The 70,981-nt window shown below is 46.1% G+C and overlaps 5 protein-coding genes across 7 annotated transcripts; 2 read left to right on the plus strand and 3 right to left on the minus strand.

The window, feature by feature from the left end:
- The first annotated feature begins 19,771 nt into the window (after nt 1-19,771).
- Nucleotides 19,772-24,542, plus strand: LOC147976656 (Nitrilase/cyanide hydratase and apolipoprotein N-acyltransferase family protein). 2 transcript variants are annotated; one of them, XM_087518959.1, is made up of 10 exons: nt 19,773-20,049; nt 20,141-20,257; nt 21,331-21,555; nt 21,997-22,090; nt 22,478-22,552; nt 23,306-23,384; nt 23,619-23,634; nt 23,740-23,820; nt 24,054-24,136; nt 24,226-24,542. In XM_087518959.1, exons 1-10 carry the CDS (start codon nt 19,852-19,854, stop codon nt 24,302-24,304), a joined length of 1,047 nt encoding a protein of 348 aa, XP_087375085.1. In that variant the 5' UTR covers nt 19,773-19,851; the 3' UTR covers nt 24,305-24,542. The 2 variants fall into 2 exon arrangements, 1 of the variants encoding a protein (XP_087375085.1); XR_015601620.1 differs by lacking the exon at nt 23,619-23,634 and having other exon boundaries at nt 19,772-20,049.
- A 6,684-nt stretch (nt 24,543-31,226) lies between these two features.
- On the minus strand, nt 31,227-32,047 carry LOC147976657 (uncharacterized; the record flags this gene model as incomplete). Its single annotated transcript, XM_087520932.1, has 2 exons — nt 31,227-31,599; nt 31,689-32,047. Coding segments are annotated over 2 exons (732 nt in total), but the record flags the coding sequence as incomplete, so codon positions are not given.
- Nucleotides 32,048-38,458: 6,411 nt separating this feature from the next.
- LOC147976658 (protein BIG GRAIN 1-like) lies at nt 38,459-39,948 on the minus strand. The gene has a single exon (XM_087518960.1). The coding sequence runs from the start codon at nt 39,677-39,679 to the stop codon at nt 38,717-38,719; it is 963 nt and encodes a 320-aa protein (XP_087375086.1). The 5' UTR covers nt 39,680-39,948; the 3' UTR covers nt 38,459-38,716.
- Nucleotides 39,949-61,665: 21,717 nt separating this feature from the next.
- LOC125552808 (transcription initiation factor IIE subunit beta) lies at nt 61,666-65,448 on the plus strand. Its single transcript, XM_048716494.2, has 5 exons — nt 61,666-61,809; nt 62,827-63,093; nt 63,655-63,786; nt 63,908-64,024; nt 64,836-65,448. Exons 2-5 carry the CDS (start codon nt 62,827-62,829, stop codon nt 65,169-65,171), a joined length of 852 nt encoding a protein of 283 aa, XP_048572451.1. The 5' UTR covers nt 61,666-61,809; the 3' UTR covers nt 65,172-65,448.
- A 1,199-nt stretch (nt 65,449-66,647) lies between these two features.
- On the minus strand, nt 66,648-69,809 carry LOC125552807 (Acyl-CoA N-acyltransferases (NAT) superfamily protein). Of its 2 annotated transcripts, none has more exons than XM_048716493.2 (9): nt 69,461-69,809; nt 68,597-68,878; nt 68,247-68,299; nt 68,121-68,157; nt 67,875-67,940; nt 67,488-67,586; nt 67,257-67,410; nt 67,099-67,175; nt 66,648-67,006 (listed from the first exon to the last, which is right to left on the minus strand). In XM_048716493.2, exons 2-9 carry the CDS (start codon nt 68,819-68,821, stop codon nt 66,938-66,940), a joined length of 780 nt encoding a protein of 259 aa, XP_048572450.2. In that variant the 5' UTR covers nt 68,822-68,878; nt 69,461-69,809; the 3' UTR covers nt 66,648-66,937. The 2 variants fall into 2 exon arrangements, with proteins under 2 accessions (XP_048572450.2, XP_048572449.2); XM_048716492.2 differs by having other exon boundaries at nt 68,597-68,864; nt 69,461-69,808.
- Nucleotides 69,810-70,981: the final 1,172 nt, after the last annotated feature.

The following is a 70,981-nucleotide window of genomic DNA, read 5'->3' on the forward strand; positions in this document are numbered from 1 at the left end:
GATATGTCTCCAATGTATCTATAAATTTTGATTGCTCCATGCTATATTATCTACTGTTTTGGACATTATTGGGCTTTATCATCCACTTTTATATTATTTTTGGGACTAACCTATTAACCGAAGGCCTAGCCCAGAATTGTTGTGTTTGCCTATTTTAGGGTTTCGAAGAAAAGGAATATCAAACGGAGTCCAAACGGAATGAAACCTTCGGGAACGTGATTTTCTCACCGAACATGATCCAGGAGACTTGGACCCTACATCAAGAAACAAAGTAGGAGGCCACGAGGTAGGGGGGAGCGCCTACCCCCCCCAGGCGCGCCCTCCACCCTCGTGGGCCCCATGTTGCTCCACCAACGTACTCCTTCCTCCTATATATACCTACGTACCCCCAAACGATCAGAGACGGAGCCAAAACCCTAATTCCACCGTTGTAACTTTTATGTATCCACGAGATCCCATCTTGGGGCCTGTTCCGGAGCTCCGCCGGAGGGGGTATCCATCACGGAGGGCTTCTACATCATCACCATAGCCCCTCCGATGAAGTGTGAGTAGTTTACCTCAGACCTACGGGTCCATAGTTATTAGCTATATGGCTTCTTCTCTCTTTTTGGATCTCAATGCAATGTTCCCCCCTCTCTTGTGGAGATCTATTCGATGTAATCTTCTTTTTGCGGTGTGTTTGTTGAGACTGATGAATTGTGGGTTTATCATCAAGTCTATCTATGAGCAATATTTGAATCTTCTCTGAATTCTTTTATGTATGATTGGTTATCTTAGCAAGTCTCTTCGAATTATCAGTTTGGTTTGGCCTACTAGATTGATCTTTCCTGCAATGGGAGAAGTGCTTAGCTTTGGGTTCAATCTTGCGGTGTCCTTTCCTAGTGACAGTAGGGGTAGCAAGGCACGTATTGTATTGTTGCCATCGAGGATAACAAGATGGGGTTTTCACCATATTGCATGAGTTTATCCCTCTACATCATGTCATCTTGCTTGAGGCGTTACTCTGTTTTCATGAACTTAATACTCTAGATGCATGCTGGATAGCGGTCGATGAGTGGAGTAATAGTAGTAGATGCAGGCAGGAGTCGGTCTACTTGTCTCGGACGTGATGCCTATATACATGATCATACCTAGATATTCTCATAACTATGCTCAATTCTGTCAATTGCTCAACAGTAATTCGTTCACCCACCGTAGAATACCTATGCTCTTGAGAGAAGCCACTAGTGAAACCTATGGCCCCCGGGTCTATCTTCATCATATTAATCTTCCAATAATTAGTTATGTTCATTGCCTTTTATTTTACTTTGCATCTTTATCATAAAAATACCAAAAATATTATCTTATCATATCTATCAGATCTCACTCTCATAAGTGGTCGTGTAGGGATTGACAACCCCTTATCGCGTTGGTTGCGAGGATTTATTTGCTTTGTGCAGGTACGAGGGACTCATGTGTAGCCTCCTACTGGATTGATACCTTGGTTCTCAAAAACTGAGGGAAATACTTACGCTACTTTGCTGCATCACCCCTTCCTCTTCGGGGAAAACCAACGCAGTGCTCAAGAGGTAGCAAGAAGGATTTCTGGCGCCATTGCTGGGGAGTCTACGCAAAAGTCAATATACCAAGTACCCATCACAATCCTTATCTCCCGCATTACATTATTTGCCATTTGCCTCTCGTTTTCCTCTCCCCCACTTCACCCTTGCCGTTTTATTCGCTCTCTCTCTCTATCCTCCATCTCTTTCTCTATTTGCCTCTTTTTGCCCGCTTGCTTTTTGTTTGCTTGTGTGTTGGATTGCTTGCTTGTCACGATGGCTCAAGATAACACTAAATTGTGTGACTTTACCAATACCAACAACAATGATTTTATTAGCACTCCGATTGCTCCTCTTACCGATGCTGAATCTTGTGAAATTAATACTGCCTGGCTGAATCTTGTCATGAAAGATCCGTTTTCCGGCCTTCCTAGTGAAGATGTCGCTACCCATCTAAATAGATTTGTTGATTTGTGTGATATGAAAAAGAAGAAAGATGTGGATAACGATATTGTTAAATTGAAGCTATTTCCTTTTTCGCTTAGAAATCGTGCTAAAGCTTGGTTTTCATCTTTGCCTAAAAATAGTATTGATTCATGGAATAAGTGCAAAGATGCTTTTATCTCTAAGTACTTTCCTCCCGCTAAGATCATCTCCCTTAGAAACGATATTATGAATTTTAAGCAACTTGATCATGAACATGTTGCGCAAGCTTGGGAGAGGATGAAATTAATGATACGTAATTGCCCTACTCATGGTTTGAATTTGTGGATGATTATACAAAAAAATTATGCCGGATTGAATTTTGCTTCTAGAAATCTTTTAGATTCGGCCGCGGGAGGCACTTTTATGGAAATCACTTTAGGAGAAGCTACTAAACTCCTAGATAATATTATGGTTAATTATTCTCAATGGCATACTGAAAGATCCACTAATAAAAAGGTGCATGCGATAGAAGAAATTAATGTCTTGAGTGGAAAGATGGATGAACTTATGAAATTATTTGCTAGTAAAAGTGTTTCTTCTGATCCTAATGATATGCCCTTGTCTACTTTGATTGAGAATAATAATGAATCTATGGATGTGAATTTTGTTGGTAGGAACAATTTTGGTAACAACGCGTATAGAGGAAATTTCAATCCTAGGCCTTATCCTAGTAATCCATCTAATAATTATGGTAATTCCTACAACAATTCTTATGGAAATTATAATAAGATGCCCTCTGATTTTGAATCTAATATTAAATAATTTATTACTTCGCAAAAGAATTTCAATGCTTTGATTGAAGAAAAATTGCTTAAGATTGATGAGTTGGCTAGGAACGTCAATGGAATTTCTCTTGATGTTGATTCCTTGAAACTTAGATCTATTACACCTAAGCATGATATCAATGAGTATCTCAAAGCCATGAGAATTTCCATTGATGAGTGCAAAGAAAGAACCGCTAGGATGCGTGCTAAGAAAGATGCCTTTATAAGAGCGTGTTTTTCTAGTTCCTATGAAAATAAAGATGAAGATCTAAAAGTTATTGATGTGTCCCCTATTAAATCTTTGTTTTGCAATATGAATCTTAATAATGATGGGACTGAATATGATCCACCTTTACCTATAAGGCGTTCCAAAAATTCGAAGTATTTAGATCTTGATGCTAAAATTGATAAAAGTGGGATCGAAGAAATTAAAACCCTAGATGTTGCTAAACCCACTATTTTGGATTTCAAGGAATTTAATTATGAAAATTGCTCTTTGATTGATTTTATTTCCTTGTTGCAATCCGTGCTAAATTCTCCTCACGCTTATAGTCAAAATAAAGCGTTTACTAAACATATCGTTGATGCCTTGATGCAATCTTATGAAGAAAAACTTGAATTGGAAGTTTCTATCCCTAGAAAACTTTATGATGAGTGGGAACCAACTATTAAAATTAAGATTAAATATCATGAGTTCTATGCTTTATGTGATTTGGGTGCCAGCGTTTCCACGATTCCAAAGACTTTGTGCGATTTGTTAGGTTTCCGTGATTTTGATGATTGCTCTCTAAACTTGCACCTTGAGGATTCCACTATTAAGAAACCTATGGGAAGAATTAATGATGTTCTTATTGTTGCAAATAGGAATTATGTACCCGTAGATTTTATTGTTCTTGACATAGATTGCAATCCTTCATGCCCTATTATTCTTGGTAGACCTTTCCTTAGAACGATTGGTGCAATTATTGATATGAAGGAAGGAAATATTAGATTCCAATTTCCGTTAAGGAAAGGCATGGAACACTTTCCTAGAAACAAAATTAAATTACCTTATGAATCTATTATGAGATCCACTTATGGATTGCCTACCAAAGATGGCAATACCTAGATCTATCATTGCTATGCCTAGCTAGGGGCGTTAAACGATATCGCTTGTTAGGAGGCAGCCCAATTTTATTTTTATTCCTTGCTTTTTGCTCCTGTTTAGTAATAAATAATTTATTTAGCCTCTGTTTAGGTTGTGTTTTTTGTGTTTAATTAGTGTTTGTGCCAAGTAGAACCGTTGGGAAGACTTGGGGAAAGTCTTGATATCTTGCTGTAAAAAACAGAAACTTTAGCGCTCACGATAACTGCTGCCATTTTTATTTGGAAAGTTATATTTAGTTAATTATTTTTTCAGATTATTAATAGATAAATTCCTCACGTCCAGTAATTTATTTTAGAATTTTTGGGGTTCCAGATCTTGCGCTAGCTACAGATTACTACAGACTGTTCTGTTTTTGACAGATTCTGTTTTCCGTGTATTGTTTGCTTATTTTGATGAATCTATGGCTAGTAAAATAGTTTATAAACCATAGAGAAGTTGGAATATAGTAGGTTTAACACCAATATAAATAAATAATGAGTTCATTACAGTACCTTGAAGTGGTCTTTTGTTTTCTTTCGCTAATGGAGCTCACGAGATTTTCTACTTTAAGTTTTGTGTTGTGAAGCTTTCAAGTTTTGGGTAAAGATTTGATGGATTATGGAACAAGGAGTGGCAAGAGACTAATATTGGGGATGCCCATGGCACCCCCCAAGATAATCTAAGGACACCTAAAAGCCAAAGCTTGGGGATGCCCCGGAAGGCATCCCCTCTTTTCGTCTACTTCTATCGGTAACTTTACTTGGAGCTATATTTTTATTCACCACATGATATGTGTTTTGCTTGGAGCGTCTTGTATGATTTGAGTCTTTGCTTTTTAGTTTACCACAATCATCCTTGCTGTACACACCTTTTGAGAGAGCCATACATGATTTGAAATTTGTTAGAATACCCTATATGCTTCACTTATATCTTTTGAGCTATATAGTTTTGCTCTAGTACTTCACTTATATCTTTTAGAGCACGGTGGTGAATTTGTTTTATAGAAACTATTGATCTCTCATGCTTCACTTAGATTATTTTCAGAGTCTTAAATAGCATGGTAATTTTCTTAAATAATCCTAATATACTAGGTATTCAAGATTAGTATATTTTTTTCTTATGAGTGTTTTGAATACTAAGAGAAGTTTGATGCTTGATGATTGTTTTGAGATATGGAGGTAATAATATCAAAGTCGTGCTAGTTGAGTAGTTGTGAATTTGAGAAGTGCTTGTGTTGAAGTTTGCAAGTCCCGTAGCATGCACGTATGGTAAACGTTATGTAACAAATTTGAAACATGAGGTGTTATTTGATTGTCTTCCTTATGAGTGGCGGTCGGGGACGAGCGATGGTCTTTTCCTACCAATCTATCCCCCTAGGAGCATGCGCGTAGTTCTTTGGTTTTTGATGACTTGTAGATTTTTGCAATAAGTATGTGAGTTCTTTATGACTAATGTTGAGTCCATGGATTATACGCACTCTCACCCTTCCATCATTGTTAGCCTCTTCGGTACCGTGCATTGCCCTTTCTCACATTGAGAGTTGGTGCAAACTTCGCCGGTGCATCCAAACCACGTGATATGATACACTCTTTCACACATAAACCTCCTTATATCCTCCTCAAAACAGCCACCATACCTACCTATTATGGCATTTCCATAGCCATTCCGAGATATATTGCCATGCAACTTTCCACCATTCCGTTTATCATGACACATTCATCATTGTCATATTGCTTAGCATGATCATGTAGTTGACATAGTATTTGTGGAAAAGCCACCGTTCATAATTCTTTCATACATGTCACTCTTGGTTCATTGCATATCCCGGTACACCGCCGGAGGCATTCATATAGAGTCATCTTTTGTTCTAGCATCGAGTTGTAATCATTGAGTTGTAAATAAATAGAAGTGTGATGATCATCATTTTCTAGAGCATTGTCCCAAGTGAGGAAATAAAAAAAATAAAAAAATAAAGGCCATATAAAAAAAGAGAAAGGCCAAATAAAAAAATGAGAGAAAAAGAGAGAAGAGAAGGGACAATGTTACTATCCTTTGCCACACTTGTGCTTCAAAGTACCACCATAATCTTCATGATAGAGAGTGTTTTGTTTTGTCACTTTCATATACTAGTGGGAATTTTCATTATAGAACTTGGCTTGTATATTCCAACAATGGGCCTCCTCAAGTGCCCTAGGTCTTCGTGAGCAAGCAAGTTGGATGCACACCCACTTAGTTTCTTTTGTTGAGCTTTCATACATTTATAGCTCTAGTGCATCCGTTGCATGGCAATCCCTACTCCTTGCATTAACATCAATCGGTGGACGTCTCCATAGCCCATTGATTAGCCTCGTTGATGTGAGACTTTCTCCTTTTTGTCTTCTCCACATAACCCCCATCATATTCTATTGCACCCATAGTGCTATATCCATGGCTCGCGCTCATATATTGCGTGAAAGTTTATAGGTTTGAGATTACTAAAGTATGAAACAATTGCTTGGCTTGTCATCGGGGTTGTGCATGATGAGAGCATTCTTGTGTGACGAAAATGGAGCATGACTAAACTATATGATTTTGTAGGGATGAACTTTCTTTGGCCATGTTATTTTGAGAACACATAATTGCTTTGTTAGTATGCCTGAAGTATTATTATTTTTATGTCAATATGAACTTCTATCTTGAATCTTTCGGATCTGAATATTCATACCACAATTAAGAAGAATTACATTAAAAATATGCCAAGTAGCACTCCGCATCAAAAATTCTGTTTTTATCATTTATCTACTCGAGGACGAGCAGGAATTAAGCTTGGGGATGCTTGATACATCTCCAACGTATCTATAATTTTTGATTGCTCCATGCTATATTATCTACTGTTTTGGACATTAATGGGCTTTATTATCCACTTTTATATTATTTTTGGGACTAACCTAATAACCGGAGGCCCAGCCCAGAATTGCTGCTTTTGCCTATTTTAGGGTTTCGAAGAAAAGGAATATCAAACGGAGTCCAAACGGAATGAAACCTTCGGGAACGTGATTTTCTCACCGAACATGATCCAGGAGACTTGGACCCTACGTCAAGAAACAAAGGAGGAGGCCACGAGGTAGGGGGGCGCCCCTACCCCCCCAGGCGCGCCCTCCACCCTCGTGGGCCCCCTGTTGCTCCACCGACGTACTCCTTCCTCCTATATATACCTATGTACCCCCAAACGATCAGAGACGGAGCCAAGACCCTAATTCCACCGCCGTAACTTTCTGTATCCACAAGATCCCATCTTGGGGCCTGTTCCGGAGCTCCACCGGAGGGGGTATCCATCACGGAGGGCTTCTACATCATCACCATAGCCCCTCCGATGAAGTGTGAGTAGTTTACCTCAGACCTACGGGTCCATAGTTATTAGCTAGATGGCTTCTTCTCTCTTTTTGGATCTCAATACAATGTTCTCCCCCTCTCTTGTGGAGATCTATTCGATGTAATCTTCTTTTTGCGGTGTGTTTGTTGACACCGATGAATTGTGGGTTTATAATCAAGTCTATCTATGAACAATATTTGAATCTTCTCTGAATTCTTTTATGTATGATTGGTTATCTTAGCAAGTCTCTTCGAATTATCAGTTTGGTTTGGCCTACTAGATTGATCTTTCTTTTAATGGGAGAAGTGCTTAGCTTTGGGTTCAATCTTGCGGTGTCCTTTCCTAGTGACAGTAGGGGTAGCAAGGCACGTATTGTATTATTGCCATCGAGGATAACAAGATGGGGTTTTCATCATATTGCATGAGTCTATCCCTCTACATCATGCCATCTTGCTTAAGGCGTTACTCTGTTTTCATGAACTTAATACTCTAGATGCATGCTGGATAGCGGTCGATGAGTAGAGTAATAGTAGTAGATGCAGGCAGGAGTCGGTCTACTTGTCTCGGACGTGATGCCTATATACATGATCATACCTAGATATTCTCATAACTATGCTCAATTCTGTCAATTGCTCAACAGTAATTCGTTCACCCACCGTAGAATACCTATGCTCTTGAGAGAAGCCACTAGTGAAACCTATGGCCCTCGGGTCTATCTTCATCATATTAATCTTCCAATACTTAGTTATTTTCATTGCCTTTTATTTTACTTTGCATCTTTATCATAAAAATACCAAAAATATTATCTTATCATATCTATCAGATCTCACTCTCGTAAGTGGCCATGTAGGGATTGACAACCCCTTATCGCGTTGGTTGCGAGGATTTATTTGCTTTGTGCAGGTACGAGGGACTCGCGTGTAGCCTCCTATTGGATTGATACCTTGGTTCTCAAAAACGGAGGGAAATACTTATGCTACTTTGCTACATCATCCCTTCCTCTTCGGGGAAAACCAACGCAGTGCTCAAGAGGTAGCAAATACGGATAAGATAGAGAGTACTGGAACAGTTTACAACCTAATTTTGAAACAATTAAACATAATATGGAAAGATAGTGAATAATGATTTATCTTGGATGTCAACATTGCGTTAAAATTATTGTGATGTAGTATGATGATATGGTCTCCTCCTCTGAATGTTCAAGTGGCTTGACTTGGCACATGTTTATGCATGTAGTTGAATCAAAACCAACATAGCCTCTATAATATTTATGTTCATGGTGTTCATATCGTACTCATGCTAGTGCCCAATGTTACTTATGCATAATGCATGTTCATTACCGCTGTTGCTCTCTAGTTGGTCGCTTCTCAGCCTATTTGCTAGCCTTTGCTTGTACTAAGTGGGAATTCTGCTTGTGCATCAAAAACCTTGAACCCAAGTTATTACAGATGAGTCCACCATACCTACCTATATGGGGTATTACCCTGCCGTCCCAAGTAAATTTGCATGTGCCATCTCTAAAAACTTCAAATAAATATCCTTTTTGTGTGCCTGGATCGTTCATGGAACGACAGGAGGTAATCGGTATCTTCCATGCTAAGTGGGTTATTCTCAGGATGAGTGTTTATTCACTCACCATCGCACGAGAAAAGGGCGGTAATAGGGATTCCTAGTCCCGAATTGGAAAAATAAAAGAGCTTACAAATAATCAAACAAAAACTCCTATGGAGTCATAACATTTACTTTATCGTTTGGGAACCACCACTAATGTGTTTAGAATGGAAGATATTGATAATTGATGGTCGCGAAGTAAACAAGAAGGGTGCACTTCTCAAATTTTCATTTACCTCTGTTTTAAAAACTTGAGCTCTGGCACCTCTGCAAATCACGGCTTCCCTCTACAAAGGGACTATCTATTTACTTTTATGTTGTGTCATCACCTTCTGAAAAAAGCGCTAGAACTTGAGAGCACTACTGTCATGCGGATGCATTGTGTGTAGCTAATGTTGGGTGCATCATGACTGGATCTTTTCTACCATGAATTACAATGTTTAGTCGCTTCTTGAACTTTGGAGGTGCTCTGCATTTATATTTTGCAGTCTCAGAAAGGGTTAGCGAGATACCACTATTGTCATATTATATCATGGTTGTTTTGACAACGTGCTGCTGTTTGAGATATCTTATTATTGCTCGCTAGTTGATTATGTCATTGATATGAGTTAATATAATTTTTAAGAGTTATTGTTGGCATGGTTAGTTATAATATTGGCTGAAAACCTGGGTATTGTTTAAGCTTACTTATGCAAACAAGAGCCAAATAGTTCGTAAAAGTTTTTCTTTCTCACTTTCAGTTTATCAACTGAATTGCTTGAGGACAAGCAAAGGTTTAAGCTCGGGGGAGTTGATACGTCTCCGTCGTATCTACTTTTCCTAATGCTTTTCCTCTTGTTTTGGACTCTAATTTGCATGTTTTGAATGAAACTAACCCGGACTGACGTTGTTTTCAGCAGAACTACCATGGTGTTGGTATTGTGCAGAAATAAAAGTTCTCGGAATGGAACGAAACTTTGTGAGGATTTTTTATACAATAAATAAGAATTTCTGGAGCCAAGAACCACCGGAGGGGGCACCTGGGTGGGCACAACTCACCAGGGCACCCCCCTCTAGGCACGCCTAGAAAAAAAGGCAGAAAGAATTATCGCATTCCACGAGACAGAGCCGCCGTCACCTCATGTTCTTCATCGGGAGGCCAGATCTGGAGTCCGTTTGGGGCTCCGGAGAGGGGGATCTTCGATCTTCGTCATCACCTAGCCTTCTCCATCGCCAATTCCATGATGCTCACCGCCGGGAGTGAGTAATTCCTTCGTAGGCTCGCTGGCCGGTGAGGAATTGGATGAGATACATCATGTAATCTAGTTAGTTTTGTTAGGGCTTGATCCCTAGTATCCACTATGTTCTGAGATTGATGTTTGAAAGATCGTGGATGTCGCCTAGAGGGGGGTGAATAGGCGTTTTAAAATAATTACGGTTTAGGCTTGAACAAATGCGGAATAAACCTAGTGGTTAATTTGCCAAGCACGAAACCTAAAACAACTAGGCTCACCTATGTGCACCAACAACTTATGCTAAGAAAGATAAGCAACTATGTGATAGCAAGATATATGACAAGAAACAATATGGCTATCACAAAGTAAAGTGCATAAGTAAAGGGCTTGGTTAAGAGATAACCGAGGCACGAGGAGACGACGATGTATCCCGAAGTTCACACCCTTGCGGATGCTAATCTCCGTTTGGAGCGGTGTGGAGGCACAATGCTCCCCAAGAAGCCACTAGGGCCACCGTAATCTCCTCACGCTCTCGCACAATGCAAGATGCCGTGATTCCACTAAGGGACCCTTGAGGGCGGTCACCGAACCCGTACAAATGGCAACCCTTGGGGGCGGTCACCGAACCCGTACACTTTGGCAACCCTTGGGGGCGGTCACCGGTACCCGTCAAATTGCTCGGGGTGATCTCCACAACCTAATTGGAGACCCCGACGCTTGCCCGGAGCTTTGCACCACAATGATTGAGCTCCGAACACCAACAACCGTCTAGGGCGCCCAAGCACCCAAGAGGAACAAGCTCAAGGGTACCAAGCACCCAAGAGTAATAAGCTTCTCAACTTGTAACTTCCACGTATCACGTGGAGAACTCAAATCGATGCACCAAATGCAATGGCAAGGGCACACGGAGTGCCCAAGTCCTTCTCTCTCAAATCCCACCGAAGCAACTAATGCTAGGGAGGAAAATGAGAGGAAGAACAAGAAAGAGAACACCAAGAACTCCAAGATCTAGATCCAAGGGATTCCCCTCACATAGAGGAGAAAGTGATAGGTGGAAATGTGGATCTAGATCTCCTCTCTCTTTTCCCTCAAAAACTAGCAAGAATCCATGGAGGGATTGAGAGTTAGCAAGCTCGAAGAAGGTCAACAATGGGGGAAGAACACGAGCTCGAAGGATAAGGTTCAATGGGGAAGAAGACCCCCTTTTATAGGAGGGGGAAAATCCAACCGTTATGTGCTCAGCCCGCATGCGAGCGGTACTACCGCTCCATGAGCGGTACTACCGCTCAGGCAGAAGAAACAGGGAAAAGGAGCAACAAAACATGAACCTTGGGGCAGTAGTGCCGTGCAGAACGAAGGGTAAAGGGAAAGAGGGAATCGGGTGGTACTACCGTGGAGGAAGGGCGGTACTGCCACTAAGGAGTGGTACTGCCGCACTACTGCCGTAGCGAGGTACCGCACAATCCAACACAGAAAAAGACCCCTTGAATCGACGCGGTAGGGACCTGGTAAGCCAACGGTAGTACTGCTGCAGAGTCACCGCCGGTACTACCGCTGCGGAGCGGTACTGCCGCTTGTGACTCCTCAGCGGTACTACCGCTGGGACCCTGACAAAAACCACACTCAAGAAAACCAGAACTGCCATAACTTCTGCATATGAGCTCCGAATTGAGCAAACTCAAGCTTGTTGGAAACAAGACGACGAGTAGCATCAAAACAGCGACTGGTAGGGGAGGTATGCCTAACAAAAAGAGGCAGGGGAGGTATGCCTAACAAAAAGAGGAGTGAAACCTCCAACCGAGAAGAACCGGCAAAACCTCCAACATCGAAAACATCATAGAAGATGCAAGCGAACTCCGTTTTCGATGAACTCAAGCTTGTCAACAAGATGATCGTAAGCTCTAAGACTCACAAAGAGAACCAAACAAGAACCCAGAAAGATGATGCAAGGATGCAATGGTTTGAGCTCTCAATGAACGATACGATCAAGCTACTCATTGAGAGCCCCCCTTGATAGTATGGCAATCGATCCTATAACCCGGTCTCCCAACTACCATCATGAGACCGGTAAAATAGAAAACCTATCAAGGGCAAACCTTTGCCTTGCACATGGTCCACGTGAGCTAGATGATGACGATCTTGACTCCCTCAAGTTGGACCACATTTCTTGATTGTGTTGGCTCGATGAAGACTAGTTGATTGCTCCCCCATACTCCACTATGGGTGAGCCTTTCTTCCGCACATCTTCACAAGTCCATTGTCACCACAATGGACGGCAAGCTTCAAGCATTTGATCTCTTCGTGATGCTCCACTTGAACTTGCACCACAACCTTTCTTGATTGTGTTGAGTCGATGAAGACTAGTTGATTGCTCCCCCATACTCTACTATGGGCGAGCTACTCTTCCGCACATCTTCACAGGTCCATTGTCACCACAAAGGACAACAAGCTTCAAGCATTTGATCTCTTCGTGGTGCTCCACTTGAACTTGCACACCGCAACCTAACCCCACAAAGAACCCTCACGAAGACCATGGGTTAGTACACAAAGCGTAATTGACAATGCTTACCATACCATGGGATCACTTGATCCCTCTCGGTACATCTTCTACGCTTTGTGGGTTGATCATCCTGATTCACTCTTTAACTTAGTCTTGATCAACCTCTCACAAGACCAATCTTTAGGTAATTCCTTGAATAGCACCTTGGTCGACACAAACTCTCCTTGAAACCAACACATGTACTCCAAGAAAAGCCTATGGACAAAACCTTCAAATATAACTCAAGGCAACCATTAGTCCATAGAGATTGTCATCAATTACCAAAACCAAACATGGGGGCACCGCATGTTCTTTCAATGTTGCTATGACTTTGCCATGCTTAATGCTTGTCACTTTGGGCCCGGGTGCCATGATTTCAGATCTGAACCATTTATGTTATCACCATTATATATATGTTCTAGATCTGATCTTGCAAGTTATAGTCACCTACTACGTGTTATGATCCGGCAACCCTGGAGTGACAATAGTCGGGACCACTCCCGGTGATGACCGTAGTTTGAGGAGTTCATGTATTCATCGTGTGTTAATGCTTTGTTCCGGTTCTCTATTAAAAGGAGACCTTAATATCCCTTAGTTTCCAATAGGACCCCGCTGCCACAGGAGGGTAGGACAAAAGATGTCATGCAAGTTCTTTCCATAAGCACGTATGACTATTTACGGAATACATGCCTACATTATATTTATGAACTGGAGCTAGTGTCGTATCGCCCTAGGTTATAATTGTCACATGATGAATATCATCCAACAAATCATCGATCCAATGCCTACGAATTTCTCTTATATTGTTCTTGCCAAGTTACCACTGCTATCACTACTGTTGCACTTGCTACAAAACTACTGCTATCATTGTTACCGTTACTATTGTTGCTGCTACTATTATCAAAACTATCATACTACTTTGACATTGATCACTTTGCTGTAGATAATTAATCTCCAGGTGTGGTTGAATTGACAACTCAGCTGCTAATACTTAAAAATATTCTTTGGCTCCCCTTGTGTCGAATCTATAAATTTGGGTTGAATACTCTACCCTTGAAAACCGTTGCGATCCCCTATACTTGTGGGTTGTCACCGATCATGTATCGAACGTACGGCACCTCCATGTTCAGCACAAGTTCAGCTCGATGATGTCATCGCCTTCTTTATCCAGCAAGACGGGCGAAGTAGTAGATGAGTTTCGGCGGCACGATGACATGGTGACGGTTGGTGATGAAGAAAAATCTCCGCAGGGCTTCGCCAAGCACTACAGACGGAGGATAAACTAGAGGGGACGGGGTTGCCGACACACGGCTTAGTGAATCTTGATGTGTATTGGGTGCTAGCCCTACCCTTGTATTTATATGTTGAGCCCTGGCGTCGAAACTTGGAGTAAAAGCCTCCTCAAAGTCGGTTTTGCCCGAAAGGTAAGAGTCCTTCTCGGGCTTCAGGACCAGACGCTAGGGTTCCCGGCGTTTGGACCCAGACGCCAGGGACCCTGGCCCCTGGACTCCACAAAACTTCCTTTTGCGCTTTCCAAAAACCTCGCGGGTTTTTCCCTTTGGCCCAAATAAAGTGTTCTCGTACCCAAACATTTCGGGAAACATCCGGAACCCCTTCGGGTGAATTTTAGAACCTTTCCGGAGACCGAACACTATTATCCCATATATCAATCTTTACCTCTGGATCATTCCGGAGCTCCTCGTCATGTCCGTGATCATATCCGGGACTCCGAACAACATTCGGTCACCAACAAACATAACTCATATAATATTATATCGTCAACGAACGTTAAGCGTGCGGACCCTACGGGTTCGAGAACTATGCAGACATGACCGAGACACCGCTCTGGTTAATAACCAATACCAGTACCTGGATGCCCATATTGGCTCCTACCTATTCAACGAAAATCTTTATCGGTTGAACCTTATGACAACATACGTTATTCCCTTTGTCATTGGTATGTTACTTGCCCGAGATTCGATCGTCGGTATCTTCATACCTAGTTCAATCTCGTTACCGGCAAGTCTCTTTACTCGTTCTGTAATACATCATCCCGCAACTAACTCATTAGTCACATTGCTTGCAAGGCTTTCTATGATGTGTATTATCGAGAGGGCCTAGAGATACCTCTCCGATACTCGAAGTGACAAATCCTAATCTCGATCTATGCCAACCCAACAAACACCTTCAGAGATACCTGTAGAGCATCTTTATAATCACCCAGTTACGTTGTGATGTTTGATAGCACACAAGGCATTCCTCCGGTATCCGGGAGTTGCATAATCTCATAGTCGAAGGAATATGTATTTGACATGAAGAAAGCAATAGCAATAAAACTGAACGATCAACATGCTAACCTAACGGATGGGTCTTGTCCATCACATCATTCTCCTAATGATGTGATCCCGTTATCAAATGACAACTCATGTCCACGGTTAGGAAACCTTAACCATCTTTGATCAACGAGCTAGTCAAGTATAGGCTCACTAGGGGCATAGTGTTTGTCTATGTATTCACACATGTATTTAGGTTTCCGATCAATACAATTCTAGCATGAATAATAAGCATTTATCATGAATAAGGAAATATAAAATAACAACTTTATTATTGCCTCTAGGGCATATTTCCTTCACAAGCCCCCCCCCCCCCCCCCCCGCGCTGGATGTGATCCACGCGGCAGAGGAGGAGCCAGTGACCGAGGAAGAGCCCGTGGCCGGAGAGGGTGTCCTCCCGTGCCGGCAGTCGTACTCCTCCGTCTTGCGACAGAGGAGCCTTGCTAGCAGCTGGAGGCCTTGGTTGGTCCACTTCCGGGCCGTGCGCTTCCTCGCCTCGTCCGCGCGGACACACCACTCGCGCTCGGGGTCGTCGCTCTCGCCCTCGCCAGAGCTGCGGCTGGAGTGAAGGAAATATGCCCTAGAGGCAATAATAAAGTTGTTATTTATATTTCCTTATATCATGATAAATGTTTATTATTCATGCTAGAATTGTATTAACCGGAAATTTAGTACATGTGTGAATACATAGACAAAACAGAGTGTCCCTAGTATGCCTCTACTTGACTAGCTCGTTAATCAAAGATGGTTAAGTTTCCTAACCATAGACATGAGTTGTCATTTGATGAACGGGATCACATCATTAGAGAATGATGTGATGGGCAAGACCCATCCGTTAGCTTAGCATTATGATCGTTTAGTTTTATTGCTATTGCTTTCTTCATGACTTATACATATTCCTCTGACTATGAGATTATGCAACTCCCGAATACCGGAGGAACACCTTGTGTACTATCAAACGTCACAACGTAACTAGGTGATTATAAAGATGCTCTACAGGTGTCTCCGAAGGTGTTTGTTGAGTTGGCATAGATCAAGATTAGGATTTGTCACCGCGTGTATCGGAGAGGTATCTCTGTGCCCTCTCAGTAATGCAGTGAATTTCCCTTGGGTCTGCTAGCGAACCCTAAGGAAACAATGCGCTCCCTTGGGCTGTCAAGTAACACCCTAGGTAAATTTTATGTCCCTAGGGTGTCCATTTTTGGCTCTAGGGAGCCATTTCAGCCCTAGGGCTATTTGTAGATTCTAGTAATGAGCCTAAGATAGGGCTCTAACCTAACTCGACTTTCAATTAACAAAACCATCAGCTGGCCAGGATTACATTGAACAGTTATACAAAGAAGAAAACAAAAGACGGGAAAGATAGAGAGTACTGGAATAGTTTACAACCTAATTTTGAAACATGCAAACATAATATGGAAATGAGCCTAGCCTAAATCACCATGGCCAAACTCTTAAAACTAGAAGCCACACCAACACCAGGGTGAAAATCAACAAGACACCGGCATCGTTAGCCAACAACTCCTCGCCTATTTCCTGTAGAACATGCCAAGACCGACAAGCCATTCGATTCTACCTCCGGAGAGGATCACGATCCTCTTGCATTGGCTCAAAGGGTGTTGTACCGTGGGAAGGCAGGGTGCTCACCCTAGAGCCGAATGGACAAAGCCGACTTAGCAACTCGCGCATGAGGGGCAAAGCGCTAACCATTGATAGCGGCTTGAAGCTACGTCGGTAGTTCCCCAAAGAGGAAGGGATGATGCAGCACAGCGACGGTAGGTATTTCCCTCAGTGATGAAACCAAGGTTATCGAACCAGTAGGAGGACCAAGCAACAACACGTAAATGGCACCTGCACACAAATAACAAATACTCACAAGCTGACGTGTAAAAGGGGTTGTCAATCCCTTTAAGGTAACGGCGCCAGAAATTGGCAAATGGACGTGAATAAATTATAGTAGATTGATAGATCGAACACCTAATAAAATAATTAAGAATAATTTGTAGCAAGGTATTTTTGTATTTTTGGTTTAATATATCTAAAAATAAAAGCAAAGGAAAATAGACCATAAAGGCAAATAATATGAGAAAGAGACCCGGGGGTCGTAGGTTTCACTAGTGGCTTCTCTCGAGAAAAAATAGCAAACGGTGGTTGAACAAATTACTGTTGGGCAATTCATAGAACTTCAAATACTCATGACGATATCCAGGCAATGATCATTATATAGATTAGTAGACGGACTCCTGACTGCATCTACTACTATTACTCCACACATCGACCGCTATCCAATATGCATCTAGTGTATTAAGTTCATGGAGAAACAGAGTAATGCAATAAAAACGATGACATGATGTAGACAAGATCTATTTATGTAGAAATAGACCCCATCGTTTTATCCTTAGTAGCAATGATACATACGTGTCGGTTCCCCTTCTATCACGGGGATTAAGCATAGTAAGATTGAACCCACTACAAAGCACATCTTCCCATTGCAAGATAAATAGATCAAGTTGGCCAAACAAAACCCAAATATCGGAGAAGAAATACAAGGCTATAAGCAATCATGCATATAAGAGATCAAAGAAACTCAAATAACTTCTATGGATAAAAAGAGATATATCTGATCATAAACTCAAAGTTCATCGGATCCCAACAAACACACCGCAAAATAGTTGCATCATATGGATCTCCAAGAGACCATTGTGTTGAGAATCAAACGAGAAAGAGGAAGCCATCTAGCTACTAACTACGGACCTGGAGGTCTACAAAGAACTACTCACGCATTATCGGAGAGGCGCCAATGGAAGTGGTGAACCCCTCCGTGATGGTGTCTAGATTGGATCTAGTGGTTCTGGACTCTGCGGCGGCTGAAATTAATTTTCGTCGACTCCCCTAGGGTTTCTGGAATATTGGGGTATTTATAGATTAAAGAGGCGGTCCAGGGGCACCCGAGGTGGGCACGACCCACCAGGGCGCGCTGGGCCTCCAGGCGCGCCCTGGTGGCTTGTGCTCCCCTCGAAGCAGCCCCGAGGTGCTTCTTCGGTCCATTGGTTGTCTTCTGGTCCAAAAAAATTTACAAAAAGTTTCGCTGCGTTTGGACTCCGTTTGATATTGATTACCTGCGATATAAAAAACATGCAAAAAACAACAACTGACACTTGGCACTGTGTCAATAGGTTAGTACCAAAAAATGATATAAAATGACTATAAAATGATTATAAAACATCCAAGATTGATAATATAACAGCACGGAACAAAAAATTATAGATACGTTGGAGACGTATCAACCACCACCGCAGAACTCCCACGGATTCACCGCTCTAACCTAGCCCGATTTTTAATTAACAAAGCCATCAGCTGACCAAGATTACATCAAACAGTTGTACAAAGAAGAAAACAGAAGACGGGAAAGATAGAGAGTACTGGAATAATTTACAACCTAATTTTGAAACATGCAAACATAATATGCAAACGAGCCTAGCCTAAATCACCATGGCCAAACTCTTAAAACCAGAAGCCACACCAACACCAGGGTGAAAATCAACAAGACACCAGCATCGATAACCAACAACTCCTCGCCTATTCCTGCAGAACATGCCAAGGCCGACAAGCCATTCGATTCTACCTCCGGAGAGGATCATGATCCTCTTGTGTCAGCTCGAAGGGCGTTGTACCGTCGGAAGGCAGGGTGCTCACCCTAGAGCCAAATGGACAAAGCCGACTTAGCAACTCGAGCATGAGGGGCAGAGTGCTAACCACCACCGCAGGACTCCCACGGACTCACCGCAAAACACATGTCAACCACATATCCAGATCGACGCAAGCTAAAGAACGAGAAGACAAAGACTGGACGGAGAGGATGTAGAACAATGAACAATTCTCCACCACCATCTGCTTTCCACAAATCGCCACCGCGGACGACACTTCCATGAAGGGGAGTGATGCCAATACGCCGCTGACATCCAGAAGGGGAACCAAGACTTTCACCTAAAGCGAGAGGTGAGGATGAGAAACATGGGAGGGGACCTCGATAAGGCCTTTGAGAAGGGGACCGGCGCCGACATCGTTGTGCCCTCTACCTAAGGCCAAGGGTTTCAACCGGTCTCACTCCCACACCCATCCATCCGGACCCGAGAGCATGAGCTATCTAGGTGAAGCCGCCATGGTCGAATCGGACCAAAGGGTGCAATCACAAAGTGTCGGGGCGCCACAACCGACGGGCGTACGCTCCCGCCACTAATATGATACTAGATCGAAAATAATAAAATATTTAATTCAATATGTTGCTCTTCAGGAGAGAGGTGTTTTGAAGCCTTTATTTTTGAAAATTTCAAATTCAAACTTTTATGGTTCAAAAAATTCCGAAAAAATATGCGTATATGTAAGGATGTAACCCACATGTGTGTAAAAATTCATGATGAAATACCTTGAGTTGTGACCTAGACAAAAAAGGCAAATTCATGGCCTGGAAAGATGAATAGTATCATGTGTTAAATAGCCCAGATTTGTCTTTTTTGCATAGCCCTCATTTCAATGTATTTTGAACTGAGTTGTGCCTACAGGTATATCTATATGTTTTCAGAATTTTTTTGAAATGTAAAAATATGAATTTCAATGAAATTACAAATTTGAATTTAGAGGCCTCACTGGAGGCCGAGCTCAAAAGGGATTTCCGGTTCTTCAGTTCATGTTTTATATGACACAACTTGTACCTACTACCGAAGCAAAGCAAGCAAGACAAGTGCCACCAGCCCATCACAGTCAACCGTGACACTGACGCCCGGCCCCGCCGTCAGCCGAATCCCATCCGCTCCGAAGACCCAACCACCCCCATCCAGTCGGCGTCACGACTCACGCCGGCCTCCGCGCTACACTACACCGTCCCCCGATGAGAGCCGCGGCCACATCCACAGCCTTCTCCCTCCTCTCGCCCTCCCGCCTCCGGACCTCCGCTCCCACCACCAGCAGCCTCCCCTACCGCCGTCGACCCCGTATCGCCGCGATGGCCGCCGCCGCCTCCTCCTTCCGCCCGGAGGCCGCGCGCTCGCCCCCCGCCGTCGAGCCCCCGGCCCCGCCGCTCTCCAAGGTCACCCTCCCTTCCCGGTTCGAGCTGATCGCTTTGGTTTTGTGTCGGGTCGGGGTTTGATCTGAAGAGGGTTTGGGTTCTGTGGGCGCAGTTCAAGGTGGCGCTGTGCCAGCTGTCGGTGACGGCGGACAAGGCTCGCAACATCGCGCGCGCCCGCGCGGCCATCGAGTCCGCTGCGGCCGACGGCGCCAAGCTCGTGCTCCTCCCGGTGAGTGCCTACGAACGAAGCCCTGTTATTACCAGCTCTGTCAGTACCAATTTCCTCTCGGATGACAGGGCCGTTGAGGATTGACTGTTGATTGTATAGAGTGATCGCGTCGTGATTCCGCGGGAATTTATGGGTAGAAGCATATTACCGTAGCATCGTTACCTTGACTGACTGGTGATTGTATAAGATTCAAGCGTGAGTATATGCACCGAGGGGGGGAGGATCATAGCACTGAATCATATCATGTGCATGTTTACTTCTGATATGTCAATAAAAGCAGTGAAATCTGTTCCCCTTCTTAACACAATGAAAGCAGCGAAAACTGTATTTCGGCAAAAAATTAGCTGTGATATTGAGATGTGCTCTAAAAGTTACTCCCTCCGTCCCATAATGTAGTGTCAAAAAACGTCTTATATTATGGGACGGAGGGAGTAGATTGTACTAGAATACAGGCCCACTATGCCACGTGTTACAGTGTTTCTAGTCCGACAGTTCCGGAGTTACTAACTACCAACATTGTGGTATTGACTATTGAGGCCCGGGCACTTGGCATCCGTTTGGCCATGAGCCAGATTGTAAATTTGTGGTATAATGCCGTTATTTTCTTTTTCCAACTGTCAAAAGATAATACAACATTATAATAGGTTTTGGCACCACTCACTTCTGTATAGCTTGCCCAATACTTGCCTTTTTTCTCAGCCTATTATAAGTTAATTAGGACAAGTTTCACTAACTTCGTAAATATAGTTTGGTACTTCGGTTTCTCATTTTTCTTCTCAAACAGGCTTTGACTTTTGAACCATGATATCATTTCCAACAAGTTTCACTAACTTCGTAAATATAGTTTGGTACTTCGGTTTGTCATTTTTCTTCTCAAACAGGCTTTGACTTTTGAACCATGATATCATTTCCACATCTTGTGTTGCATGATTTAACATGCATTCACTAGGCTGGATCTGATTTTGCTTTGATAATTTAGTCCACTTTCTCTTATCAGATCATTTGGTACGAAATTCACTTTTGCTTTTTTATTACCTTTCACCTATTGCAGTTTCGTGTTTTTATGTGTGTAGGAGATATGGAATGGTCCATATTCAAATGAAAGCTTTCCAGAGTATGCTGAGGACATTGAGGCTGGTGGCGATGCAGCTCCTTCATTTTCAATGATGTCTGATGTTGCTCGCAGCTTGCAAATTACTCTTGTTGGTGGATCCATATCAGAACGTTCTGGTAACAGCTTGTACAATACATGCTGCGTCTTTGGTTCAGATGGCAAGCTTAAGGGTAAACATAGAAAGGTATGTATGGAAACTTATTTCCGTTAAGTAGTTTGTTTATATAATAACTGAAGAGTGAAAGACACATAAATTGAGTATGTCATAGTGACAGACAACAACGCCCACCGGATGAACTATGTTTGAAGAACCACTGTTTTTAAATACTATTACTGACATGCTCAGAACGTCTAGTACATCAATCATGATGTTTCCATGTAGTACTGTGATTCTCTTCTAACGAATGTAAAACATAATGTTCTCACGAAGTCACAAGCGAAGCACATATTCTATAAATTTACTCATTTCCGCAAGCTAATTAGTGAACTTACCTTATTCACAACATTTGATTAGTTAACTCACGCCTTGTGGCATTTTGTTTCTTCCACACTAAACAATATTATTCCTAAGGTGGTTCCTTCTTGGTTTTTTATGTCACAGCAATGAAACTTTTCATGAATGCAGGTCCATCTTTTTGACATTGATATTCCAGGAAAGATTACATTCCAGGAATCAAAAACCCTTACCGCTGGGCAGGATCTTACTGTTGTTGACACAGGTTTGTCTTATTACTCTGCTGTAATAAACCACACTATGATTAGGTAGCTCTCAAACCACAAGATCTTCGACGCATCCCTAACTTTTTGTCTGGGTCATATAAATTAAGGTTTACAAACAGAGCATGTTTATGATTGATGTTGATATTTTTAAAGCCATACCTTTCCATATGGACTTCCCATGTTTCTTGGCTTTAAGAATCTCCTTCGGATATGTTATTTAAGCTTTCAGTACTCATTGTCCGTTCAGTTCTGCATCCTAGATTTCTTCTGCAATTTGTTGTAGCTAGTTGAATTCGGTCATCTTTGTTCTGCTTTATTTTCTTGATACAGCACAACTAATTTATTTTGTTGCATATAAAATCTAATATAGTGTCAATTGTTTTCAGATGTAGGCCGAATTGGTATAGGCATTTGCTATGACATTCGTTTCCAGGAATTGGCAATGTTGTATGCTGCAAGAGGTCTAAATTTCTCGCATCCTATTTTTAATGTACACATGATTTATCTGTTTGTAATGTTTTTTGGTGTTATAATCACAAAATACTTCTAGGATTGCTTTAATGCTAACCACTTCATTTGATTCGTAGCAGCTGCTAACTTACTATGTAGGTGCATAATGGATCACATTATTTGGTCTCAGAAACTCATAGCAAAATATAATTTGGCCGGTATTTACTTATACTATGGGCCTGGTTGGTTAAGGGTCTGCTGGTAGGAGGATCTTTCTCCAGTCTTTTTGCCTGGTGAAAAGGGAGGTAGACTAGATAATTTTTTTATTTTTTCTTTCTTAATCAATAATAGATACAATCCCTGAATTCCATGCTTATATAGATGAATGTTTTGACAACGAAGAACCTGTCTAAGAAAGGAATCTTAAAACTATGCAACTAGCATGACTGACTATCAAGGTTTATGAGATATAAGTACTTTGTTTGCCTTTCTAGTTAAAGTCTGGTGGAAATATCTTTGGTCCAAAAGTTACGAGTTCATGTCATGGATGCAGCTCAATAGATAACCTTTCGACTAAAATGAGTTGAGAGTTGCTACTATTAACTGTATATACTTTTCACACGCTGCAGTAGTCGTGTTGCTTGACACTGGGACCGAGCCCATAATAGCTTGCAACCTCTAGATTTTTAGTCGCTAATGACATAATACGTGCAACTTCACTGTTGATCATACAAAATATAATAATGCTCTCTCGTTGACTGCAGGTGCTCATTTGCTATGCTATCCTGGTGCTTTCAACATGACTACTGGGCCATTGCATTGGGAGTTGCTTCAACGGGCAAGGTATGTATCTTCTGAAATCTGAATCATTTGAACCTAGAGATGAAATGCAACAGATACATAATGAGGTTGAATATCTTGTACTTCTATTGATGATAAGATACTTCTAATAGATGTAGTCAAAAGATCAACGCTCGTATCAAAATTTCTCTAGGAGTACTATCTGAAGCATCTTTCCTATTTATATCGCATTACATCTTCTCTGCTTCTGTTCTGAATATATCTTTATGATGCCAGGGCTGCTGATAACCAGGTATGAGGAACACTGCTGTGCTGCCCTCCATTTTTCTGTACAGAAACTCATCATTTCTGCTTCCAGCTTTTCGCTTTCAAGTAGTAACAGTCATCATTCTTTCAGCTTTTTGTGGCAACCTGTGCTCCAGCTCGAGATACTAGTTCAAGCTATGTTGCTTGGGGACATTCCACTCTTGTTGGACCGGTGAGTTGATTACTGATTTTAAGATGCCAGTTCTTCGGTAGTTTGCCAGGAGCCTCCTGATCTTTTGTGCTCCGGAGTCCAGACCTGGAAGTTAAACTCAGCACTAATGCAAGGAATACTATGTTGCTGCTGTAGTGACTTGGCCTTGAGCCATGCCATTTCATATGCCCAGCACTCTGAAAACTCTATTTCAGTGATGGTATGCGCTTAACTGTTGGCATTTTATTTTCCAGTTTGGTGAGGTGATCGCCACAACTGAGCATGACGAAGCAACTATAATAGCTGAGATTGATTATTCATTGATTGAGCAGAGGAGGTAGGCAGAATGATTGAATCTTAGGCTTTTTCATGGTGGTGTTTATTCTCAGCTTGATCTAATCGCCTGACCAACATCTTTTTGTTCAGGCAATTTCTTCCTCTGCGACATCAACGACGTGGAGATCTTTACCAGTTGGTAGATGTCCAGGGATCGGGTTCCAAGTAGACTGTCTGAATTGCTCGGGTAGGCATGATCCATGAAGCAAGAATCGCTGATTGAGAAGGCAGGCTCATATGCTTTGATTCGTGAGATGCATGTGGCACGTCTTCATCTGTAATTTGCACTCCTGGCACATAATGTGTGAAAAGGGGACAAAACCAATAAGAGAGACATGTAATATGTACAATTGTCTGAGTTGCGAAATAATCAAACCCCTTGGCGGGAACAAAAATCGAAAACTGTACTCAACGTCTCCACCTCCTCTACCGTTTGGCAGCCTGCCGTTCTACCACTGACATGTGGGCCTGTTGGAAACCTGGCCCACATGTCAGTGGCCCAACGTCACCTAGCGCACGGCAGAGGAGCCGTGTCCCTCGACCTGCTGGGTTATTTCTCTTATGGTTGGAGATGAAGCAAACATGATTACTTCTTCCTATCTCATTTTTAGCCTTGTATAAATAATGCAGGGTTACGTTACGTGAGTGGAGTGAGTTGAAGAACATGGAAGGCACAGAGATGGCTGTCCTGGATCAGATGTACCCCATGTTTTCGGCTTATTTTTGGGCCTTACGTCCGTGGCAGCTATAAATGAGTAGTGTGGCAGGCCAGGCCAGCCTGTGTGCACTGTGGTAACCATAAATGATCAAGCATGAAGGAGCTGCCCCCTGCGTCCTGGCCACGCTGCAGCCTGCTCGAACAGGAACATGGCTTCTGAAGACAGTACCACTGCCGGTGCAGGCGCCAGGCGCCAGGCGGGCAGGCGATGAAACACTGAGACAGCAGAGGAGGCATGGCGAGCTCATCATGAGCCGAAGAAGGCCGGCCAGCATTTCGGGTCCGGAGATGTGAGCCCATTTATGCGCCCATCACGCCTTCCTTCCGTTAATTAAAAGCGAGTTCCCCTCAATTTTTTTTTTTAAAGCGAGTTCGCTTCGCCGGGTTTCAACTTTCAAATCCGCTTCTCTTCAATGCATCGCTACCACTGTGCATACAGCGCGTCGATCGAAGAAAAAGTGTAAGATGAGATCGATGCATGGCCCGGCGTGGACCCAAGGAGACGATCGAGCTCCCCAGATGCACCAGTGGTTCGTCACCGCCACTGGCCCTGCTTGGTGCTTGCGGTTGTTAATCGAGTATTGCTGAATTTTGGTGATTTCAGCTGTGATTCTCGTTTGAGCCACGGCGATGCCAAGCCCAGCCGAAACAACGCCCAAAACTATCACCATCGCACAGCCCGGTCGACCCACCACTGCCTGAATGGCTGGCTGCCCCGTGTTCACTGCGGCATCTTCGCCGGCACGTCGGTCGCGTGGGAGGCTGCGCCGCCTGCTTCTTTTACTGCTCCATGGCTGGGCTGGCCGGCCCCTACCACCGCTGTCTCGCTCCGTGCGATCGGCCTCCTGCTGCAGGTAGCGGCAGGGCAGGCCCGATGGTGTAGCATGATGTGATGCACCTTCAGTTCCCCATCAATGCATCACAAGGATCGCACGTACGTGCGTGCGCCAAGACATTCATTCCCCCCTTTGTTTCAGCATTTCCAGCCATACGCCTTCAGTGAGGAAACGTTTCCGTCGACTATAAGGCGTCTACGGTGACTTCGTAAAATATCAAGATGATATGCCGGCTTAATCTTTCGGAGGTGCTCGCAAGGGTAGGGCACATGTGTGCGTTCATACAAGTGAATGTATGCATATATATAAGCGCTTTACGTCCGTACTGTGTTCAAGAAAAAAAAACATTCATCCCCCCTTTGTTTGCGAGTTAAAAAATGGATAGTGCTAGGCACCCGTCGACAGGCGCCAGCTCCCGATAGATCGCACCCGCAGTGTCATTGCACGGCACCCCTGCACGCATGGGAATATGCACTCATTTTTCAAAAAAATGCATTTGAACTTTTAAGCAGGTTTTAAATGTCAAAAAACTCAAAAAAAATTCGCGCATACATGTCCACAAATGTGTGTGCGCGGCTTAAAGTTTTGTGAAATACGTATGTCCCTTTGGTCTGTCTTCACAAAAAAGACAAATTTCAGCGATTCTAAGTAGCGTTTCATGACATAATTTTTTGCCTTTTTTCCACATGCCATAAAATGTTATTTTTCCTTGAAACTTTATGCACGCACATAGAACATGGACCATACCCGCGCAACCTTCTTCAGGTTTTTTTAGCATTTAGAAATGTGTTTTTTAAAGTGGGTTCGTCTGTACCTGAATAATTCAGGTACAGACGAACCCACTTTAAAAAACACATTTCTAAATGCTAAAAAAACCTGAAGAAGGTTGCGCGGGTATGGTCCATGTTCTATGTGCGTGCATAAAGTTTCGAGGAAAAATAACATTTTATGGCATCTCCTCGGTTGAAGTCTTTCCTGCTGCTGGTTATTTGCTGGTTGTAGCTTTCCCCATTGACGGACGCAACTTCCGCCATCTCCAACCCAACAAAAAATCTCATTGGTCGCAGAAAAAAACTTGATTTCGGCAAAAAAAAAATATCGTCGCTGATCGAAGCAAAAAGAGGTAATAGCACCGCAGACCAAGAACTTGTTCTAGATGTGATGGGTTTAGTCCTATAACTTGCAAAAGTGAACTGATCACTCCTGCAACTTGCAATGGATGTGCAAGTAGCCACTCACATGCAGCCAAGTGGTGGCGGCGTGGCGGAGACCGTCAGCTCTCTGCTTTTTGCAGATACCCCCCTACCGCTTGTTTTAATCAACCGGCACTACACTCCACCTTAGTTAATTTCTGTGTTGGATCCGTTTGTCCTACTTCCTTCTTAGTTAATCGACTTGTACAAGTTTTAGGACTAAACCATCACATCTAGAACAAGTTCTAACACCTGCGGTGCTATTACCTCTAGCAAAAAATCTCACCGAAAAAATCCGCTAGTTCCAACAAACATTTCCACGTGAAACCTCACGCGTCACCCGTTTCAGACCTCTCGACCCAACTCATCCAATAGAAAATCATTTCATGTTTGAACATGCAGCATCGACAGATGCATCAATAGATGCATCAACAGCATCAACACAGTTGAACTTGCTACAGTTCAACGCTATATCTGTTAGTTTTTTTGTTCTAAATTTGTGACTTGAATTTTAGATCCCAATTTGTGCATGCCATTCTGAAAAGGGAGTACCTAGAACTCATCTAGATGAGATATAATTTAGTCTCATTCATTTGGAAAAAACAAGAACATATAACATCCACGTCAGCACACACGCATCTTATAGCATCTTATAGCATCACATTCAATGGCTATAAAAGATAAATGAGACCAAATTATATCTCATCTAGATGAGTTCTAGCAAAACTGTTCTGAAAACTGTCAGAATCCTGTGCTGGTGGATCTGCACGATTCATGCATGCATGCGGCGGCGGTGCAGCCATTGAACGCGCGTAGAGTAATACGTACCTGCACCTGCATGCATGGCCCGTGATTCCTGTTGGCCAAAAGCGCGCGCACGTCGCAGTTTTTGAACATGGCCCGTACCTCCACGCTCGATTCGGGCGGATCGCTCGCAATCACTGCGGCGGCAGTAGACGTACGTGCAGCATTCACGCGGCACTGTCAAGGACTCTAGCTAATTACTATAATACGGGTGTGTGGCCGTCGTACACTATTCACGCACATACTCCATGCTCCATTGCTGACGCCACGAACCAAAGTCGATGAAACGGGCACTACGTACGTCCGTACCAGGAGTGCGTGCGTGCGTGCGTGCGTGCGTGCGTAGCACTCGAGTTGCATGTAGTCGAGTCGCACGTGGGGGCGAGGAGGGAGGCGATCGCGCGTGGCAGGCAGGGTGGCAGAGGCCGCCACGATGGGCCATCATCCCGAGACGAGACGAGGCAAAGCCCTCCTCCATCCTTCAAAGCTGCAGAAAAGGCAAAGGAAAAACATTCTCACCCATCCAATCCATTCCAGCCGGAAAAGAAAAGAAAAGTTACTGAGTACTGGTAGCCCGTACCGCAAGAATACCCACGCCACGAGCACGAGGCTTTTCTTTTGAGGCGGCCAAGCCGGCATGCATGGATGGTCGTATTGCACACTACACGCGGCAAAGCGGCGGCCCCACCTGTCATCCTGAGCCCGGAGCGCGCCGCTTTCCCCTTTTGTTTCTCGGCTCCCGCGTCGCGGTCGCGCAGCTTCCAACAATAAAAGCCGGGCTGGACCGGACCGGACCGGACCGCACCGGCCGTGATGGATGGTGGGAGCAGCACGATCGAATCCGATCCGATCCGATCGGGCCGATCCCACCACCGGCCGCACGAGACGCGAGCTTTGGCGCGCGCGAGCCCCCAAGCTGAGCTTTCGCTCTCGTGCGTGCGTGCAGCGGCGCTCCTTTTGATCGGTCGGAGCGAAAGCTGCGGCGATCGATCGATCAAGCTTCCGGCTCACGACTCGCGTCGCACTGTACTGCACACGATTCCCCTGCGTGCATGCGTGGCTGGGCCCTGTGCGCGTACTCCTGTGGCGGAGTATGGACGTCTCTGTCTGGTCCGTCCGTGCATCGGGATCGGTGCCCCGCCGGCCCGCCATGCAAGTTCTGCCGTCTTTTGATCGTCGACGACCGGCGGGATCGCCATGGCTTTCTTCTTCGGTGCACGCTCTTTTTTTCACCTCTCCGATTCAAGAGAGATTGGGCGCCCGATCGGTAACAGTTAGAATTCGTTGCTGCTTGTTACCGACTTACCGGACGCACGCGCGGCCCGCGCAAATGATTCATCACTGCTCCTTTTCCAAATGTTCTTTACAAGTTCATTTTCCTCTCGATACGTTTGCTCGGCGTGCGCCGATCTTTGACAAGAAGTCGAAAACAGTGTGCGGCGGCTGGTGTAAATGTCAAACCCAGCATGTCCCGCGCTCACACTCATAGCGCGCACGCTCTCGTCTCGTGGGCCTGCATGCATGCATGTGAACAGTGAGCACGCACGCACGCACGTCCGTGGAGACATAAACGGCAGTACTGTCCATGTGAAGATTGAAGTCTCTACGGACTACGGTCCATGCACAGATCTTTGCCTCCACATGCTTTCAAAACTTGCTGCCCACCACGTTCGTAGCTAGTGTTCCCGCCCGCTGCATGCGTGCAGCAAAACGACGCGGGAAAATAATTGCCCGTCCAATCACTGTTCACTCGCTACATGCGTGCATTTTGTCAAACTCACAAAAGTCAGGTTTCTTTTCAGACATTTGACAGCCCCTAGGTCAAGCAGCTTTAGTCTGGTCATAGTGGGGAGTAACATATACTAATATCATGCATATGATACTAATGTATGATACTACATTCATAGTACATATTATCATAAAGTAGTACTCCCTCCGTCCCAGTTCGCAAGGCAAAATCCCAAAAACTATTTGTCCCAAAATCTTCCACCCTCTAGGCACATTTGTATTCAATTTGGCACTAGTAGTCCATCAATGTTTGCATGCAAAAGCTGATCCACTCCTCTTTCACCGTGGGAAACCACTTCACTAAATCTGCATGCACCACAACGCTTACTCCTGTTCCCACGCTGCATGCACCACAATTCTAATGCGTGTTGAAGTACTTCCTCTCATCTTCCTTTTCCACAATGCAGTGTGAAACGGTTACTGTTTTGCATGCCGAAACTTGTATAAAATGGCAACGCATGTTCCTCCTCTTCCCACACATTCAGTTCATTGCCTCATCTCCCCCCAACTATCATGGACGTGGAGGGCATGGAGGAGGTCTGTGCCGAGGTGGGGGAGGTAGATGCTGAGGTAGAGGAGGCAGATGGCGAGGTGGAGGAGGCAGATGGCGAGGTGGAAGTCACACAAGGCGAGGTGGAAGAACTTGAGGATGAATTTGAGAGAATTTACACAACCATTCAAGATCTTTTTCAGAAAGTAGATCGTGGAACGAATGTCGGAGTTGGTGATTCAAGGTTCTCGGCTAGGGCAAGGTACATTCGCAACACCAATCTTGCGATTGGACGGAGGACTACGTTGGAATCTTCATGTGATGGATGCTTGTTCCCGGCAATGTGCCGTAACTGTGGTGTTCGAGGTGATTCTTCGATATTCCGTTGTCTAGCTTGCTCCTTGCCGGTGCCAATGGACGTGGTACCTTGTGATGTGTGTGGAAATTCACTTCTCTATGACGACTACTGGTGCAAGGACTTCGCGACGATTGTCGGAGTAGGTGAAGATGGTGTGTGTTCTCGTTGCGGTCGCAACACCACTGCAGTTGCCGAAGATGAGAATGCATTTGTGGCTGACACCGAGATGAATTAGGGTTTATGTTGAGGAAGAAATAGCCATGTCTCTTGATGTGTGAAGATGGTGTGTGTTTTATGAATCATGATCTTGTTGTAGTGAAATTTATTTTCGAATTATGAATCCTGATGTGAATCATGGAATGAATATTGCAGTTGTTATTTGTGATCTATATATTGTGAGGATATTGCAGTGGTTATTTCCGTTTATATTGTGAGTATGGAGTACTGAAAATACTTGTCTCACGTACTCATCTAAAATGACCACAACATTTGTACACCATGCTTTGAGAATGTGCAGTCATGGGCGGGCATTGTATAGTGAGCGCGACCAATTCTTGTGATCACATGAGTTTTGTTGCTGCGATTAAACAACAAAGTGCAATTGTTCCAGTGATAAACTAAAACACTCGTTCCTCCTAAGGTGAGTTCAAATACTCAATGGCAGCGTCAACATAATCTTTATCAACCGTCAGACGGACTGACAGTAGACCTAGCCTCTCTAATGTTTTTTTCTTCATGTGAGGTGTATCATAGTGCATCGACCCCTTGTGCTTAATAATTTCCCTCATACAAGCTTGATGGCTTAACCAGATTCTATTAAGCTTAGGATGTGGGTACTGAGCAAGGCTTTCATTAACCTATGGAACAATTGAAAAAAATGAAGTTAGGTCGCTGTGCACAAACATTAAGAAGTTGCATAGCTAAAATGGAGTGCTACCTTCTGAACAATCTCTGCAAGGGTTTTGGGCGTTTTCCTATGGAACATAGATTGAATGGAGGCAAACCACCCAAGATCAAGTATGTTACAGTCAGGTGAATTTGGTGGTTGATTTACAATTCTGATACCCCAACCTCCCTTTGCCGCTTCCATTGCAAAAATGGGATCATTTGCTAAAACATGAGTTCTTGCATTGTCTCGCTGGATGTACACGGTGTTCCATCTATCACTCTCAGGCCATTTTTCCTTTATAGCAGGCAGTACATACTGCACAATGTACTCCCTACTTTTGTTCCTGTCCACCGAAGATGAAGGCTTGAGCTCCCATTCTCCTCTCCCTCTACATTGAAAGAAAAAAATATGTTACTTTAGCAAACGAATTTCACACTTGATGTAGATCATGCTTAAAAAAACATCGTGGTAGTTTACCTGTTAGCACTCTTCTTTTGAGCTTGCACCCAATCAACAAATGCCCACACACCTATTTTTCCATCAAACACACAATTTCCTTGAGAATCATACCTTGGCCTTGCCATAGCCGACAAGAACATGATCTGCTGGATGTGGTTTTTATGTTTGCATTCTCTTTTTGGTGCTTCCTCTCTATGACTCAAGTACATTTTTTGTGTCTTCCTTGTGCGGTAGAAGATCTTCTCATCCAAATGAACCTTGTTAAAACTAGCTTTAAAAGTGGGATTGTCCTCCAATGAACTTGGCTCCAAATTCTCAAGGCAATACGCCACACGTGCCTTCTTGTTGGCTTCAGTTAATGAAGGTTTCAGTTCATTTGAAACTCATCTCATTACCTTCTCCTTCAACCTAGATAGAAATAAGAAAAGTTGATCATGATTTCGGTCATCATCGAAATGTAAGAACTAATGCTTTTTTTTCATACCTACGGTGAACTGTGCTTTTGGACATGTTAAGTCCAGCAGCAACTTGTCGAATTGTGGTCCTCTCACCAGGTGGAATGGCTTCTAATGCCTCGATATCCAAACTCATTTTCTTCCTTCCCGTTTTTAACTTCAAATTGTTCTTGATAGAGTTAACGCCACCTCCTGTCTTCGTTTCATTCCAAATCCTACTCACGCACCTCCGAGAACAATTTGCATCACGTACAACAGAATCCAAAACCCCATTCTTTAACCTTCCACGCTCTCCATTTCGAGCAAGCAGCATAGCGTAAATATTACGCTTGTCTTCGACAGTGTACTGTTCTCTGTTATTCTTGTTAGCCAAAGCATCTGCACACATGAAAACAAATCATAAGCACAAACCAAATATGCTGCTACTAAACAAAACTGAAAACAAATCATGGTTGAGTTGTAGATGAAAAACCTACTCAAATCAATCTCTTTTGCAGAAGGTGCTTCTACATGTTCCGGCCGTGGAGGATACTCGTCAGCGTTCTCAAAATTTGGATTATATCCAGCGCCACGCCAGCCGCCTTCTCTGCCGTTAGTAGATGCAGCAAACTCAATGGTACGGTCTACATAGCAAAAACAAGCAATTCAGAATCCATATAGCTGATCTTATGTACGGCCAAACAAGAAGAAAAAAATACGGTCACAGAACAAATTATTCCTAACGAAACATAGCGTCTCTCATGCTGTGGCTGACGAAGGCCTTTTATTCTTCACTTCACACAATCGATGGAGAGCTAAGATCTACGTACGTACATTACACGGCTCACAGATCCTGACTCCCCAAACTGAAAGATAGTTCAGAATGAAACAACATAGAAAGAACTAAAACAACAGCAAAACAGTAAACAGCTACAAGGAAGGAGATCAGCGGAGGCAAACATCCTGCAGCAGCGACTCGCAGGCAGTTTCCTGATGCAATCGTCGAACGAGACAGCATATCCTGATCAGGCAAGAAGGACTACGTACCTCTCGTGCAGAATACGGACGAATTTGGTCCGACGCAGATGGAGCCGTTCATGATGTTTCCGGCGGCGCTTGCACTGCCGCTCCCGCCCAGCAAGGTGGCCCAGTTCGACGAGCCTGCCTGATTTGGAGAAGGAGATCGAGGTGGGAGCGACAGACCGACGCGGCGTCTCCCTCCGACGCTGGGGCTGGACACCGGTGTAGAGGCAGCCGTTCCAATGGAGAACGACGGCAGTGGTCCTCGACCTGCAAGACCGAGTGGAGGAAGGCCGCCGCCATGACGAGTACGAAGTGGAGGAAGGCCGCCGCCATCGCCGGAACGAGGAAGGAAGGCAGCGCGAGTCAGGCCTTGGAGGCCAAGAAGCGGCGGACGACGATGTCCCTCGTCTCCCCCGTCCGACGCCCTGAAATCGAGGAGGAGAGGAGATGAGATTGGCGCTAAACTGGGTTGTTCGTCTACGTAAGTCCATGGCTATATAAATAAATCTGGGCGCTGCTTTCGTTTGAGTTTGGAACGAAATCCTTGCGCGCGGAATCAAATCTCTGGTTTAGGAAAGAAATCTGGGCGCGCTAGCAAAATTTAAGGGGAAAATATCGCGCCGAAGGAGGAAGGAGCGCGCGAGGCGGAAACAGCACGCGGGACAGAGGAAAATATCGCGCCAAATCAATTAAAGACTAGAAAATAAAGTTATTTTCACTTTCCAAATTAATTGCAGCGCCGATGGTTAACGTTTTTACGTGGAAAATCAGAGCCAATGGAAATTCACCTTGGGCCAAGATATTTGAAAACTTCGCCTTGCGAACTGGGACGGAGGGAGTATCATAGATGGTCTTATTTATTGCCATGCATGACACATAATACCATAACATTTATTATGTTACGGTATCTACCTATGTTACTATGACCCTCTCTCTCTTCTTTAATTTCCTGCCACGTAAGCATGTTTGCGAGTCCCAAGTATATGATACTAGTTATGTTACCCCCACTATGGCCAGCCTTAGGAAACTACTTAGGATGACAGGTGGGGCCGCCGGTTTGCCGCGTGTAGTGTGCGATCCGGCCTCAGGATGTAGAGGTCGTGTGTGTGTTCATTATGATTGTATCCCTCGATGCTACATTATGAATCGATAAAAAGCAGTCTTTATCGGAAAAAAAGTGTCTTAGGTGTTCTAGGTTTGTATCTCTATGCATTTCTAGCTTAGATGCCACTACCTCCGTCCTGGCTTATTGGTTTCCTTTATATTTTATGTCAAATTTTGATCATATATTTAACTAATAAAATGTTAATGTATATCATAGAAAATTATACCGTTGGATTTGTATTTGAATATAGTTTTTATGCATATATTTTGCCTCCACATCTGTTCAAAACTTAACGGTGACCACGTTAGTGTTCCGGCGCGCTGCATGCGTGCAACAAAACGACGCGGGAAAATAGTTGCCCATCCGATCACTGTTCACTCACTACATGCGTGCATTTTGTCAAACTCACAAAAGTCAGCTTTCTTTTGAGAAATTTGAGAGCCCCTGGGTCAAGCAGCTTTAAGACACTACAGTGATTTTGATTCATTATCCTTTTCGATCGAGGCTAGTGGATTTCAGGACAGAGCAGGCACATCAGAGTTAGTTGCAAAATTTTGCAGATAAATTAGACAATTGTCTTAGGTGTTCTAGGTTTGTATCTCTATGCATTTCTAGCATAGATGATGCCACCCACCTCACGCCGCCCCACCACATAACGATAACAAAACTCAAAAGAATGAGCTAGCTAGTATTAGGTTTATGCTAGAGGAGCAATATGTTAGCCTTCTACTTTTGAGCAAACATGCATCCTTTTCCCCCATCAACAACAAGTTATTAAGCTTGAGCTACTGGACAGTGCTATCATAGGACTGATTAATTAACCAGTAATCATGCATGATGAGTGGCTGGAGAAGCTAAAAAGCAAGGGTCAACTCCTGATGGGCAAGTAAAACCTCGATCTTTAGTTAATTTATTATCACGTCGTCACCTTTAAGCACTCCTAAAACTCCTACTGCTATGTTCTTTCTTAGTTCCAAGTGCCCAAAAATTTCTTTTTCTTAATTACCATCTCCTGGCGTACTCCAGTACCTCACATCACATTATTAGGGTCTAGATCAGGCCTAAGCTTCTTTTGAGATATAGTCTACTGGTAAAATACAGTGATAGCTAGCCTTTGTGTAGGGGCCCGAGTTGCTTTGCTCAACAGCTCTCAAGATCTTTGTCCCTCTATGTGTTGTAGCCTGCTGACAGGCCCTGCATGTAGCTGCGGGAGTCTGCCCGTTTTGAGAGAGAGACTAGATAGATGACGCCGTACGTACGCTTCAGGAGATTAATACTACAATAGAATGTGTGTGCATGCAGTGCAGCGCAGACTTTTATCTTTTCTGGATGCTTAATTACCGGCCTACAATGATGCTGTGGTCCATAGGCCAATAATAGCCCACACATTGGTTTAGACGAATCCTACTCCTAATCAACTTTGCCGGCCGGAGCTAGGTATCCATGTGTCCAAGCACATGGTTTTGGGTTTGGATCGATCAACAGTTTCTTTGTGCTCAGTCTGAATTAAGTCTACAGTTACGAACCAATCTATGGTTGGATGTTTAGATCAAAATGAATTAAGCCTACAGTTCCACACATCGACCGAACAACACGTATGTTCATCGGGTTGCATCATGTTCCAACGAATTCCTATACGCAGGTTTTGTGTTGAGAAAGTAATTTAATAGGCAGCTAAACCGTCAGCCAAGTGGCCGAAATGAGGTTTGGAGCTATCGCCATCATTGATCTTTGATCAATTTGAACGCCCGGGTCTTTAGCTAGCTACTTCTTCTCATAATATAAAAACATTTTTCAAGCTAAAACAGCTTGAAAACGTCATTATATTATGGGACGGAGAGAGTGTAATGGAATGGTTCATCGTCCGCATCATCATCGGAAAGGTACGCACAGGACACGGCCACTACTCTTTTTTTTTTTTGCATGGACGGCCACTACAATTTGAATGGTTGGCCGAAAATATATCAGCCAGCGTGGGTTATTTTGTACGCCATGCGTGCATCCTGCGTGTAGATCATTGGCTCTACCTGATCTATCGGTGGTCCTCCGATGGGCGTCGTAATCTGAGTGATTAGGCGCGTACAATTCGTGAGTATCCAAAGATACATGGGCCAGCAGCACACATAATTTGGGTCTCGTGGTCCAGAAGGCATTTCAATCCTTTCACATACGCATCTGAAATGATTTCGTCCGCGCCATATCCATCCGGGATCCGGCTACTGGCTGCGGTTTTGTCATCCTTTCCGGCCGCACGCAAAGTCCTGCAGCCACTAGTCCTAGAGTACTACTCGTAGTACTGTATTGGACATGGTATATTTCCTTGTTTGGAGAAACATAATTACAACCAATGCTGCATGCCCATGCACTGTCTCTGTCCAACTCGCCCTTGAAAAAGAAAAGCAAAGAAAAGAAAGATTGAAGCTCCCATGTAGTAAAGCCCAATACAGTCTCTCCCTCAAAAAAAAAGCCCAATACAGTCTCAATACAGTAAGTTTAAGAAGGAAAATCAGTATAGTCCACGTACTACGGGACGGTATTTTTATTTTATTGCTTAGTGGCAAGTCGAGCACGGCCATGCTCCGAAAGTATGGGAATCAAGTTGATGGAACAAGCAGCAAGACTAAATTAACACTCGTTGAGGTCGGCTCGCAGTTGAGATCATCGCAAGAGAGGCTTTAAACCCTCCTCTCTTTTTGACTGACGGCACTCACAAGCCGGGGCAGAAAAGGGTGAAAGGAACTCGGCCAAAGAGGAAGAAAAACATCAGAATAATAGAGCATTTCGCCTTTTCCGCGGTCGAGATTAGCTCATATCAGTGGCAGGATAGAAAGTGAGATTTGGCGCATAATTCTATCGGATGATTGCTCGCGGCTACACCACGCATGGACCATGGAGGGAGTGATCCAGATGAGAGGATCAGCTGGCGAGGGGCCCGGGCGGAAGAGGATTTGGTCGCACTTAAGCCAGCTGGTGGATCACATCGCATCGCATCACGTCAATCTACTCTTTCATTTTACCCGTGCCGTAAATCTTGGTTTTTGGAGGGAGCAGCGGCAGCAGTGTCATCGATCCTCTGTTGATTTCTTCCTTAATGGCGCCCACTGCGTTTCGTGCCGATTCTTTCTACCACCAGCGAACAGTGGCCGGTTAATGTGTTGCTCCTGATTTACAGTGCGCGGATATTGCGTGACACGGATCTACAGTGCGCGGTACATGGGGATCCCTGTACGTGCACGCCGGTCGTACAGACATAAAGAGGTCGCACGATCGGCCCAACGTAGCAAGGACGGCGCAATCAATCAGCGGCGGCAGGCACGCTTTCGAAAACGCCGGCGTCTCAAAGAGGAAGAAAAACCCGGGAAACAGGGCCGGAGTCCACAAGCTGCTAACCATCGTGGCTCTCTTCTTTGGAGCCGTCGGTGATTTTGCGTCGACGTGTTTGATGACCAGCCTCGATCGATCGGCCTAGCTCCTAGCACATACAACACGCCGAAGTCTCTTGCTTCTGCAACAATCCACGGACGACGGGCCTGGCCGGCCATAATTAGCAAGATTCAGACCGTACGGCGAGCCAGGATTGCGGCCCTGTTTCCCGGATTCGCTGATCCGCGCCCCCGAATTAGTAGGAGTGCGTGACCGGCCAAGCAGACGTGTCATGCTTGGACCGACCGATCTGACTCATCATCATCTGGGATTACTGAAGTAGAGTAACTGGAGTGTGCTGGAGCTGACGTGTGTGGTGGCGGCCTCGCGCGCTGGAGGGAGGGAAAGGAAGAGGAACGATTCCGCAGGGATATGATGCCGGTAATGATTAGAAGGAGCTCGCATGTTAGCGGGCCGGCAGCAGACAAAGCGTGTGCATCCCCGTCAAATCCATCGCTCGCCGTCGCCGTCGCCGTCTCCGCCCACCACCGCCACCCTCCGCCTCCCGGCTTTCAACCTCCGTCCTCATTTCTCTTGTACCCCCTCGTCTCTCTTTACATGCTGTTGCGTCCTCTTCATGTCACCCTGGCCGAGCAACTTGTTCCATTCGCACTTGTACAATGCACACGGCGGCGCGCTCGCCGCCGATGAGATGGGTGCGCCGTCAAGTTCCCCGCCGGTTGTTCTTGATCAAAAATACTAAATTCCTGAACGTTCGGATTTTAAGCATGACAACTCGAATGTTTTTTCACGGCAACTTTAGTTCACGTGAGGTTGGCAGACATGGCAATTTTCACCAAGGATGAACACTAGGAACAACATTTTACTGATTGATTTCCTGCGGCTAGAAATTACAGTACATCTGACTGACTGAGTACACTCCACACCCCCGAAACGAAGAAAATCTCAGAGACAACACCAAAGGTTAAAAGAGAGAGCACGTAATAAAACGCCTACTCAAACCTCCCATCTAGAGTAGCTAACTAATTTTGCATTTTACAGTAACCCCCGCCGTTTTACAGTCGCCCACCGGCCCCGCGCGCGATCCCGTCGAGCAAACATCAGGCGACTCTGGCGCTCCGGCCGTGCCCGCACGCGTGGCCAATGCCGCGGTTCAGCACCACCCTGGTCGTCTCGTACACCGGCAGCTCGTCCCGATACCCTGCGCCCGGCGGCACGGCGGCGGCGGCCAAGTTCTCGAGCTCGAACAGGTCCGAGCTGGCGTCGCTGCTCTCGTCCTCGTCGTCCTCCTCGTCGCTCTCCATCTCCATGCGCCGGAGCAGCATCTGCTCCACCGGCACCCTCCGGCGGTCCGCCCCGGGCACCGTCGCCGGCGCCTCGCGGTCGCTGTCCACGAACCGCACGGTGCGGTTGGCGTGCCCGCGCGTGGACGGCGTCTTGCTCAGGCAGGACCGCGAGTAGGACGACGCCGAGGAGCAGGCGTACTCCGCCGCCGCCGCCGTGCGGGCCGAGGGCGGCGTCTGCGGCGCGGCGCGCTTGCCGGCGAAGATGGTGTTGAGGAAGCCCGCGAGGCGCGCGCCGGGGGAGGCCGGCTTGCGGAGGTCCCTGAGCTTGGCGCGGATGGAGGCCCCCGCCGGCTGCTTCTTGGCCTTCTTCTCCGGCGCGGGCGCGGGCGGCCCGCCTGGCACGGCGGTGCGGATGGGGCGCAGGCGGCGGTGGCTGGACGACTCGGCCTCGGACGAGGAGAAGCCGCCGTAGCTGGAGCACTCGGAGGAGCTGGACGTGGTGGCGTGCGGCCCGGGCGCCGGCGCGCGCGCCCGGTAGCTCCCGGCCAGCGACGGCCTGTAGTAGTAGCTGTAGTGCAGGGCCTCCTCCTGCTCCTGCTGCTGCTTCTTCTTGGTAGCCGCCGCAGTCACCGCGTCCCCAGCGGGGTGGCCCGGCTCGTCCTCCATGGACCTGTATATCGCGTCCAGCAGCGACGACGAGAAGGACGGCTGGTCGGCGTGGCGCCTCGCCCGCGCCGCCGCCGACGCCGACGCCCCCTTGTCCCCGCGCCTCTCCATTCCACCAGCAACGCGCAGGCGCTCCAACACACGGACACAGCGATACCACCAAAGCTCCAACACACGGACACAGCGACACCACCAAAGCTCAAAAGCAGGAGCTCCCAGCCCAACAATGCGCTGGTCTAGGGCGGAAAGTGGCGCGAGGCAGAGGAACCCCGTGCACGGCGAGACGGTTCCTCACCGGAAGCGTGCTCGTGAGGCGAAGGGTGGTGGCGGAAAGGAGGAGATGGTGTGGAAAGGCTGGAGGAAAGAAGGGTGAGGGGGGAAGGGATCGGTGCGAAGATATAGGCGGCCCGGGAGGAAGAAGGGGAGATGGGGGTGACGTGGCAACGGGCAGAGGAGGCCACTACTCCAGCTTGAGTTGGTTCTGGGCGTGCGGCGGGCCCACTCCTCCCTCTTTTTTTTTTTGAAGTAGCCCACTCCATCCTCCTCGCTCACACTCTATCTATCTATCTGTCGCTCACTCCGCTACTATGTCACCACCCGGTGGCGTTACCTACTGTGTTGGGTGCGATCACTGTAGCCAGCCACGCACGCACGCACCATTATCTCACCCATTCAAGAATGTTGGCAGACAGCAGTACCGGCACGAGTAAACCCGCCCCTTTTGGCACGTCCCGGCTTCTCTTCTATTCAACCCATGGTCGACTCTAGCAACATGCTCTGCTTACTGCTTACTGTAAATTTTGCTGCTAATGGACGCATTACCTCGTGCATATCTCTCTTCTCCACGGACGTAGTATTAAAAACGGCATGCGCGTGGCGAACGGTGCCCGCCGCATCTAACCACCCTAGCTACGCGCGCTCTGTGTCGCCGACTGAAAACACCTAAGTCTGGTTGTAACGGTAGTATCATAATTAGTATCATGCATGTCAATTAGGTAATTTTAATGAGGTGCCATAGCATTAAATGAAAAAAAGATGATGGAGTATCATATTATAATACCGTATCATAATAAATGCTATGCTACTTTGTGTCATGCATGATAATAAATAAACTACTACATGATACTAATATATAATACTATGCATTAGCAGGTAATATCATACACTAGTATCATATGCATGATACTATTATATGATACTCACCATTACAATCAGCCTAACTATAGTATTAAAAAAACGGGAGGCCCCGTGCTCGCGCAGGTACGGCGTCTCCGCTGCGAAAAGCGCGCCCGGCTCCGTCCGTTGCCATATACTCTATCTGTACGTGGAACCGCGCCTTTCTTAATCTTAATCGAGCGCTCAGCGGTGAACAGCGCACAGCACTGCACCGTGCTGCATAGTGAATAAAGGGGGCGTGGTGAGCTGCAAAGCATGAGATTCCCGTCCTTGATTAATCCGGCTGCCTACGGTAATCAAGGTTTAATTAGTAGCGGGTGGCAGCACGCGGGGTGGTACAGGGGCAGTAGTACGTTTTTCCGGCTTGTTTATTGCTGCCCGGGACCATCAGCTCCTGGGGTGGAGAGGGCGCTTGTTCATCTTGACGGTGGCCGGGGAATGTTTTTGGTCGCATGTTTTTGTTTCTCGTCGTTTTCATTGTCACTGGGGTTGTTTACATGGTGCGGTGTAACTCGCACGGCGATCCCTTTTTGTTTGTGTGGTTTTGAGGTGTTTGATGCACGGTCCGCTGTGCGGGGTGATGGCAACCCCGGACATGGTCACGAGTGGCTGAGCGTGACTGGATGGGACGCGGGGGCGAAGCACCGCCCCCCACGATAATTAGTATTGTAAGACCTCGATCCGTGTCTTTAATCGCGGGGGAATGGCTGCGCGCCACGCAGTACAGCCCAGGCTCCCCATTCAAACCCATGAAAATGTACAAAATTTACCCTTATCTAAAACTTCAACATGAAATGACCCCAATCTAAAAATATTTCATGAAATGATGTCTTTTGCATAATGCCCGGGGCTAGGACATCATGCTATTTGGCATGCCACCCTAGGCCGGGGCGCCATGCTACATGCCACAACCATGACGCTCTAGCCCGGCGCGTCATACTCTAGCACGGCGCCCTAGCTTCGGGCCATTTCGTGAAATATTTGAAGATTGGAGTCACTTTGTGTTGAAGTTTCAGATAAGGGCCAGTTTTATTCATTTTTCACACCGATAAATACGTGCTAGAGCCTTGGGAACAGTTTTTTGTGTCGGAAGATGGTCGCCGCTACACACCGATGTTTCGTTATCTGAACTTTTGAGACCCCGACGGTTTCCACGGAGACTTGGTGGATAGGATGGGAACCTGGCCAAAATTTCCATCCTCGACGCCCGCCTGCGGACGACGGGTCGGACACGAGAGCGACGCAAATGGACTGCACGGGGCGGCTGCCTCCGGCCCGGAGCCGTCCGTCCCTTTCGGCCGCAGACACTCCAGCCCCTCGCAGCATGTGTGCGCGCACCAGACCGCCTCAAATGCGTGTCGCGCCAGCGGCACGGAGGGAGGGGCGCCCATGCGAGTCGAGTCGGTGCGTGCGCCCGTGGCCGAGAAGCGGGCAGAGGCGGCAGGGTTGGGTGCCGAGAGCAGCGGCTGCCGTCGGTTAACACGACAGGCCCGGGGGCTGACAGGGATGCTGCTCACCCCCTGCCTGCCCGCTTCGACGGCCGTCTCGATCTCGATCGGAAACGATGGGCACGGCTAGCCTCGTTGGACGGCCACCCGAACGCATGCATTAGGTTGGCTTTCACCTTTGCTGATCGAGGTGATCGGTGCCGGCCTTGATGTGCTGCTGGATTGATCGCCATGGGTGACGGGGCGAGTGACAGCCGGTCTGCCGTCTCGGCGCACGTAGACGTAGGGAGGGTACGATGTACGTACACGCGGCACCATCGCGCTTCTCTTTTCTTTTCTTTTCTTGGGCGTGTGAGTGCGGAGATTGGTGCGATTGGACGTGTGGCTGGGGTCCGATCGGTCGTGCGAAGAGGCGTGGGAGCAGATCGAGCACGCACTTGTACGTGCGTCCGTAGGGTTGGGTTCGGTTTGCTGCTAGCACCCGATGGCTGGCTGCGTGTCTGTCGGCTCTGCATTGGTGAATGGCGAAGGCCTGGTTGCGCTTGGTTGCATTCGGAGACAGCGGCGGTCGGCCATGCCCTGCGCTTGGGCCTGGCTAAAAACCTGCTGCTGCTCTCTTGTTCCATTCCATCTGCACGAGCGCGCGCCTTTCCATGCCGTGACTCGGCTCTGCTCCTTTGTTTTACATCACGGAAGGAAGGAAGGAGGAGAGGAACTCATCAGCAGGTGATCAGGACTCCAGGAGGCTTTGTTTGCTTGTGAATGTGCACGGCACAAGGGTCCAAACTCACGGGGCACAGCGCAAGGATCCAAACTTACGGAGCACAAGGATACATGCGGTGCATTGCATTGAACTGATGTGGCCGCAGCTCAGCCTGGGACTAGCTCTTGCGGTTGCATGGACATGATCGAGGAGCTGGGATCAGGCTCCACCTCCGGCCGTCGATCGGATGCAGTGACCAGCCTGCAGCTACAGCTTCGCAAGCCGACGAACAGAAGTCCGTCTCGGAGTAACAAGGCCGGCCAACAGTGGGCAACCTATGCGCAACAGAAGAGCACGGAATGGGATCCTCGACGTAGGGCGATGCTCCTCATGAGTACCCCGTAGGGTAGCGGCCGTTTCGTCGTCCCAAAGCGAAAAGGCGGCGGCAGGCAGGCAGGGTGTGCTGGGACGTCACGCTCTGCCCCGCGCGCCGGCGCCAGGCCCAAGGAAACCGTCGTCCGTCCGTCCGTCCATCGGAGCGACGGGCGGATCGCGCGGTCGAGAGCCGGGGCCGGCAGGCTGCGCTTTCCTTTCCCCGCTCGAGCGTACAAGGCCGCGGCAGGCGCATCAGAGGCGCAGATCTCTCCGTCTGCACAGCCGAGCAGCACAGCAGCGCCCGACTCGACACTGCCTTGTGCCTGCCCGGCACCTTCCGTCGCACGGGCGCGTTCCAGCCATGCGCAGCGCAGATCGTGTCGCCTCGTTTCGCCTTTTCTCTTTCTCCTTTAGCTGATCTTGCTGGGCTCTCTCTCTCTCTCTCTCTCGTGATCCCGGGCAGCACCGTCCGTGCACTTGCGGCGTGGTGACTACGAGCGAGCGTGTGTGCATCGCTGGCGGGATTGGAAAGCTACATGGGGTTAGCTTTAGCTAGCTTGAGGGAATTTTTAAGTGTCCCTGTCGCCACATGAATGAGCTGATCCGGTAATCATACACGGCGGGGTCGGCTTTTGTTTAGCTTAGCTGCTTAGGGCTCCTCTCTTTCGACGCCCTGGCTAGGGTGGGTGGTCCATGGCCATGGGAGGTCGGTCGGTCGGTCGGTTTGTCCTTGTTCTGCTCGGTTGCTGCATTATTTTTTGTGTTGGTAGTAGTAAATCCTAAGAACATCTCCAACAGGCGCCGAACGCGGCGCGCGCAAAAAACAGTTTTAGCGCGCGTCCATCGCCTGATTTGGCGCGGCGTGCAGCGACCGCTCCAGCAGCCGCGCTAAAATATAGCGCGCGCACGTCGCTCAGCAGCGCGCAAAAAATGCAGCATGCGCTCATTCTATAAACTAGAAATGTAGGCATTGAAAGCATAAAAACTAGATAGATTGTATAAATTTTAAACGATACAAAGGTATTTTACATCGGAACATAGATTGCATAATAATAAAAATGACAAACGATAAAAAACGAGATAGATTGTATAAAAAAAAACTACTCTAAGAGGGTGTTTGGATACTCTCTAGTCATGTGACTAGTAGTAGTGAGACTAAAAGTTTTTAGTCAGGCCCTGTTCGGAAGGTGACTACTACTAGTCAGCATTAAATGTCTCATTATTAAATTCTTCTCTCTCCCTTCCATTTATCTCTCTTCTCTCCCTTGTGCCCGCAACAGGATGGGCCCGTCAATTAATTAGAGGAGAGACTTTAGTCACTTTTAGTTGGGGGTGGGGTGACTAGGGACTACACTAGTTTTAGTCACCCATTAGTCAGGGGTGTTTGGAGGTTTACTGACTAAAAGTGACTACTGCTAGTCTCTAGTCTCTAGTCACTAGTGATCCAAACACCCTTTTAAGTCGCTATCATCAGCGGTGTCGTCCGAAGTATCTAGCCAGATGTCCAGCCACCGATTATCATCCGGCGTGAAGAACGACTACCCACCTGCTGCAACGAGATCGGACTGTGCATTCGCCAACGCCTTCCGCCGACGCCTGTCCAACCGCTCCTCGCGGCGCCTTGCCCAGTAGACCTACTCGTAGGCGACGTCCTCCGGGTGGCGCCGGCGCCACTCCGCCATGACCCGCTCGTCCTCCTGGGCGACGAGAGGCGGCGCTGCCGCTCGGCATGCTCCGCACGGTCTTGCGCCGTGTTCAGACGAGGCGGCGGGGCGACGTCGAGCGCCTGCTGGAGCATGTACATATCTTGAAAGTTCATCTGGCCGCGCGGCCGGCCTAGGTGCCACGCCGCCGTGTCGTACGCGCGGGCGGCCTCGTGCGCCGTCTCGTAGGTGCTGAGGCCGAGCCGGAAATCGCCGGAGCGTATCTCCGAGTAGTAGCCGCCGTTGGGGCGCAGACGGACGCCGCGGTAGCCGGACGCTCCTCGGTGGTGCGGCAGCATGGCGGCGCGTCGTTGGCGGGGCGCTGGAGCAGTGGAGACGCGTCGGTGGCGGGGCGCTGGAGCGACGCGTGGCAGAGAGGAAGAGGAAGAGGAAGAGGAGAAGAGGAGGCGTGAAGCGGTGCGCAAAAAATGACGCGCGAGCTGGCGCCTTTTCAAGTGCGCGCAAATTGTTCCCGCGCGCGCGAGTTTCCCGTCGCCGCTGGAGCGCGGCGCGGCCTTGGAGATGCTTTAAGCTAGCCAAAACCAACTGCATGCTTGCAATGTGGAGTAGCATGCATGCCCCATGCAGAGCCCTTGGTTTGATCTCATCTGCTTGGGACGGGGAAAGTCGGTAAAAAATTCTTTGGCTGTTACAATGGGATTTGCACGAACGCCATGCACATTTCCACAGTTTCCAACTATGATTGGGAGTGCATGATTGGAAGTGACAACTGACAGCTGACAGGGAAAATCTCAGCCTGCCAATGCAATCGAATGACCTCCACACAAAAAAGCACGAGTAATTCCCATGGCCGAGTCCTTCCTTCGGCAGAATTACAGAAAAGAGAGGGCCAAACCGACGCAGCTATCTCTTTCAGAGCGCACCACGTCGCATCCCATGACAACGTATGTGCGCGTGAGTTGCACCTCAGCCGGACGTTTTCCCCCTACCTTTCGCCGGAGGTCAATGCCCATGCCCTGATCGAACTTGACGCGACTCCTGCGCGCCGTTTCCATTTCCTCCTACGCAGAAACAACCGAGCCGATGGATCGATCCAACTTCTCCTTCTTCCTCCACCAGCGAGAAAAAAGCAAGCGTGCATTGCTCACCGCAGTAGCGAGCCACCTGAATTTATTTCATGTCTGCAGACACGACCGTATATAGATCAGATAGATTCCGGTGCACGTCCACTTCGACCGGCCGGCCGGCCATATCGATCGCCGGATATGCACTGCCCTGCGCGGAATGGACGCCTGGTCGACGGCAGCAGGTATTACTGCGGTAGTGCGGTGGGCGGCTAGCAAGATAGGTGGTCGATTTGATCCGCCAATCTGTTGTCTGCTACTGTACTATTTTCTTGCTCCGGCGATCGACGCCTCTGTTCTTATCCTGCACGCCCTCGTTGGAGATACGCCTGATCTCTACCTTCTCTCCATGATTCGACACGCCTGTGATCACCGCTGCGATGATTGTCGCCGAGAATTATTTCCCCCGAGCCTGGATCGTTCTTTGCTGGGTTTCTTTATCCGAGATATGAGTGCTTGATGTGAGTTAGCATGCAGTACTTGCGGAATAATCTTAATCTGGCGGGCGGGTCACTTGCTGTTGGACCATCCTGTGAAATGATCTACACCATACATGATGCATGCCCTGTCTGACCGTTTTCTGCCCGAGTCATTTTCAACCAGCGTGCTACAGTGAAAGGGGATAGAGCTTAGCAATCGATTGCTTCGGAAAAAGGTCAGTGGCTGGTGGATTAACAAAGCTGTCGCTTCCGTGGTAATCTGAGCTTAGGAGCCACGCAGAGTAAAAGCGGGTCATGATTTGTGTGTGAGACCGTCGGAGATGGTCCCTGCGCTGCACACGATCAGACCAGACTGACAAGACAGTTTCAGTTAGCTGTAAAAGAACGTGATCAGCATAAATAAAAGACAGTTCCACGGACACAAGCAGCCCATCTGGCCCCCAAGGGTTCATGTGGATTGCATGCATGTGCCGTGAATTTCTCACCAAGTATCATACGCATCTTGGCGGTGTGTCGCACTGTGCCGAAGTGAGTGCTAGCTGCTGCACACACAGTCCGTGAAGTTAGTCACTCTGCCTCTCTGAACCCATGGCAGGGTGCAGCACTTAAGTGCATGCGCTGCAAATGGTTTTCGGCGGGAAACTTACGAGGACAGTTCGAACGATTTTTGCAATATCGCACACTGAATTTTGGGCCTCGAATTTCAATCATCAATCAGCTTGCTGCTGCCTTGGCCCCATGTGACGGAGCCGAGAAGATAGATTCCTTCCATTCCATAAACTGCTTCGTGAGGAGGAGAAGCGCGAGCGGGTACAGGGTTTCGAGATCAGAGAAAGCGAAAAGAGGAGCGAGCTAAAGGGGGGCGAGAGGGACGGGCGCGGAGCAGACAAGAGGTACTCCATTGCGAAGGGAGGTGGATCATGGCCATGAATGGCTACGCGACGGGCAGAGCTCGCTAGGGGTCGAGGCAGCGGGTGGTGATCCCGAGACCGGGGACACGGCGCATCATGAAAACGCCGAGGCCGGCCGGCAAAGCGAGCGCCGAGCGGGGGCGACATGAGAAGTGTTAGACTATATATATATATATATATATATATATATATATATATATATATATATATATATATATATATATATATATATATATATATACACGTAATATCTGTATAAATATTATAACATTGTATTGTACCTCTTGGTACCTCTATATAATGAGATAGCCACACCTTATTTAGTGTGTCGAGCAGTTTCCCAAAATACTTTGTTTTACATGATATTAGTTTAGATTACGATGTCTTCCGCTGCTCCCGCCGCGGCCACCGTCGCGCTGACCTCCGTCGCCGCCGCCGCCGTCGCGCCGGTTCTAGCTCCTACGTCGCCGTTCCTCGCCTCCCGGCCTCTCGCGGCGGCCCATGGAGCCCCGCCGCCGCCCGAGTCACCGATCGGATCTAATCCGTACGGCGCATCCCCGGGTGACCTAGCCTCGACCGCGGCTGAGGTTGCTGCGCCGCTGTCCTATGGCGCCGCTGCACCACCACCGTATGGCGCCACCTCCTCGATGCCCCACGGCGTCGCCCGCGCCCTCGCCCTACGGCTCTCACCCGTACGGTGCCTCCCTGGTGGCCCCTGGTGCCCCGCCGCTGTCGACGCCTTCGTGGCAGGCGTATGGTGCGCCGCCTCCTCACCAACCCTATGCGGCGCCCCCGCGCCACCCCTACGGGCCGCCGCCGTCGCAGCCGTCCTACTCATCGCCGCCCCTGCAACCCTACGCGCCCTACTCAGCGCCACATGGGGGTGTGGCCTCCTATCCAGGGGGCGCGGTCGCCTCGCTGCAGCCTACCTACGGGGCTGCGGAGACTTCCCAACAGCAGCCTTCCGGGGCCGCGGTCGTCTCGCCCTATGGGGCTCATGCTGCCCCGAACTACGGCACCCCCGCCGCTGGCCCTCCCGGGTTCTACGCACCGTATTCGGTGCCTGCTGCTCATGCCGATCAGGCCGCCGGGCCGTCGCCTTTTCACTTTTCGCATCTGCTACCGGTGAAGCTTGCGCCGGATAATTACTTGTCCTGGCGCGCTCAGGTGTTGCCTTTTCTGCGGAGCCGCTACTTGGAGGGATATGTTGACGGGTCAATCCCGTGCCCGCCCCCTCATCACCCGGCGTACCACACTTGGGTGGCCCAGGATCAGGCCATCCTCTCCGCCATCCAGTCTTCGCTGACTCCGAGCGTCTCGTCGCTGGTCATCTTTGCCGCTATGTCCAGGGAGGCGTGGGCGGCACTTCACACTAGTTTTGCCTCTCAGTCTCAGGCGCGTGCTCATTCCATATGTTGGGGAACGTTGCAGAAAATAAAAAAATTTCTACGGTTTCACCAAGATCCATCTATGAGTTCATCTCGCAACGAGTGATCGGATTGCACCTACATACCTTTGTAGATCACGCGTGGAAGCGTTCAAAGAACGGGGATGAGGAAGTCGTACTCGACGTGATCCAAATCATCGGAGATCCTAGCGCCGAACGGACGGCACCTCCGCATTCAACACACGTACGGTCAGCGTGACGTCTCCTCCTTCTTGATCCAACAAGGGGGAAGGAGAGGTTGATGAAGATCCAGCAGCACGACGGCGTGGTGGTGGATGCAAGGGGTCACCGCAGCAGGGCTTCGCCGTTACACTGCGAGAGGGAGAGGTGTAGCAGGGGAGAGGGAGGCGCCAAGACTCAAGGGTGTGGCTGCCCCCTCCCTCCCCCATTTATATAGGCCCCCTAGGGGGTGCGCCGGCCCTAGGAGATGGGATCTCCTAGGGGGGCGGCGGCCAAGGGGTGGAGTGCCCCCCAAGCCAGGTGGTGCGCCCCCCACCCTAGGGTTCCCAACCCTAGGCGCATGGGATGGGCCAAGGGGGGCGCAGGATGGGTGGCCCCACCCGGTGGACCCCGGAACCCTTCCGGTGGTCCCAGTACAATACCGGTGACCCCCGAAACTCTCCCGATGGCCGAAACTTCACTTCTTATATATAATTCTTCACCTCCGGATCATTCCGGAACTCCTCGTGACGTCCAGGATCTCATCCGGGACTCCGAACAACTTTCGGGTTACTGCATATTCATATCTCTACAACCCTAGCGTCACCGAACCTTAAGTGTGTAGACCCTACGGGTTCGGGAGACATGTAGACATGACCGAGACGGCTCTCCGGTCAATAACCAACAGCGGGATCTGGATACCCATGTTGGCTCCCACATGCTCCTCGATGATCTCATCGGATGAACCACGATGTCGAGGATTCAAGCAACCCCGTATACAATTCCCTTTGTCAATCGGTACGTTACTTGCCCGAGATTCGATCGTCGGTATCCCAATACCTCGTTCAATCTCGTTACCGGCAAGTCACTTTACTCGTACCGTAATGCATGATCCCGTGACCAGACACTTGGTCACTTTGAGCTCATTATGATGATGCATTACCGAGTGGGCCCAGAGATACCTCTCCGTCATACGGAGTGACAAATCCCAGTCTTGATCCATGTCAACCCAACAGACACTTTCGGAGATACCCGTAGTATACCTTTATAGTCACCCAGTTACGTTGTGACGTTTGGTACACCCAGAGCACTCCTACGGTATCCGGGAGTTACACGATCTCATGGTCTAAGGAAAAGATACTTGACATTGGAAAAACTCTAGCAAACGAACTATACGATCTTGTACTATGTTTAGGATTGGGTCTTGTCCATCACATCATTCTCCTAATGATGTGATCCCGTTATCAATGACATCCCCATGTCCATAGCCAGGAAACCATGACTATCTGTTGATCAACGAGCTAGTCAACTAGAGGCTCACTAGGGACACATTGTGGTCTATGTATTCACACATGTATTACGATTTCCGGATAATACAATTATAGCATGAATAATAGACAATTATCATGAACAAGGAAATATAATAATCATTTTATTATTGCCTCTAGGGCATATTTCCAACACCATACGCACCGAGCTGGGAGAGACCAAGCTTGGTGACCTCAGCATCACCGACTACTTCAACAAGATGACCGGTCTTGCCGACACGCTGGCCTCCGTTGGCCAGAAACTGCAGGATGAGGAGTTCACTACCTTCGTGCTTAACGGGCTCGATGATGATTATGACAATCTCATTGAGAACGTTCATGGCCGTGATGATCCACTTCCCCCTCGTGAGCTTTATGCACGACTCCTCAGCCGTGAGCAGCGCATCAAGGCGCGTCGTGTCTCCCCCGGCTTCGTCTCCGCCAACGCCGCGACTCGCGGTAAACCTCCGAAGTCGTCATCATCCGGTGGCAAAACGGCGCCCTCCTCACAGCATGCCTCGCGGGGCAACGCGCCGACCATCACCGGCGGTAACCGGCCGGTTGCCTGCTGTCCATGCTGTGGCGCTCAGCAGGCCTGTCAGCTGTGTGGCATTGAGCGCCATATTGCTTCCCGCTGTCATTGTCCCTACAAGCAAGACTTCCTGGGTCTGGGCAACAATGGCAAAGGGAATGATAAGCAGGCCGCAGCCGCGGTGATGAGTCATGAGCACGGTCGCACTCCGTCCTATTCCATTGATCCCACGTGGTATATGGACACCGGAGCTACCAACCACCTCACCGGCGAGATGGGCAAGTTGTCTACTCAGGAGCCATATCGTGGTCATGATCAGGTCCACACCGCCAGTGGAGCAGGTATGCGCATCTTCCATGTTGGTCAGGCTTCTCTCCTCACACACAATTTTCGTACATTGCATCTTTCCAATGTCCTTAGAGTACCCTCTGCTACACGTAGTTTGTTGTCCATTCCTCAACTTACTCGTGATAATAATGTCCTTGCTGAGTTTCATCCTTTTCGTTTCTTTATCAAGGATCGGGACACGAGGGCCGTTCTGCTTAGCGGTCATCTTCGTCATGGCCTGTATGCACTTGATGCACCATGCACATCTCCCATGCAGTTTTCTCCGCAGGCTTTCAGTGGTGTTTGTGTGTCGCCTATGCACTAGCATGCGCGCCTTGGTCATCCTGCGGCTCCTATAGTTCGTCATGTGTTGCATCGTCATGAACTACCAGTTGTGTCCAATAAATCTGCTGAGACTATTTGTGATGCCTATCAGCAGGGCAAGAGTCATCAACTTCCATTTTCAGAGTCTAGTCGTGTTGTGAAACATCCCCTTGAGCTTGTGTTTTCTGATGTATGGGGTCATGCCCAGACGTCTGTTAGTGGCCACAATTATTATGTCAGTTTTATTGATGCTTATAGTCGGTTTACTTGGCTGTATCTTATTAAGCGCAAGTCTGATGTGTTCAATGTTTTTATCCAGTTTCAAGCACACGTTGAGCGTCTCCTTAAGCAGAAAATCATCCATGTTCAATCTGACTGGTGGGGGGGGGTGAATACCACAACCTCAACTCTTTTTTTAGCAAATTTGGGATTTCGCATCATGTGTCTTGTCCACATACACATCAGCAGAATGGAACTGCCGAACGTAAGCATCGTCATCTTGTTGAAACTGGCTTACCCCTGTTAGCTCATGCATCTGTTCTGTTTCGCTTTTGGAGTGATGCTTTCTCCACAGCTTGTTTTCTCATAAATAGGCTTCCCTCACGACTTATGAAAATGCAAACCCCGCTTGAACTCTTGCTTAATGAAATTCCAGACTACACTTTTTTCAAAGTGTTCGGGTGTGCGTGTTGGCCTCATCTCCGTCCATACAACAAGCGTAAGCTAGAGTTTCGGTCTAAGAAGTGCGTCTTTCTTGGGTATAGTTCCCTCCACAAAGGGTACAAGTGCCTTCATGTTCCTACCAATCACGTCTACATCTCTCGTGACGTTGTATTTGATGAAAACGTGTTTCCTTTTCGTGCACTCCAGACAGACTCTACCACTCCCTCACCACCGGTGCACATGTCCGTACCTTTGCCTGATCAATTTGTGGATGTTGCATATGCCCCTGCGTTGCTTCCTAATCATGCTGCAGGTATTGGACGTGGCGCTCGCCTTGAGCTTCTTGATGAACATGAACCAGATGCGGCGACTCCCGATGATGTGCATGCGCCATGCATGTCGGGTGAGACCCGCGTACCCGCTCCTACACCGCCAGTGGAGGCTGCCATGCAGGCACTGGTCTCGCCTGGCCCGCGGGTGCTGGCCTCGCCTGGCTCGATGGCTGATGCCTCGCCCGGCCCACGGGCGCTGGTCTCGCCCGACCTGCTGCCGGCCTTGTCTGGCCCGGTGCTGGCCTCGCCTAGGCCGGCTGTTGCTTCGGCTGGCTCTGCGCTGGATCCGGTCAGCCCCGCTTCGGCCTCTAGTGGGCTGGCTTCGCCCGGATCGCCGTCGCCAGGGAGCTCTGGCGCGAGCTCCTCTGATGCAACTGCTTCGTCTCTGTCACCTGTTGCATCAGCAATGCCGGCACAGCCTGTGGTCCCCCTTCGTCCTCGCACACGAAGTCAATCTGGCATTTTTTGTCCGAAGGAACGCAAGGATGGGACTGTAGCATGGCTTGCTGCGTGCATGGCCCAGACTGCTGCTGATCCCACTACAGAACCTCGTCACTTCCAGGCTGCAATGAGTATTCCTCACTGGCGTGTTGCTATGGAACAGGAGTTTCAGGCTCTCCAAAGAAATGACACTTGGCAGCTGGTTCCTCCAGTATCTGGCGTCAATGTTATTGATTCCAAGTGGGTTTTTAAAGTTAAGAGACATGTGGATGGTTCCATAGGACGCTACAAGGCACGACTTGTTGCAAAGGGCTTCAAACAGAGGTATGGTCTTGATTATGAAGACACGTTCAGTCTAGTCATCAAGCCTACTACCATTCGCTTGCTCCTGTCTCTTGCTGTTACTCGTGGATGGTTCCTTCGTCAGCTTGATGTGCAGAACGCTTTCCTACATGGCATTCTAGAGGAGGAGGTTTATATGCGTCAGCCCCCTGGTTTTGTTGATCCTGCACGTCCTCGTCATCTCTGTCGTCTGGTTAAGGCACTGTATGTACTGAAACAGGCTCCTCGTGCATGGCATGCCCGCCTTGGCTCTGTTCTTCGGGCTCTTGGGTTTACTCCCTCCACTGCAGACACTTCGCTGTTTCTTCTTCAGCGTCCTGAGGTTACGATGTATCTCCTGGTTTATGTTGACGATATCATTCTCATCAGTTCCTCTGATTCTGCTGCTGATCGTCTTGTGGTTGCACTTGGTGCTGACTTTGTTGTCAAGGATTTAGGTGCTTTGCATTTTTTCCTTGGTATGGAGGTTTTACGCTCTTCTGCTGGTCTGACTCTTACACAGAAGAAGTACTCCTTGGACTTGTTGCGTCGTGCTGGCATGCTGAAATGCAAACCTGCTGTCACTCCGATGTCTGCTACTGATCGGTTGTCCGCTCTTGATGGAGACTCTCTCACCTGATGACGCTACTGAGTATCGCAGTCTCGTTGGTGGTCTGCAATACCTTACTATTACCAGGCCTGATATCTCCTATGCAGTCAACTGTGTGTGTCAGTTTCTTCATGCACCCAGGACATCCCATTGGTTAGCTGTGAAGCGTATTTTGCGTTACATCTGCCTTTCTGCCTCCTATGGTTTGCTTCTTCAGCCTGCACCGTCGTGTGAGCTCTCAGCTTTTTCCGATGCAGATTGGGCTGGTAGCCCTGATGACAGGCGATCCATGGGGGGATATGCGGTATTTCTGGGTTCTAACTTGATCGCCTGGAATGCTCGTAAGCAGGCCACAGTGTCTCGCAGTAGTACTGAAGCTGAGTATAAAGCAGTTGCTGATGCGACTGCTGAGATCATATGGGTACAGTCTCTGTTGAGAGAATTGCGAGTCTCTTCAGCTCGTCCTCCAGTTTTATGGTGTGACAACATCGGTGCAACATATCTTTCACCTAATCCGGTGTTTCATGCTTGGACGAAGCACATTGAGGTTGACTATCATTTTGTTCGGGAACGTGTTGCACAGAAGCTACTTTGTATCAAGTTTATCTCATCAAAGGATCAACTTGCTGACATCTTCACGAAGCCTCTTCCACAACCACAGTTTGTAGGCTGTAGGCGCAATCTTAACTTGCTTTGTACTTCAGGCCATACTTAAGATTGAGGGAGGGTGTTAGACTGTATATATATATACGTAGTCTCTGTATAAATATTGTAACATTGTATTGTACCTCTTGATACCTCTATATAATGAGATAGCCACACCCCGTTTAAGGTGTCGAGCAGTTTTCCAAAATACTTTGTTTTACAAGAAGCAGGCTCAAAAGAAGCGGCATGCGATGCGCCCCCTCGGTCCCTGTTGCACGCACTGGCACGGCGTGCCGCCATGGCATGGCATGCCGCCGTCGTCTCCCTCGGTCCCCTTTTGCCTCTTTGGATCTCTTTCGGTTGGGCCTCCCTTTTCCCCTTTCTCTTTCTGCTTTCCGGGTGGATGCAGCCATGCCCCATGCATCGCCTGCGCCATGGCGACGCTCGAAACGTAACGCACCAGCTGCTATGGACGGATATGACCGAGCACGGTCGGCTCCACTGCGATCGGCCTTCCTGATCCGTCGTTCCTCAAAACCTATAGCACGTTAGCTTTTCATTATCTTCTGATTTTGTTAATGGCGTCCGACGGGCTGAGGCTCTTGGAGCTTGGAGTAACTTTCCAGCAACCGATATCATATCATGCCGGTGCTGCAAATATGCTGAACTGGAAGTCCTCTTGTTCGCACGAAGGAAGAAGCCTGCTCCTCTTTACAGATCGCCGCCAATGATCGCGGCATGCGTGCTGGTCTGTTCTCTTCTCTTCTCTTCTTGCTGTGTGCGTGCAGTGAGAATGTGAGCATCATGTGCCCAAAGGTTCAGATAGCGTACGAACTCCGAGAAACAAAAAGAATCCGAGGATGGATGCAGCAGATCCAAGAAACCCAGAGCGGAGAGCAGAGCAGCATCATACCTTCGCATCAAAATGTGCGCGGACGGTTGGATTTTCGTATCGCTTTCGTTTTTCCTCCCTCCTTTGACAATTTGTTTGACGCAGGTGTGACTGGATGATTTTTGTTCCGGACCTACTACAATTGAGGCCCTATTTGGTTTATAAGTCCTAGAACTTTTTTTTAGTTCCAATTTATAAGTCCCAAGTCCCTAAAAAGTTCCTACCTTCCTGGGACTTATAAGTCTCTATAAGACCATATTACAACTATAAGTCTCTATAAGTCTCCCTTGAGAGTCTTATTTCATAAGTCCCAAATGCCCACTTTAAGTCCCTATAAATCCCTCCTGTTTGGTTTAGATGGGACTTATAGGAACTTATTTAAGTCCCTAGACCAATAAGTCTCTGGAAACAAACACCCTCTCAGTTTCCAAGGCCTGGCCACCGTGGAGCGCCATCGGACGAAGGCAACAACCCTAGGTCCAGGCCGTCGTCCTAGACTAGCAGCTGCAAGATGCCCCTAAAACTTGCAGTGGGCGCTCGCTCGCTTGCTCATTGCTCTGCTTTTTACCTCGGCTCTGCTATGCTGCTAGTGGATTTTTTTTTGGTTTTGAAACTGGATAGTGAAACTAAGCATTGTTCAACTGTTAATTTAAAAAGTAGCAAATTGTTTTAAAAGTTCCTGAAATAGAAAAACCACTCAAGCATTCAAGTATTTATGAATCAGCGAGCAATAGTATGGATCGGAGGGAGTGCTCAAGTATCTAAAATAATTTTCATTAAAAAATTTAAAAAATGTTCACCAAATTTAAAAGTATTTGTGAATTTTAAAATTGTTCATTAACTTGAAAATATTCATGAGTTTTAAATAATGTTCACGGATCTAAAAAAATATTAGGGCATTGTAAAAATGTTCACAAAAAAAGAAACACTAAAAAAATGAGAGGAAAAGTAAAATAAAAATAAGATGGAATCTTCCAAAAACCATGTGGGAAGGCTCATAAAGTGCGTCTAGTTGGTCCTGTCCATTGGGAGACATCGCTTCATGAGGTTGTGCGTTTTATACCAAATGGTTGCAAAATGTTTGCTGGATGCTCCTATTTACGCTTTTCACGGAAAAATACACCTAAGCAGGCATTGGGCATTTTCTTGATGATGGCTGCTTGGCTCTGTTATGCTGTTATCATTTTTATTTTGAGTTTTTGAATAACTTAGTGAAATAAAAAAAGATTTTAAAAAATTCATATTTTTTTAAAAGTTTACATATATATATAAATATTTAGGAAATTTAGAAAATGATCGCAAATTATAAAAATATTTTGGAAGTCTAAGTAATGTTCACAAATTTGAGAAAAATAGAATGAAAAAGGAAAAAATAAAGACCCAACAAGATAGAAAATAGAAAAAAGGGTAAGAAAAAACCGGCATGATCTTCTAGAACCTACCCTAAACTATTTGTGAATTGATGAACATTATTTATGAATCAGCGAGCAATAGTATAGATCGGAGGGAGTACTCAAGTATCTAAAATAATTTTTATTAAAAATTTTAAAAAATGTTCATCAAATTAAAAAGTATTTGTGAATTTTAAGATTGTTCGTTAACTTGAAAATGTTCATGAGTTTTAAATAATGTTCACAAATTTAAAAAATGTTCACGGATCTCAAAAATTATTAGTGCATTGTAAAAATGATCACAAAAAGATAAACACTAAAACAATGATAGGAAAAATAAAATAAAAATAAGATGGAATCTTCCAAAAACCATGTGGGAAGGCTCGTAAAGTGCGTCTAGTTGGTCCTGTCCATTGGGAGACATCGCTTCGTGAGGTTGTGCGTTTTATACCAAATGGTTGCAAAATGTTTGCTGGATGCTCCTATTTACGCTTTTCACGGAAAAATACACCTAAACAGGCATTGGGCATTTTCTGGATGATGGCTGCTTGGCTCTGTTATGCTGTTAGCATTTTTCTTTTGAGTTTTTGAATTACTTAGTGAAATAAAAAAAAGGATTTTAAAAAGTTCATATTTTTTTAAAAGTTCACATATATATAAAAATTTAGGAAATTTAGAAAATGATCGCAAATTATAAAAATATTTTGGAAGTCTAAGTAATGTTCACAAATTTGAGAAAAATAGAATGAAAAAGGAAAAAATAAAGACCCAACAAGATAGAAAAATAGAAAAAAGGGTAAGAAAAAACCGGCATGATCTTCTAGAACCTACCCTAAATCATGTGAGAAGGTTCGTAACACAATGCGTCTATTTGGCCTGGCCCATAAGTGAACACTGTGTTGTGTGAGGACATGTGTATTCGAGCAAATGGATTCAAAAGTGCCTAGCAGCCGGCGGTAATGAGGTTTTGATCAAGTCAGTCGCACATGCTATACCCACGTTCTCTATGTCATGTTTCCTCCTACCAAGAGAACTCTGCCAACCATTGATACTATGCTCACGAAGTTTTCGTAGGGGTAGGAACTCTGCCAACCATCAATCCTAGCAATGCTTGCTAAACAAGCTTAGCGGTTAACTAAGGCATCGATTCCCTAAGATGAACCACGTTAACAAATTACACTATCATGCCTCATGTAATTATCTAGTCCTCAGATGATCGATAATGCGCCCTAGATTAATTCTTGCAGTCCACATGATTCCTGCAAACAAAAGAGCATTCACATGAGCATCAATACGATATTGTGAGCTACCCGAAACAACTAACATAACCTTGAGCATTCACATGAGCATCAATACGATACCGTGAACAACCAGAAACAACTAACACTATTTATATATTCCAAAAAATAAACAATTCCATCACTTCTTCCGAAATTACTAACGACGAAATTTTTATTAAATCGTAATGTTGCTGCTAAATTTTTGACACATATTTTCTCAATCAGTGTCTCCAATATGCACAACACTCCCAGGGCAAATTGCCTCGTTAGTTCACGAAGCTCTCGCACTGTCAAGAGGTTGCCCACCCCACGATAGTTCCAAAGAAAGGCGCCCCCTAGTCTGCTCCATCCAACGTCGAAGAAGACACCATGCCAAACCCTATATCGATATAGCGCTAGTGGGTGAGGTAAAAGATACCAGAAAGGTCCAACCAAGGCCCCTGGATTTGGCCGTACGAAAACAATGTTGACTGCGGCTGAAGATAAGAGGAGAAGGGACTCAACACCGTGAGACAACGAGAGAAAGTTAAACCCCAACAAGTGGGAAAAAACCAGCGAGACCATGACGCCTGAGCGATGATCCGATCAAGCACCACCATTTCGACCGAAATAAGTTTTTATTTGAGAAAATACATGAAACCACAAAATCCCACCCTCTGGTGCACTTGGGCATGCCTAGTGCGAGGGCACGGGCATTTTCTCAGTTTATCCTTTTTGTGCCTTTTTAACTTCAAAATTGTTCATGATTTTTTTAAATCTAAAAAAATCAAGAAATGTTTAGGGTATCAATATATGTTTCGTATTTCCAAAAGATATTCGTAACTTCAAAAATTCGCACAAAAAATATATTTTAAATATAAAAATATGGGATAAGTATGTTTTTCGTCCCTCAACTATATTGAAAGTGTAGAAATCGTCCCTCAACTTCAAAACCAGCAAAGCTTGGTCCTCAACTTCTTAAACCGGATAACTTTAGTACCTGATACCGTTTTGGGTGGTTTTACGGTTGGCGTGGCATGGTTTTGATTTATTCGGGTGGTTTCATTGATGAAGTGGAGGCTTCCGGTCACAGATGAGAACACTGGAAACCATGTTCGCCAGCTGCAGTCTGCTACTACTCCGCACGAGCTCCCTTTGACCACACCGAGCTGCCATGCCCAGCTGGCTGTAGCCGTCGCACCACCAGTCCACCATTATCACCCGAAGTGTACCTGCGTCCGTGCTTGCTGATCGATCTGCACTCCGCCTGGTTGCCGCATATACCGAGCTCGCGTCGTGCTGCCCGGACAACCATCGAACGCGATATTCACTCAGTCGCCACCATCGCCGATATGCACATGCAGTTGCGCCTGTGTCGGCTTCCGGTCATCCGCCCCAGCATGCTCGCCTGTCTATAGCAGCACAATCACCCTGGCGTAGCTACCAGCCGCCCGTCGTCATTGGGGACAGCATATAGATCATGTGAGTTATTTGACGAAATGTATGTGTTACGGGCACATAGGGTGGTAGCTAGGCTAGGAGACCACGACTCTCATGGCCGGGACACAGGTGACGCACCACGACATGTTGTTCGCAGGTAGAGTACATGCATGGTGCTCGCATTTTCGCCATGGACGTGGTCAAGGACTCAAGGGTGGCAGCCCATACGGAGTTGGCACCTTCGTCGGCGTCGAAGGCAGCAGGGAGCCGAGCAAAGCCAAGTCACCTTGGTAGCATAGCAGAAGAAGCACGTCGCCGGCCTATCACGCGGCCATGTGCATGCTACAGCAGACGGTGGACTGCGCGGTATTTACGAAACCATCCGAAATAGTCAAAACCATGCCATGTCATCAGTAAAACCACCTAAAGCAGTATCAGGGACTAAAGTTATCCGGTTTGAAAAGTTCAGGGACTACGTTTTACTCATTTTGAAGTTGAGGGACCATTTGTATACTTTGGATATAATTGAGGGACAAAACATATATTTATCCCTAAAAATATTAATGAATTTATAAAAAAATCTTCATGAATTTCAAAAGAGGTTCAGTATTTCAAAAAAAATCATAGATTCAAAAAAATATCCACAAATATAAAAAGTATCAAATTTCAAAAAATGTTTGCAAATTCTAAAAATGAACAAGTATTTCAAGGAATATGCACTAAGAAATTGTTCACAAATTTCGAAAATTGGTCCTAGACTGAAAGAAATGTTTCTGAATATATATAAAAAATAAATTTTTAAAAATATTGAATTTTCGGAAAATCTTCACAAATTTCAAAGTAAGTTCTGGATTTCAAAAAATGTTCCCTGGATCACAAAATGTCCACGAAATTTAAAATTTTTCAAATATAAAAAATAAGTGCAAATTCTAAAAATGTGCGAATTTCAAAGAAAATTCATGTAAAAAATATTCACGAATTTCAAAAAGGAGAAATCCAAATTGAAAACAATGGTCGCTAATTTAAAAAATAATAATATGAACTTAAAAAATATAATTATTTCGTAAAAATAGCAGATTTAAAACATATAAATTTCTAGAATTGTTCACAATATCAAAAAATGTTCACGGATTAAAAAAAATCACAGTATTTTGAAGTATTGAGAATACTTGGACTGTTTGGCTGGTGTTGCATATATCCACGTAAATTGGCTAGCTAGCTAGCCGTTTTCTCCTTAGCTATCCAGTTGTTACAAACTCAACGGCCATGCACAAAGGCCACCCCACATGCACAAATTTTGAATGGCCATGCACAAAGGCCACTACCAAACTGCAACGAGTATGCCCATAGTTGGGCCTGTAGCTTACCAAAGAGGAGGCAATCGAACTACCACAACACGACTTGTGTCACCTCATGAACTCATTGGCACTCTTCCGGGTTGCTGTCAAGGGGCATCCGGAGCTGCGCCTGGAGCTAGGATCTAACAGCCCGCAACACGGCGTAGCAGACGGGCGCACCACGTGGAGGTGCGCATAAACTGGAACCGTGCGGTCAAGCTCCTCCCAAGCATTACTTCAAACATATGACCAGCATGACACGTGATGCATCAAGTAAGAAAGGAGGTGGCTTGGAAGCGAACGAAGAAGCAGCGGCGAGACTATCTCCAGCTACGGCTTGGAAGCAAACGAGGAAGAAGAACAAGACGGGCCTAGTTTCTTGCCTGTTCAGTTTTAAAAAAAAAGAGATTCGGGTTTTTTTTTTTAAAACAGAGGAAATACTGTGTTTTGAGAAATACTATAGTATTAAAACTACAGTTTTTTATGAAAACCAAACAGCTCACTGTAATTAAAACCATGGTGTTTGAAAAAACTGTAGTATTCTTCAAATACATAGAAAATGCAGAGCTATCAAACAGGGCCTGAGTGTGTCTCATGACCGTGAGGTATCGAGAAGGAGCCAGTCCACCGTCGCCATCGGCCATCTCTCTCATCCACCACGGGCCCATGGGCCCGCGGTCGCTCGGCAGCCGCGCGTCCGAGAAACATCCTCCTCTTTAGCCCATTTAGGCCCATGTGAGCCCACCACTCACATCATTCCGGTCCTCATATACGGTGACGTACGTTTCCAGCCGCAGCGCTAGCACAAGAGAGATATTAGGCGAGCCAGGAAGCGAGGCAGCAGCGTCCGTCTCCCCCCCCCCCCCCCCCCCCCCCCCCCGCATCGCCGCCGGGCCCCTCCGCCGCTCAGCCGCCGGCATCTCGCCGAAGGGCGCTTCGAGCTTGCCGGATCGGCCCCGCCGCCGCGGATCTAGTACGGGTTCCCTACTCCCCAGACCCCCCCGCGTCCATCAGTTCTCCGTTGATTGATTTGACCCAATTAGATTGCTTTCCCCGGGTTGAGATTTGGTTTCATAGACTGAATCGTGATCGGGATCGGAGAATCTTGGACGCGGTTTAGTAGGATCTTATCGGGATTGAATCTTGATGGAACGAGTGATCGCCCCCCTTTGTTAGCTGCGTTTTTTTTTTTTTTGCGAAATGTCTCGAATTGTGAAGTTGGATTTGGGTTGATGCCATACAGACCCATTCATTAGTCTGCTAATGTGTTTTCTGGATATTTTGCACCCGAATTTGATGCTGAGTATACAGTGAAATGATGTACACATGCGTCCTCACTTAATCCAACATCAGAGGCTGATTTTTGTGGATTGCTTGAGTAGAACTGATACCTCACTATGTTAGATAGAGGGCTCATAACACATGTGATCTGAACATAATTCCTGTGTTTTAGTATCACTTCCTCAACCACAACGACATGGGATTTAAACCGTTCCTCACTAGAGTCAGGCAAGAAAGTAATCCATTACGCTACAAAATCCAAGTTTTAAGTGGGTTCAGCACTTAAGTTGGATGAACAAAGGTGAATACAGCATAACTGGTTTAACTCATGAGTTGTAGGAAAGCTTGTTGGAATGCCAATGTCAATTCATAAGGACACACTGAATGCAAAGTGGAAACATGATGCAGAAAAGAAACATATGATATGTTTGGTTATATCTATCTGATTGTACGTAAAGGTATTGCGTAATTAGGATCACCTTAAACGTACTACTCCTAATCAATTTATGATCATTATTTCTTTAGAAAATATCAAAGTTGAAGCCAATGTGGTAATAATCTGCCTGGTTCAACATGCAGTGTAATTTATGCATTTCTTTTATTTTGGTTTTGCTCATACCAAGCAGATAGTCAGGTGTCCTGTTCCATGTGACTGTTTATGTTGTTGGGTGCCATGTCATTAATCTTGCATTGCCAATCTTTGGTCCAGATGGCTCTTAATGAACGCCTCAGCAAATTTAAACAACAGCAGGAGAGATGCCAGACAACTCTATCCAGCATTGCTGCAACCCAAGCTTCAACCACAAAGTCCCACAATGCTCCAAGGTCTAGACCAGCAAATGCCCCGTCAGCTCCAGCAAAACAGATACAGGCTATTAAATTCTCAAATGATACTGAAAGGCTTCAACACATCAATTCAGTGAGGAAGTCTCCTGTTGGAGCACAGATCAAATTAGTTATTGAACTGCTTTACAAGGTAACTTGCCAAAAGTTCAACTTGATGGGATTACCTCGTCGTCCATTATTCCACCCCATGCATAGTGCGATACGTTTCTCTGTTTTCTGTTTTGCCTTGCAAAATAGCTAGTAGTATTAATACCATGCAGAGCAAGTTGTTCTGAGCCTTATAGGACAACAGGTGATTTGTTGGATAGGTTTCACTGTTGCTTATGATGTCTTTGGGTTAGAGAAAAATGTACGGTGCTAATTATCTCTGGGTAATGATAAAACGACCAGAACAGTGATGTCATATGATATTACTGTTGCTTTTAGTGACAAATAATATACAATTGCACTCTCAATTATCAGATACTGGTGGTCCTAACGCAAAAATAGAGATGTTTATTCAAGTCTGAAAAACGATTCTGCACCTTATTTCACATATTTAATTCATGATGTCTTTTCAACTTATTACCTTAATGAAAGACTTTGTAGTACAGTAACAAAAAGAACGTTCTCTTACAATTTTTTGTCCTGAAATATATGTTATAATGTGTTCTGTGTAAAATAATACCCCTCTTTTCTTGTGAACCTGCAGACAAGACTTGCTTATACAGCAGAGCAAATAAATGAAGCAACATATGTTGCAATTAATAGTAACAAGGCAGTCTTTGATAGTCTGACGAACAATCCCAAAGTACAATTTGATGGGAAGCGTTTCTCTTACAAGGTAATTGCATCGAGGATTATTTTGTTACACATTGATAAATGAGATAGTTATTTTCCTTTGTGAAAGACTTCGTCTTTCTCATATTAGGTTGCATATTGACCCGCCTTTTGAAATTATGCAGTCCAAGCATGATTTGAAGGGGAAAGATCAATTGCTTCATTTGATCAGAAGGTTTCCTGAGGGTCTTCCTGTTGTGGAGGTCAAGGATTCATATCCAACCGTATTGGATGATCTACAGGTGACTATATTGTTCTTGGTTTAAGATTTTGAGAAATCTGGTAGGTGCTACATTATTTTGCATGCTGTGCACTAGTTTGATGGTTGAACTAACTGTATCTGTATTCAGAAACCAAGTAGTCTTATGTACAGAGGTTCAAGACTTTAATGTTGTGATCTTTTAGCGATCCTTGTTTTTGTTTACGTATATGTAAAGTACAGTTAGCTAGGCTTCCACTGGTTATGTTCCAAAATTCTTATTATCGCATAATGCGCAAAGCCACCTTTTCTTGGAACAATTAACAGGGTCTCGAGCTTCTATGGAGGTTAAAATTTAATGTTAGTTGTTGCCTTTGTGTGCACTTCTAGTGGTTATTGGAATATTTCAATGGTTGATTACTTCACTGCTAGTAAATAATTGAAGTTGATGGATTGTACACAACAGCACAGCCCTTGGGCTAAGCACTAAAATTCGATATTTAGTTAGCTTGAATCAGCGAGGAATACATGAAGTTGATGTGTCCCATGACAGCCAATTTATTTGCTTGGAAACAGTGTTTCTTGGTGTCTGATGGAACACAACCATAATGAATCAGTGAAATTACTTGCAGTACCATAGTGGTGATTCTTTTCTGCAGATAAATAGAGCTGCAAAGCACGATTAGTTAGTTCCAATATACTGAAACTAGGCAGATCGCTTACTGATCAGTGTTAAGTATTGGTGTTACTTGTAGCTTTTGCTCTTTATCGCAATGGTGTGACCGTGTGAGCAAACCAGGAATTCAGCCCTGAAGTCTGATGTATATAGCTGAAATCTCGTTTTCTGCTTATAGGCTCTCAAAGCCTCTGGTGATGTGTGGTGGCTGTCAAGCATGGACTCCCAGGAAGACATTGTGTACCCAAATGATCCCAAATCGAAGATCAAGGTCGATGCCGACTTGAAGCAGCTGTACCGGGAGATAGAGCTGCCACGGGACATGATTGACATCGAGAAGGAGCTGCTGAAGAACGGGCACAAGCCAGCAACCGACACGACCAAGCGGCGTGCAGCGGCGCAGATCCATGGCCAGCGACCAAAGCCAAAGGCCAAGAAGAAGCAGAAAGAGATCACTAAAAGGACCAAGCTCACGAATGCGCATCTGCCTGAGCTGTTCGACCTGCCTCGTTGAGCGCAAGAAGCAAATGGGGCATATAGGTTTCAGGGCATTTCTTCATGTTGGAGCTCGCAATAATACTTTTATATACACAATCATTTTTGTTTCTGTGTTACTCTACCATTGGGGAAAATGACTTGATGCATCTCAAAACTTGAAACTGAGGTTGGGATGCTTATGCTTGTTATATATCAAAGTTGTACGTTGACAATCCATTGCGGGTTCCTGTATAAAATATTATAATGAATCGAGATGAACAACAAGCGACCTTGCAATGGTCATTATATCTTTACTTTTATTACTACATGGCAATTTGTGAGGTGCGGTTCAACCGTCTCTCAAGAACCCCTCTATGTAGGCACCAGTGTAATGATGGCAATACCATACTTCTCTTATGAAAAGGATTCGGATCGATTATAAAAGTTCATCAGAAGTACAAATCATCCCTAGACCGGTGAACGACCATTGTCACTGCCAGAACAAGCCGCAAACGCTAGGGTACTGTTTAGTTAGTTTTGTACTAAAATCCATCCATGATCACTAAATTTGGCTCATGCAGTAACTTTGATCACTGGATTTTAGATTGTCTGATTTACAATCAGTAAGGTTGCTTAAGTGACAGCCATGATGGCATGATCACTAGGGTAGGGAGGTTTGGCTACTGGATTTGCCTAACATAGCATAGAGTGTGAAGAATTCGTACTCCCATGCCAGGTTTGCCTTTGTTAGAGCCCAGCATTGCTCAAACTTTCAGCACGGAACGGGATCCGGTCTGAACTTGTTCGGTTTCACGAACTGATGACCGCAGGTTTTGGTTCAAAGCCATATTGATATATCAACATAAACAAAGAAATGGACTTCAAGTTTCACTCAAGGTTTCAGAAGTGAACTTGTTAGAACATCGAGTGGTTGGATAAGGACAGTCCAGAGAGAATAGCAGAATATACATGTGTATATGCATATGACATGAATGCGAATGATCCATGAATATAACCCCAACTTGTACTTTTTCCAATTTAGGGATTTTATTTTCATAACTGAATTTTCCATGTTTTCCATTTTAGCGGATCAAAAGATAAATAACAAATGATTTTATGCAAAGCAATCATGTTACAGTCGTGAGGGTTTAGCTTATTACAGATTTGGCTCATGCAAGTTATTATTATTATTACCAAAAATTTATGATCTTCAGGTGTTTTTAATCTATAATCAGGCTGTGCACCTTGCCCCAGTTGGCCCGTTCGGTCGGCACTAGCCAAACATAGAATTGTAGACTCAAAAACTAAAAGGCCGGGTCCAACTATGGCCGAAGGAACTTAATCACAGTTCTTATTACAGATGTTTGTTACTCCCTCTGTTCACTTTTATTAGACCTTGAAGGCATTTCAGACAATGTACAAAACAGCCCATTTTGAGCCGTCTGAAATGACTTAAAAAAGTGAACGAAGGGAGTAGCATGGATGTACATTTTTTCTTGAAGACTCACAAGAATGAACCCAGAGCCATCAAATGGGCTTGCTTCACAAACTGTACAGTAATAATAATAAAAAAAACCGAAGCATTCAGATGAAAAGCCCACACACACATCAACAGCATTCTGGACACTGGTACTGTCGTCCCATGTAGACGATTCCAAGGATTTTGAACTTTACAAGCTTTTATCATGTGCAAGATGGTAAAACATATTCACCGACACCGTCCTGCTTTTTCTAAATCAAGAGGACTGATGGCATACTTTCACCTGCACAAAGGATATGGGAATAAATCCCCTGTTAACTAGCCTAGTGCATAGAATTGAAGGAGAGTAAGCACAGATCTGATGACTGGCGAGCACCATCCATGTCAACCATCTACAAATAACCAACATAAGAGCAATTCAACTTAGAGCTCTATAACTAAATGGAAGAATGCAAATTTTTTTTGAAAAGAAAATTGTATATACCTTGAATCCTACATGATCATAGAGCCTCCGAGCTGGCAAGTTATCCTTATGTACATGAATATAAATGCTTTCAGCACCTGCAACAAGGGGAGAAGGTATCAGCAGATGAACTAGTATTATCTGTGGTTTTACAATTCCAGACAAGCCTAATGCTTTACCATCGAGTCTTGCAGCATCGATGGCCAATAACAACATGTTGCTGGCAATCCCTTGACGCCGTGCATACTTAGCAACACAAACATTGGTTAAATATCCAAATTTTGGCTGATCTGGCTGATAGATTCTAGAGTAAAATGGTGTGTTTCCAGGCTCCTGCGAATAATTTCCAAATGTAACTTCTAAAGACACAGATAGGAGTAATACAAAGGTATTGGTGCTATTTTCCATACCGCAGGGTATGTCTCCCCATGTAGAGGATGCCTAACACATAGATCTACTGTACCAACAACACTATTCACCACAGTTCGTGTGACGTCATCATTCTTTACCTGCAATATTATTACCGTAGACGAGATGTTAATTAACCGTGAAATAAAGGAAATTATCATCAAAGCAACTTTTAAGAGTGATTGACAATGTAGACCTAAATAATTTTCACAAAAGATCTCTAACAGAAACTGAAGTTTTAACTTGAAGGTTGTTGGGTAGCCACTTTCGCTTGTCTTGATTCCCTCAAAGCATATTTCAGAACTAGCATAACATGCTATTTCGTGAACTAACATGCTTGATTTAAAAATGCATTAATAAATGGCTTACAAACAGCTTTACTCTCATACCGCAACAAAACAGGTATACTTCTCTCCAACCTGCCTGCCACATTGCTTCTTTAAAGCATGAAATTCCTGCAGTGAGATGACCGACGATGATACATTTGATATATTAAAAGAATGATATACGGCTACAAGTGAAGCAGAACGTCAACTATTAAATGATCAGCTGGTGGAAATGGGCACGTGTCGACATCATTACCATCCCAATTGCCTGAGTAACCCAAAAATATGACTAACTGATTACACACGTACCTGTGATGCAAACTTTCTTTTAAAGCTTTCAACATAGCTGCAGTGAGAAAACAACAGTAGAATAGGTTTTAGTTACAAGGATATTACTAACAAAAAGTTCATCAACACTGTAATTTAAATACTAACCGATCGCCTGACTGATCTTCATAGTGATCTTCTGCTCTCAACCATGCGGCGATCTATAAGGTCTTGGTAAGAAGAGATGTAAGGCATAGTGGTAATGTAAATTTTATTTCGTTACTTCATAGCACCAACTAAATTGTTACGGTTCATGATTTGGAATGTAAATATTAGTATCTATAGATCTCATGCACTGAGCTTATTAGCATGAGAAACAAAAGACAGGTAGCTTATTAATTATTGTCACTAACTCATCATAAACACATGCGCTGACCATGTCACTCAGAAGTGGAGGACTTTAAGTTATTGCACAAAATCAGCGATTGCATATTTTCTACAAGTAACAAGAATAATACCCAGTATTCCTCATCCATTATAGCCTCCCGAGCAACATAGCGACCGAAATATCTTGTGTATTTGCAATCACTTTTCTCAATCGAGGGTCGAAGACGATTGAAACGGAGATCGGATGGTTCTGGTGGTTGCAAAGGTGTTGGTGTCACCGGTGTCCTATTGGATATGTTTGATGAGACACCAGGGATGGATGCTTTTCTGGCAACATTAACACTATGAGAAATCATTTCCTCTTTTCCGCCGGTTGTAGAAATCACGGGCTCATCTTTCCTGAAAGAAGAAAACTGATTTTGCATGAAAATAATGCACAACATGGATACAATAAAATGTAAGTGTGGCGTTGCTTTTTTACATATCTATGCTTTCAAAGCAAGAGGAAATCACAAGATTCAGAAACCTAATCCAGATAAAATTGTGTTCTAGTCATACGGCGAGTATCTCCCTTCACAAGAATCACAACCACATGATAAGTAATGAGATGTTTTCAAAGTACTGCGCAGTTCTGCATCCACGAAAAAAATCATCCTACAGTCCGCAGCATTTTTGGATTTCTAGTAGAACAACAGAGAAGTATTTTATCTTCTTCGCTTGGGAATAAACTTAGCAAAATGCGGGCAAATAAACCGGTAATAATTGGTGAATTAGCCAACAACAATTCCACAAATAAGGGCGCGAATCCGATCCTAAATTCCTCCCTATTCAAGCAGGCATGCCCCTTCCTTTGCTGCAATCAGCGACTGAGAAGTAAGAAGACGAAATCCCTCGTTCCTCGACCAAGAAAAGCTACCAGTGTAAGCAGTCCACGGACCCGGCGACCAAACCGACCGCGAACATAGGATGATAGGAAGCGGATAAAGGGTGCTCACATCGGCGTGGCGGCGAGGCGCCGGCGGAGGAGGACTCCCCGGCCGCCGAAGCCGCGCCGCCCGCCGGCCAGCGGCGGTGGCGGCGGCGCGACGGCTCCGCTCGCCATCCCGGACTTGCTAGCGCCCGGTCCAAGGGGGCGGGGGGTGGAGGTACTCCTCGGCGGCGCGGCGAGGGGAAATGCTGGGCGCGGCGGGGTCCGGGGTTGGCGTGCGCCGTGGTCTACCGGGCACCGCACCACCAACCTCGCGGCTGCTTCCCCCTCGCTGCCTTCGGCTCTCTGCTAGTAGAAGTAGGACTGCTCTATCCGTTTCTGTGGGCCTGACGCGTCCGGTTTGATGGATTGGGGCCTATTTCCCGGTGGATGGTCGCCGCCTACAGCTTGTTTCGTGCGCAGGAAGCGCCCACGTCTCGGCGCCGTGGCCCCGCAGCTCTACCGCGTGACTTGTGAGTGACTACATGATTGGCTATATAGGGCATTTTGATTTTGTTTACAAATAATGATAGTGCATCTATTCATTCATTGCATTATTCTTGTGGTTGCCATTGTAGGTTTGTAGCACATGTGCTAAGGAGAAAAGCACGGCAATGGAAGAAATGATCAAAGGAAACATGCATGTTTAATGACTTATGGGAGCAGAGGAGAGATATTGTAGTGCCGACCACCTCCATATAACATGTTAGCTCTTTCAGCGGATGGATCTTTTATGGAGGCGGATGGAACGGCGGCGGCAGGATTTATACTCCGGAGACATGATGGATCGGTTGTTTTTGCTGCTTATCGGTTCTTGTTTACTGCAATGAGGCTCTTGAGGCGGAGATACATGTGTTAATGATCGGCATGGCGCTCGTCCGTCAGCATACCGAGTTACCTATTCTGGTGCAACCTGACTCTTCGACTGCTCTTTCTTGTCTCTCCGGGTCAAGTTTGATTAGTTCGGTTTATGGCCATTTAGTTGCTGAGATTAAGTCTTTAATAGTCGGTAGAGAGTTTATTTCACAGAAGCTGCATAGAACTCAAAATAGAGTTGCAGATTGTCTGGCAGGGTATAGTCGTTCAGAGCGAGCCACAACTGTGTGGCTTGAAAGTGGCCCCCCATGTATTGAGGAGCTCTTGCCTCTCGATTGTAACTCTATTATTACGGAATAAACTACTATTGAACCCGCAAAAAAAGCATGGCAATATTTGTATTTTGGGTGGGGCAAGAGGGATTTGAGGGGGGCAGATTGGAGTAATGCTACATCCACGTAAATAAAGCTACGTGTTTTACGTAGGCTGGCACATGGATAGGTGTGATTGGAGGGGCGGGGGGGGGGGGGGGGGGGGGAGGGGGAGAGGCCCCACCCACCTGAAAATCGAGGGGGGGGGGGGGTAAAGCTACGTGTTTTACGTAGGCTGGCACATGGATAGGTGTGATTGGAGGGGGGGGGGAAGAGGCCCCACCCACCTGAAATTCGAGGGGGGGGGGGGGGTAGAGTTGTTTAGGAAGCTTATGTAAAAGGTTCCGTGAAGCTTCATAGAT

The sequence above is a fragment of the Triticum urartu genome, chromosome 4A (assembly GCF_056163025.1).
Source record: "Triticum urartu cultivar PI428250 chromosome 4A, HENAU_Tu73, whole genome shotgun sequence".
NCBI classification, from domain to species: domain Eukaryota; kingdom Viridiplantae; phylum Streptophyta; class Magnoliopsida; order Poales; family Poaceae; genus Triticum; species Triticum urartu.

Bases quoted from the DNA above. Each gene is read 5' to 3' on its own strand.
- LOC147976656 (XM_087518959.1), top strand. From the start codon at position 19,852: ATGAGAGCCGCGGCCACATCCACAGCCTTCTCCCTCCTCTCGCCCTCC. The intron at 20,050-20,140 runs GTCACCCTCCCT...CTGTGGGCGCAG, and splicing joins CGGCCCCGCCGCTCTCCAAG to TTCAAGGTGGCGCTGTGCCA. The intron at 21,556-21,996 runs GTATGTATGGAA...TCATGAATGCAG, and splicing joins TTAAGGGTAAACATAGAAAG to GTCCATCTTTTTGACATTGA.
- LOC147976658 (XM_087518960.1), bottom strand. From the start codon at position 39,679: ATGGAGAGGCGCGGGGACAAGGGGGCGTCGGCGTCGGCGGCGGCGCGG.
- LOC125552808 (XM_048716494.2), top strand. From the start codon at position 62,827: ATGGCTCTTAATGAACGCCTCAGCAAATTTAAACAACAGCAGGAGAGA. The intron at 63,787-63,907 runs GTAATTGCATCG...GAAATTATGCAG, and splicing joins GGAAGCGTTTCTCTTACAAG to TCCAAGCATGATTTGAAGGG. The intron at 64,025-64,835 runs GTGACTATATTG...TTCTGCTTATAG, and splicing joins CCGTATTGGATGATCTACAG to GCTCTCAAAGCCTCTGGTGA.
- LOC125552807 (XM_048716492.2), bottom strand. From the start codon at position 69,567: ATGGCGAGCGGAGCCGTCGCGCCGCCGCCACCGCCGCTGGCCGGCGGG. The intron at 68,865-69,460 runs GTGAGCACCCTT...TTCTTCTTTCAG, and splicing joins CGCCTCGCCGCCACGCCGAT to GAAAGATGAGCCCGTGATTT. The intron at 67,411-67,487 runs GTATGGAAAATA...AATTATTCGCAG, and splicing joins ATGGGGAGACATACCCTGCG to GAGCCTGGAAACACACCATT.